Consider the following 72089-nt stretch of genomic DNA (forward strand, 5'->3'; position numbering starts at 1 on the left):
CAAGAGTCAGGCACTGAATCAACTGAGCCACAGCACCCTGTTTCATTTTCCTTTTTATAAAAGTACAAATGTGGAGGTACCTGCTTGGCTTTAGTTAAGCCCTCAGGCTCCCTGCTCAGCACCTGAACCACCCCCACCACAACTCCGCCACGCTGTGCATGCAATATTGGGTGCCTGTGCATGCTCTCTCTCTCTCTCTCAAATAAATAAATAAATCTTTAAAAAAAGAAAAGTACAAATGCATTAATCATGATTGACAATATAGAACAAAGATGGCTGTAAAAAACATAAACTCTTTTAAGTTTCCAAAAGGGCGATTTTGCAATAATTATAAAAAACTTGAACAGAATTCATATTGTTTGACTCAGAGATTTCACTTATAGGAATTATAGGAATTCAGTTTATAGGAATTGTACTTATAGGAATATAGGATTTCATTTATAGGAATTTAATTATTTATCATGGGGAAAATATGTATCAATCTAGTATCAAAATTCAAAGAATGATTAAATAAGTTATGATTCAATGCTCTACTTCCATCTCAACCTATTTCTAATAACCTTTTTGTGCCTTAGGGGTTGGAAGGTAAAAACTACATTTACCAGATGCCTTCGCTGTTAAGGCGGTAGATGGGTTTGTGTCACCCCCACCCCCACCACCATTTAGCGACATGGGGTCATGGAGGAAGAACTCACAGCAGTGGCTGGTTTTGGTGCTGCAAACCCAATGGTGCCTGTATTGTCCTGTTTGGTCACCACCCTGTGGTTTGATGACATCGTAGGGGCAGTGCCTGCCTCCAGAATGCGGAATTAGCAGGCGAGTGGAAGTTATCAGAAGTTCTCTTAGTTCCAGCCATTCCAAAGAATTTAAGCCATCGAATACCCAGTAATAAATTTGTGCTTAAACTAGGTAGGACAGTCTTCAAGTGCAGCCCATAGCTAATAACTCATTTCATAATATGACACATCAGTTCCAAAATCACATTGTGTCAGGACCATTGAACTCACAGTGGTCAAGAAAGAACTCTTGAGACATTTTAGACTACAATTTAGTATATTTAAGTAACACTGGGACCACAGACCAGATCCATGGGTAGAAAGGGCTGTACTTTTGCTTTATGAAGCTGGTATTTATATAATTAGCATTCAAGGGGGAGGGAACATGCAGGGAATATTAGATCATAAGTGTTTGCTTCAAATTTCTACTTGTAAAACTTTCACAAGATTTTTCTGGTGTTTGTCATTCATTCACCTGCATGTGAGCTATCAGTGAGATGTACAGACAGTCATGTGACCCTTTAAGAATGTAGCAACCAGCACGTATTTGATCCTTATCAGAATTATGCAGGCTATCTGTTAGCCTTCTGGGCTAAAGATGAACATTTTTCTGCTTCTGTCCTTCACCAACATTGTCAAAATTAAGACTTGATGATATACAAAGTAAATTTCTAACTTTTTTTTTACTGGGTCAACTTATTTTCCACTGATTTATAATGTATGCATCATTACTTAATGCCAAAAACTATTTTCTTAAAGGGCCTCTATGTCTTTAAGAGCAAACACTTAAATACATGTAATAAGTTTAATCTGGTTGTAGGGGAAATTACAAATGATTTTTTAACTCAGAGCACTAAAAAGATTTCTTTTCTGCTGTTCACCTTAAGCCACAATTGTTCTACCCAGTTTCCTTCAAAAGCATTTGTTTTTAGGAGTAATGCAGTTAATCATTTAGCCTGTCCTTCAATATTCAAACAAATTTGGCTCAAACTCACATAAATGGCATAAGTCTTGCATATCTCCTGTTTCTATTTTTCAGCTAATTCTTGAGAAGAGATGGAAGGTGGGAGGGTGGCTTCGTTTTGTTTTATTTTGTTTTGATTTCTGGATGGTTTATCGAGTGGTCTTCTGCTTGTTGTCTTCATTCTTTATGAGAGCGCAGAAATGTCTCTCCCTCTGTTATGAATTACACTACTTCCCTTACCTGTGTCAAATTAACTAAAGAGGCCATTAGACTGAGGAGGCTTTAAATGCCCTTTCGGCCCACATAAAGCAAACCAAACCTTAAGCTTGTAAATGCCTCAATGTTATTACATCAAAAGCTAAATGCAACCAACCACAAACAGCTAACTAGACTTTAAACTATAGCCAATCAATAATTTCCTTCCTTGCTTCAGTTTTTTCTTTATTAAACATCTCTCCCCAGCTCCTAACTACTTCTGGTTTGGCACTACCCAATTTGCATTGATTTTTGCTCAGATAAACTCAAAATTTTTAATATGCCTCGATTTATCTTTTTAATAACAGATGGAAGAAGCAAAGTCGATTTTAGTTTTAAATATGTTTTCTACTTCCTTTCTATAAGATGACTCTGTCATCATAGTTTCGTTTGAAAAACTTATAACTTAAGACCACACCAGTATGTTCTGCATGTTTGTAGACATGTTTGGTTCAAAGACTATAGACTGTAGATCAAAGCTAAAGTCAATCATTCAGAGGAAAGACTATAAGAGAATTTCTAAAAAATGCCACTTTTTATTTTTTTCTTCAACCTCTAGAACTGACTGGAGTTAAGAGCTGTCGTATGAGTCCCCCTGTTACCCCACCTGGTCTTCCCAGGCTACCATGACTAGGAGGCAGTTTGGTACACAGTCTCCCGTGGGATTCAAGATTGGTTAGTTCTGGGTTCAAGTTTGAATTCTCTTACATACTTTTGTTTGGTGAAATAAGTTAACTTGATATTTCAGTGTTTTCATCCTTAAAGGTGGGGATTATGAGAATGCCTTCCTCATAAGGTTATTATGCAGATTCCATGAGAAAATGCATGCAATTAAATTTTAGCATTTAAAAGTCTAAGGTCCTGGGGTTGGGAAATTGACCCGAACTGGATTTACAGTCCTTACAATTCTGATTCTTCTTTTATAATCCTTATCTCTGCTAATACATCTTTTGGATGCTTGTCAAGAACAGATATTACTTCCTTCTCTGAGCTAAGTATAATTTTGATTCTTTTAAAACAAGCAATGAGAAGAAAATTTCAGAGCAGCCATAATGGTAGAATATGTTACATAGGGATTAAATAAGTAAATGCATGGAAAGTGTAAAATAAACTAATAGTAACAAATATATTTTTGCCTATTTCTAGATAATAGAAGCAGTCAGAACTCTTCTCTCTTTTGAACTAGTTAAGTATCTAGTCATGCCGCAAAAGCTTGACCTGCAAATTGTGGGGAAATCTTCATGTCCTACTTCTCTTCCCTCAAAAACAAAACAAAACAAACAAACAAACAAAACACAAGGCACTGCAAAACTGCCACCAGTAATAACTGCAAGAACAATACTCCCAGTGGTGCATTTAGCCCAGATTATGATCCCAGGGTCCTGGGGTTGAGCCTGGCATTGGCATCGAGCTTCTTGCTCAGTGGAGAGCTGGTTTCTCTGTCTCCCTCTGTTGCTCCCCCTGCTTGTGGGCTCTCTCTCTCTCTCTCTCTCTCTCTGGCACATAAATAAAATATTAAAAAACAAACAAATTTTAAAAACCCACCACCACCAATAATACTAATAATAACGTCCTTCTTTTGAGCACGTACTGCAGTATGCCAGATACTACATGTGCTTTTAATTGCTAAACTTGCCCAGTTACTTTCTGAGCTAGGAATTTTGATCCACACATACCCTCAGACATTAAGACACCCAGTAGGAAGAGGTTAATTTGCCCAATAGCTCCTAAATGGCAGAGTCTAGATTAGAAGAGAAGGTGTTTCCAGGCTGATTTCTCCTAAAGAGAAATAAAAATTTGCAGGGTTGGGCTGCCCACAAATCAAATCACTAGATGCATGGAAAGTGACAGACTTATTTTAAAATGTAAATCCAGTCATGCTATTCTTTTGAATCATTTCAAATGCCAGTTAAAAGGGCAGATTACCAGGCCAATATCAAGCCCCTAAATCTGATCTCTAGGATTAAGACTAGGAATCTGAATTTTCAATAAATTTTTCTTTAGACTTTATGCACAATATAAGATTCGACTTTAAAAATCAAGATCAGATCAAGAGGATGAAGTTAAAACTTTTTATTTTGGCACAAAAACCAGTATCTTGAGCAGTGCCTAGCACAAAATACATGTTCAATAAATACTTGTGGTGGGAAAAAAAAACAAGGATTCAGGAGGGGGAGGAGAAGGGTTAGGTAGGTCTGGCTGCTTAAATATTAGGTAACATTAAGGCTTAAGACATAGACGGAGAATAGACTAGTTACCCTACAGATACTCTGCACATATTAATTCCAGTCCACTTTCTGCTTTGTTATTCTTTCTCCAAAAGGTTGCGTAGCCTTTGAAAAACAAATGAAATGATTAATGGTCAAATTAACTATTTTACTTTTCATTTTTTTAAAGATTTTATTTATTTGAGAGAAAGAGAGAGAAAGTGAGAGAGAGAGAGAGAGAGAGAGAGAGGACAAATGGGTGGAGCCCAAATGGGGCAGATAGAGGGAGAAGCAGACTTCCACGGAGCAGGGAGCCTGATGCCAACCGGATCCCAGGACCCTGGGATCATGACCTGAACCAAAGGCAGACGCTTAACCAACAGAGCCACCCAGGTGCCTGTTAACCATTTCACTTTTTAATGCCTTTCATTCTTTCCCTCTTTTTATTACACCATTCTCTGCTTACACTGGCATGTGAACTGGTTTAACTGGTCACATCAGTTTGGATGGAAGCATTAATTTACAGGAGCACAGCTTGCATTGAGGTCCTTCATATCCATGCACAGCCGTACATGAACAGAAGTAGTGGCTGCACATCTGTATTCCAGTTAGCCCACAGCATCTTTTTAGATGTTCCTGGAAATTTGGCCTGAACGTTGCTTCAGAAAGACTGGTACAATTTAAATCCAAACTTACCCAAGTAAAAAGTCTCCTAATGATGTTTTTTTTTTTTTAAGATTTTGATTATTATTTATTTGACAGACAGAGATCACAAGTAGGCAGAGAGGCGGGCAGGGAGAGAGGGGGAAGCAGGCTCCCCACTGAGCAGAGAGTCCGATGCGGGGCTTGATCCCAGGACCCCGGGATCATGACCTGAGCCAAAAGCAGAGGCTTTAACCCACTGAGCCACCCAGGTGCCCCCTAATGATGGTTTTTGAAGAGCAGTTTTAGACTCACAGTAGAATTGATAAAAAGGTACAGAGATTGGAACTTGTTCTTATTCCTACTTCATTCTCCTTAGCTGTGGCTAGATGATTACTATAACATTATACAAAAACGACTAACAATAGCTGTGGATCTGAGGGGCAGTTAAGGGCAGTAGAATGTTGGAGCAGTCAAAATGACCTACAAGAGCCAATTATTCAATTTTCAGAAATTCTGGAAGCTGGTTGTTAAACACAGCAGTTATTAAAAATTAGATTTATATAAAGTGATAGTTAAGTATATTAAAAACAAAAGTAATAAATTTCAAAACTGATCAATTCCTAATTTTTTTAACTAAAATTTAATATCTATGTTCTTGAGTTTATCTACATTTATATCTATTACATCTGAAGAGTGGAAATAATATATGTTACTGCATAGTTCTCAACTCTGTATTCAGTAATGTGATGTCACATTTGTAGCTTGAAATAAGTCATGGTGTGAATATTTACATCAGAAAAATTGGCAAACACTACAAAGACGTTTCGGGAGGGTTGTTTGTTAAATATATACCAGCTCACCACTGGTTAAATGAGTCAAAATATCCTTTACTATTTATGTCTTCTACTGTCCTAGAAGATAAATTTCCTCCAAACTGGCTATAACACCATTGATTCTAATACAATGGTTTCTTCTATGATTTTTGATATTCTAATCAGGTTATTAAAAAAACTGAGTATGGACCCTGGTTAGCATGATTTGAATTTAATTGTTTATGAATCTTCAAAGACACCCACAATCCAAATGTATTCTTTATGGTAGAATCCATTCTCCAAATGATTGACTTACAACATTTTTCTAATCTTCTCATCAGTGGCAGTAAAGGATAGAGGGTAAGGGCACAGATCCTAGAATCAGAAAAGGTAGATTCAGACTCTAGTTCTGTAATATGCTGGCCATGAGCTTCTATCTAGCAATCAGTAAAATAAAGGTTAAATGAGAGTGCACATAAAGCACTTTTTATAGTGCTTCGCACCTAATCATTACTCAGTAGATTTTGAATTGTCATCTGAGGACATTATTGTTCATGTATCGGTTGCCTTCATCTCTAGTTTCCCTAACTCTCCCAACACACATGTACATGTGTAAAACTTACCCATGTATTACCCATAGCTTCGGTATGATGGGCCTGTACTCAATTTAGATTTTCAAGTTAGAATCTCATTTACTGAAAAAAGAAAGCATTTTTTATTTTGTTTTCATGTTTGCATTCAACAAATAATGGTTGAACAATTCCCAGTGTGGTATTATGGGAGGAGAAAGCTGTAGATAGCATAAGGATCATACATTTTCCAAAAGATTTAAAAAGTTGGTTACCATTTATTTTCATGAACACTTTATAGAGAACTGTACCATTTTGGCACTCAAATTACATGCATCCCAATTTTGATTCAAAAAGTAAGGTGGTGGTTTTAAGGCTAAATTACTGGTGACCGAAAAGTGACTATGCGTTTGGATAGCCACGTTTACAAGTAGCCACAGGAGAGGAGCAAGCTTCACTGGACCACAGAGCAGGCTGTGGTCACTTGAGGCACACTGGGTGATATCTCAAAAAAAAAAAAAAAGTAAAACTACTAAGTTGTTTGCTTTTATATAAGATATACATACTTAAAGAACATTGATTAAAATTAAATAAGAGAAAAGTAGAAAGAACATGTAACAGTTGGGAAGCATGCTGGATTCCTTATACAGAGCACAGAGATACCCAATACACACAGAGTTTTTGTGTGTGCCACACACAAGTGACACACACGCAAAATAAATAAATAAATATCAACAACTAGAACGTAATGTAGGATACAAAAAATAGGTCTGATTGTTTCACAGGTTTTATCGACTTAAACACATCCCTAACATATACCTCTCAGAAGTGGGAATTACTTTTTTCCTTCTCCTAGAACCGGTCCTAGAACCCAGAACTAACTGGGGAGTTAGGGTTGATTTGTTTTTTTTTTTTTTTTTTTTACTTTGACTACTTTTTATGCCTCAAGCAGCATTTTGGTCATCTATCTTGACCCTGTGGATAATTATTTTTTATTCATGGCCTCTGACTTATCTGTTTCTCTCTGTTTCTGCCTACTTTACTGTCTTCTCTTAATTGAGATATAATTGACATATAACATTATATTAGTGGTAGGTATAGAACATGATGATTTGATATATGTATATATTGTGAAATGATTACCATAATAAATTTAGTTAACATCCATTACCACACATAGTTACAAATTTTGTCCTTGTGATGAGAGCTTTTAAGCTTTACTCTCTCAGCAATTTTTTAAAATGCAATACAATATTATTAAATGTAGTCACCATGATGTATATTACATCCCCAGGGCTTATCTTCTTACTGGAAGTTTGTACCTTTTCATCACTTATCCTTATTTTGCCCAACTTTCCACTCTTCGCAGGGCTTGAACTCATGACCCAGAGATCAAGACCTGAACTGAGATCAAGAGTCAGACACTTAACTCACTGAAACACCCAGGTGCCCGTAGTTCCACTTTTTTTTTTAGATCCAACATATAAATGTGACCATAATGTATTTGTCTTTCTCTGTCTGACTTATTTTATTTTAATTAGCATAATATCCCAAAGGTCCACTATGTTGTAAACAGCAGGATTTTCTTCTTTAAGCAGAGTAATAGTCCACTCTGTACACACACACACGCACATGCACACACATACGCACATCGTATTTTTTATTCATTCATTAATCCGTGGACACTTGTTGTTTTTCTACCTTGGCTATTATAAATAATGATGCAGTGAACATGGCAGTGCAGATATTTCTTCAAAATAATGTTTCTATTTTCTTAAGATAAATACCTAGAAGTGGGATTGCTGGATCATATGGTAATATTAATTTAATTTTTATTTTTCATACTGTTTTCCGTGGTGGCTGCACCAGTTTGCATTCCCACCAACAGTGCACGGGGGTTCCCTTTTCTCCACATCTACCCAACACTTACTTCTTTCTTTTTGACACATTGTCATATACCTATTGGCTATTTGTACATCTTCTTTTGGAAAAATGTCTGTTCATAACCTCTGCCTATTTTTAACTGGATTGAGCTTTCTTTATTTTTATTTTAATTTTTTAAAAGATTTTCATTATTTGTCAGAGAGGGAGACAGAGTGAGAGCAAAAGCAGGGAGAGCAGCAGGCAGAGGGAGAAGCAGGCTCCCCGCTAAGCAAGAAGCCGCATGTGGGACTCAATTCCAGGATCCTGAGATCATGACCTGAGCTTAACCAGCTGAGCCACCCAGGCTCCCAAGGGCTGGGCTTTCTTTCCTTCTGTCCCTCCCTCCTTCTCTTCTTTTCTTTTTGTTTCTTCTTTCTTTTCTGCTCTTGAGTTGTATGGGTTTTTAAAAAAATAGATTTTGAGGGCGCCTGGGTGGCTCAGTGGGTTAAGCCGCTGCCTTCGGTTCAGGTCATGATCTCAGGGTCCTGGGATCGAGTCCCGCATCGGGCTCTCTGCTCAACACGGGGGGAGCCTGCTTTCCTCCCTCTCTCTCTGCCTACTTGTGATCCCTCTCTGTCAAATAAATAAATAAAATCTTTAAAATATATATATATATATATATATATATATATATATATAGAATGTTAACTCCTTATCAGATATATGGTTTCTCCATTCCACAGGTCACCTTTTCATTTCACTGAAAGTTTTCTTTACTGTAGAAGTTTTTAGTTTGATGCAGTTCCACTTGTTTTTGCTGTTGCCAAATCCAAAAAGTCATTGCCGAGACGAATGTCAAGGAGCTTACTCCTGTTTTCTTCTGGGAGTTTTTTGGTTTGGGCCTTACATTTGCCTCTTTAATCCATTTTGAGTTGATTTTTGTGTGTGATGTAAGATAGGTGCCCAGTTCCATTCTTTGGCATGTGGCAGTTTCATTCTTTGCCAGTTTTCCTAGCACCATATAATAAAGACAGTATCATTTTCCTGGTTTTTTGTTGTTGTTGTTTTATTTTTGTTTCTTCTTTAAAGGTAACAAATGCTTATTCAGAAATGGATAAGTAATAAAAAGTCTCCTTCCTTATTGCCTCTTCCACTCCTTTTGAAAAAAAGAGACATGTAGGGAGTGTAGGAGAGCGAGAGGTAGAGAGGGACACAAGGGTGACTCTATTCTCTTCTCCACATCCCATGATGACAGCTTGTTGAGCAGAGGAGAAAAACAGGCTTCAGCCCCCAATGTATCATATGGCCATCCAGAGGACAATGTCCAGATGGCCAGGTGGCTGCAACTGGACTTAATGAAACTGTGATAACCAGAGCAGCCTGGCATGGGGATAGGATGGGGAGCGAAGCAAACCATGCAGGCAGTGTATTCACTGTCCCTCCATGAAACAGAACCCAAGCAGTGATCCAATAGCCCGATACCTGAGAGACAAGGTCTGACTGTTTTGTGGGTGCTCTCTTTGGCCAAGACATGAAAAGGGTCAGAAGAATGTCTTCCAGCTGTTAAAGAGAACTGAATTTGTACCTATTTTAAAGAGGGAAGAAGGGAAAGAAAGGAGCTTTTTATTTATTTATTTTAAGATTTTTATTTATTTATTTGACAGAGGGAGAGAGATTACAAGTAGGCACAGAGGCAGGCAGAGAGAGAGGGAAGTGGGTTCCCTGCTGAGCAGAGAGCCCGATTCAGGGCTCGATCCCAGAACCCATCATGACCTGAGCCGAAGGCTTCACCCACTGAGCCACCCAGGTGACCCCAAAAGGAGCTTTAAAAAAAAAAATAGAGTACCATCAGGCACATTCCTTAGCTTTCCCAGAGCTGGGCAACCTCAGAGTGGGAAGACTGAGCTGGGAGCTAACCCTGGGTCTTTACTGCCTCAGAGAATTAATTACGTTTCCAAGTTTTTCTTCTTTGCTGGGCTAGCCCAAGCAGGCCATGAGAGGCTCTTAGTACCTCAAGTCCCTTTTACTTTGAGCCTTGTGCTTTTCGTAGCACTTGCTGCTGGTTTTGTAGAGCTCCCTGAATCCTGCTCCCCAGCTTCCTCCAGCTCTGCCAGCCTGGATTCCCATTAGAGCCCCAACAAAGAAGCAGGAGACTGAGAAGGACACTGGAGTAAGGACACTGGTATTCTGGGGCTGTCCTCGGTTTCTACACACATCTCCAAACACACTCTTTGGAGCATTTGGGCTTCAACATAGGAGTTTGGGGGAACACAGTTCTATCTATAGCACTAAACTAGGCTAGAATGAGCAAATTAAGGGTGGGATTATCAGAATCCAGATAGGATAGCGGTATAGTGTCGACTGCTAGGAACGGAGCCATAGATAGAGGGACAGAGCCAGCCTCTGGTAACACTACAGGGAGGGAATTGTGAAAATCAACAGTTAACCCTCACTTTCCTCCTACTTTCAGATCTGCTTGTGCTTCCCATTGTTTGAACTCAACCAAAGCCATGGAAGGGAACCAACTGGGTCCTGTATATGCATCAGCTTTCTAAGGTTTGGAGCAGGGTGGAGTGTGTGAAAAGTAAATCGGCCAAGGCAACCAGGCATTTATAGCACGTTTGTATACCAAGATGCTATCAAGAGAAGGAACAGAGGAGGGAAAAAAGCAAAAAACCCTAAAAGACTAAGCATTTACGTAAAAGAAATTCACCTACTCAGTAAAATAAAGATAACAGTCATTTCTCATGGGGTTGGTAGATGGATTAAGTGAGGTAAAATATAGCCAGCATTTGGGGATTGTTAGATGGATTAAATTAGATAAAATATAGCCAGAATTCAAAACATTCAGATTGACTAAGTGAGTTAAAATATAGCCGGCATTCAGAGTACTTACACAGAATCAGCACTCAGTAAATGGCAGTTACTGATATTATTGAGAAGCCAGAATTCTTTAATATCCTAGGAGTAGATAATTATTTCTTAAAAGCTGTGCAAAACTCTGTTTTTTTAAAATACTTATATTTTGAAAATCTGTTTCCTACTTTGAGAATTAAACCAATATAATTTTTGTTAAAGGAGGCAAGGCTGCCTTCTGCGGTACACAAAAAAACTAAAGGAAACTTGATATCTTGATGCAGAAGAAAAGGTTAAGTACCTGGTTCAAATCAGAAGATTAATACATTTCTGAATGTAAGAATACTTGGTAATATTTAAACAGAATTCACACTTTTATTGACTTTTTCAATTTAAAAAGTTACTTGTTGTTATATTAAATATTTAACTCCCAAGCTGGGAGTGCAGTTTAAGTGAGATAATATATGTGAAAGAGAAGTTCTAAGTAAATGTGCCAAATGATATTGTTAAGACTACATAATATGCTCAACTGTGCAAGTAGGAACTCAGTTTAACACCAAGTACTCTGCTACATTATACTCAACAGTTCAGCAATATTTACTGCAGTATAGTTAATGTGCTCCTTCCTCATTCTTTGGCAGTTCTGGAAAAGTTTCAAGCAATTTGTTACCAGAAAGGACCTAGTCTTCCTAGGAGCCAGACATGAATTCAGTCCGATTCCAGAAGGCGGTGCAGAATACATATTTAAATATGTTTAATGATTACCATCAAGGCATTTTTTTAAAGATTTTATTTATTTATTTGACAGACAGAGATCACAAGTAGGCAGAGAGGCAGGCAGAGAGAGAGGAGGAAAGCAGGCTCCCCCCACCTTGTTGAGCAGAGAGCCCGATATGGGGCTCGATCCCAGAACCCTGAGATCATGACCTAAGCTGAAGGTAGAGGCTTAACCCACTGAGCCACACAGATGCCCCACCATCAAGGCATTTTTAAATCCTTATAAAACTACATCCTTATAAAAACTTCAGATGGGTTGAGGACATTCCCTCTCTAACCTCTTGTGTTATTTTATAAAAAGATCTCATCCTTAGGAGGCATGAACTGCCTCATTCAGTTACTGCTTAGCTCTGATAGGATAATCATGGGTTGAGATCACCTCATTTTTTTTTTTGGCTGTTTCTCTTGCTTTTTCTTTAAAATTATTAAAGAAAATCTCATATATATTCTTAAGAAAGTGAAGAGGAGAGTATGTCTGTCCATGTAGGCGTCACCCATTTTCAACTCATAAGCAGATGTGTTTCATAGCTAACCCTCACCTATAACTCCTGCCTTACCTATTTTATTTTGAAGAAAATCCTATAGACTGTTTCATTTCATCTGCAAATATTTTAGTATGTGTCGTGAAATTATAAGAATTATTTTTTAAATATAACTTACAACTAAAAATAATCAATAGCAAGTTTTAAAAATCATCAGATATTCAGATTTGAAGTCTGTTGATAGGTATATGTGAGAATGCGTATGTGTTTGTGTCTGTACTCATGTATTCAAATCAGTATCTAAATAAGGTCCAAGGTACTCGTTTTGTAGAGCTGCTATAACAAAGTACAGCAGTTGATTTAAAGCAATAGAAATTTATTCTCATAGTTCTGGAGGCTAGAAGTCTGAAATCAAGGAGTGGACAGGGTCATGCTTCTTCTGAAACCTAGCTTCTGGCTTTTGCCTGTTATCCTTGGAGTTCTTTGGCTATATCACCCAATCCCTGTCTCTGTTGTCACAAGTTTCCTTGTGTGTCTCTATCACTATGTCTCTTTTTCTCTTGTAAGAACAGCAATCATATTGGGTTAAGGGCACACCCTACTTCACTATTACCTCATCTTAATGAATTACATATGAAACAACCCTTTATCCAAATAAGAGTTCATTCTGAGGTACTTCAGATTGGTCTTCAACATATTTTTAAGGGGACACAATTCAACCTGTGACATCCACTGTACTAGAATTGACATATTTTTTACATTTCTCATATGTTTACTTTAAAAATTTTTTTTAAAGATTTTATTTTTCAGAGAGACACAGCAAATAGCGAGAGAGGGAACACTAGCAGGGGAAGTGGGAGAGGGAGAAGCAGGCTTCCTGCTGAGCAAGGAGCCTGATGTGGGGTTTGATCCCAAGACCCTGGGATCATGACCTGAGCTGAAGGCAGTGGCTTAATAGCTGAGCCACCCAGGTGCCCCTCTCATATGTTTACTTTAATGTTTAGATTACTTCTGTAAAGTTTCCTATTGCCTGGATTTTGCTAATGGTATTTGTATGGATTGCTTAAAATATTCACCTGTGCTTTGCCTATTCCCTAAAGCATGATTTTTCAGCATAAGCATTATTGGCATTTGGGTAGGACAGTTTTGTTTTTGTTTTTGTTTTTGTTTTTAGTGGGTAGGGGTGTGTGTGTGGGCAGGGTTTAGTTTTACAGACTTGCGTGCCTTATAGGATGTTTAACAGCATCCCTGGCCTCTACCTACTATGAGCTACTAGTACTTCCTCTGTTGGGCCAACTATAAATTTCTCCAAAAATTGCCTGATGTCCCTTGGGGCAGAATTATCCCTGGTTGAAAACCACTGACAAATGTTTTCCTGGGTTTAGTGTTTTGGCAAGATTATTTCACAGATAATGTTATGTATTTCATTAAGATGCACATAAAATCTGATTGTATTTCTGATATATAAATTAGCAACCTTTAATAATCATTGCCTTGATCTGTACTTCATCAATAGCTGTAAAATGGCAATGTCCTAGTTTTATCACTGCTCCACCCTGACCATATATTAGCTGAAATACTTCCATAAAGAAACTTTCCTTCATTGACTATTTGCTTGGTAACCCTGAGATACAGTTCTAACTGGAAACCCAAGATCTATGATGATTTTTGTTTACCAGTTTTCAAAATGACTTCTTCCCTAGCATCATCTAAAGAAGATTGATTTTTTTTAAACTATTATGGAATTTATGGATTGAAACATAATCCAGTGCAGATTTATCTTTACAGATGCTCAGAATGTCTCATATTTGGTTAGTGGGAGCCACTTTAGTTAGCAACTCTTCTGAGTCATTTTGACAGGATCCTAGCATTCTTTCATCACTGCTTTCTGGTATGACAAGATGTCCTAGGTTCATACTGTATCTTTGCTTTCCCTGTATCAATATTCTTTAAGATTTGGGGCAGAGTCTTCTTTACTCCTCACTCTATATAAACCTTCCAGGGAAAAAGATTCCAACTACCTCCCCCCCCTACACCCTCCAGAATCCATGCACTTGATACATAGACACTTCAATCAGTAATATTGGCCAGGGTTAAGGCAACTGAGAGGGGTAATGGAGGCCATGTCTCATCGAAAAATGTTTGGTTAAAAGCATTACAGTTCAACAAAAGCACACAGGCCCTGTGTTGGTTCAAGATCAGTAGGCACCAATTTGCAACCTGTGTTATATATAACCTAGACCTGACCTGATTTAATGTTGAATAGTGTGAAAAATATGTTTCAGAGACTCCAGATTTTATTGTCTTTCTCTGAGGAGTCCTGATCACTTTGAATTTGTGTATGCTTAGTTTTAAATTTTACAGGCATGAATCTTTAGGGAGCCCTCCATTCCTGTCCTCCAGTGGGTTCAACATCAAAATTCTGCCTCTTTTTAAATCTTGTACTGCTTTTGTTTTAGGCTAGGTCCTGATTAGTCCCTTACTCCTAAGATAGGGCCTGTCCGTCAAATACTACCTCAGTCATTTGCCTTGTCGTTATCTGGGCTCCAGCTCACTGGCATTCACCTTAAGTTCTTTTTTTTTTTTCAGTATTTCGACACTTTTTTTTTTCTAAAGATTTTATTTATTTATTAGAGAGAGAGATAGAGACCACAAGTAGGCAGAGCAGCAGGCTGAGGAAGAATGAGAAGCAGGCTCCTCTCTGAGCAGGGAGCCCGATGTGGGGCTCAATCCCAGGACCCTGAGATCATGACTTGAGCCAAAGGCAGCGGCTTAACCCACTGAGCCACCCAGCTGCCCCTTACATTCTTGACCATACCATGGCCTCTTTCTCCCTCAGAGCCTTTGTACGTTCTGTTCTCTGTCTGCAAGACTCTTATCTCTACCTTTTATTAGGTATCGTCTCAACTTCACCTCCTCAACCAGGCCTTTACTCATTTTTGCACTTAAAAAGCTCCCCTCCCCAGCCCTGCCTCACCATAATAACTTCTTACTTGCTTCTTTCATAGAATTCATCATGATCTTTAATTTCTTTACTTATGCCTTATTTCCCCAACTTAATGTAGAAACTAGATCCTATACTAAATGAATTTTTTAACCCCAGAGCCTGTAATAATATTAGGACTGAATAGGAATTTAATAAATACTAGCTGACTGAATTAATAAATGAGAAGAACATTATATAATGCTTTTCTCGATTCAGCCTTTTCTTACCTAACCATTGACTATCAACCTGAACTGAACCATGAGCAGCTTTGCCACCTAGGACCTTTTGTTTTTTCCTGAAAAAGTCCTTCTAGCCACCATCTTGCCCTTTCTCCCTTTCATCGAGACTGATAATAGTCTTTTAGTTCTCAAGTAGCCTTAATTTTCCCTTCTCCAGAAAGCTTTTCTTGACTCTATTCTGAACCCCCCACCCCATGTCTGAGTGATGTGCCCCTGAAAGTTCCAATTACATTCTAAGTTTACTGGAGGCACTGTTAGCAGTTGAGTGGGGGCTGGAGGTAAACTGCCTGGCGTTGAGCCATGTTACTAGTACTCCTGACCTTGGGCACTTTAATTTCATATTACTTCACTTTCCCTTTATGTAAAATAAAGCTAGTAATGAAATCTAACTGGGTTTTTGGAAGATGAAATCAGACTGTATAGCTCAAATACTCAGAACAGCACCTGGCACACAGTAAAAACACACAATTTTCAGCTATTACTATTACACACGAATTTTCTGTTAACTTGTTTCATATATATATATTAGATTTTATTTATTTATTTGACAGACAGAGATCACAAGGTGGCAGAGAGGCAGGCAGAGAGAGAGGAAGGGAAGCAGTCTCTCCACTACGTGGATGCAGGGCTGTATCCCAGGACCCTGGGATCATGACCTGAGCTGAAGGCAGAGGCTTTAACCCACGGAGCCACCCAGGCGCCCCAACTTGTTTCATATATTATACTGGAAAAGTCCTTAAAGGAAGAAATACTGTTTTGTTTACTCTTCATTCTAAAGCATCTGATACACAGCTAGGTTTTATATTCCCTGTTTTTCTTTCCCCCTTTTCCTGCAGGCCCTCCTTAAACTCTTTCCACTGATTTTAGCTTGGTCTCAACTTGTTAGCCAGCACACTCTAGACTGTCTTCCTTTTATAACAGTGCTACTTTCTTCCCCTTCAAAATATCCTTCCCTTTTAAACTCAGTTAGGAGGGGTGACCTGGGTGGCTTGGTTGGTTAAATCTGCCCTCAATTCCTGGGATGGAGCTTCGCATCAGGCTCTGCTCAGCAGCAAGTCGCTTCTTTTTCCCTCTGTGATCTGTCTCATTCTCTGTCAAATAAATAAAATTAAAAAAATATATATTAAACTCAGTTATGGAACAGTGAAGCAAAATGACCTTTTCATTCCCTTGGATAATGAACTTCCTGAAAGCTTCCTTGCATTTTTTACCATATTATATAGTTAAATAATTTTTGGTCATTTCTGTAGTTTCAATTTCTCAAGAGTCTGTTTAAATCAACTGTGTACCCCAGCCCGTCGATGAATTTTTAAATCAAATTTGCCATTATATGAATTACAAAGCTATACTACAATTGAACATAACTAATTCCCCCAGCTGACAAAACTAGTGGGAGAGCAGGCTGCTTCCCGCGCTGCCTTCGGCTAAGCCTAGGGCAGGAATTAAAGAAAGTGTGTCTGGCGACCGGAGTACAAAGCGGCGGCTGCAAAGGGCCGGACCAAATCTCCGGTTTGCAGAACGGGATTGAGAGCTCCGCGGAACAATCGGAAGCACTTTTGCGCTAAGGTCCGTCACTAGGCTTTTCAGGTGAGAAAACGGAGCCACCCGAGCGTCCGCGCCTCGGCGGGCGGCCCAACAGGCTACAACGGCCGCCACCCAATCCCTGCACACAAGACTCGGGCCCGGGGCCCTCCGGGCTGTGGGAGACAGAGCGACGTGCTGACGTGATCACGTTTCCCTTGACCGCCCGCTTGCCCCGCCCACTTGCCCCGCCCGCTTCCCCGCCCCTCGCCGCACTGTGACGCTCCCACGGAGGAACGAAGCGTAAACAGCGCAGGGCATTTCGGGAGCGGGATTGTTTCGCGCAGGAAGCAGGCTCCATTTTAGCGCCGCCCGCCGTCGCCATCTGTTTCCCTTCCCTCCCCCTTACCCCCTCCCGTCCCCAAACCCCAACGAGAAGGCTGGGCCTAGGGCACCAGAAAGGTTGCAGTGAAAGGAGGAAAGGAGACAAGGGAGAAAGGGAAGAAGCGGGAGGAAAAACGGTGAGTCGAGCAGGGTGAGCGGTGGAGGCCAAGGTGTGAAGCGCGCAGCCCAGCGGCCGGACTGACGGACGTGCCCGTGCTACGGCTGCCGCGGCTGCGGCGCCCGCGCGAGTCGCTTCGAAGCGGCGGCGGCGGCGGCGGCGGCGGCGGCGGCGGCAGCGGCGGAAACAGGAGGGGAGCAATGGCGGCCGACAGCCGGGAGGAGAAAGGTTAGTGCGGAGAAAGGTGACGGGTGGAGGCGACGCTCCGGAGTGGGTCGGTGGAGCCGTAGTCGTTGTGGCGGGGTGGGGGTTGGGGAGGTTAGCTTGTCCCGCGCGGAGCCGATCCTTCCCACCCGAGACACTTGGACTCCCTGGAAGAAGCCAGGCCTGTCCTTGCGTCCCCGATCTCCATTTGACCTAGCTCTTCGTCTCGCCTGGGCTTGGTTTCCGTGTGCCGGTTACTGGTTTTTTTGTTTTTTTTTTTTTTTTTTTTAATCCTATTCCCTCTTCACTTTACGTTTAGCAGTCCTGGGCGCGGCTGAGGGGGCCTGTTCTGAGTGGCCGACCCTTAGGTTCATTTCCTGGTAGGATTCTGCGGATGTAATGCGTATTTTCAGAACGACCCTTTTATTTTAGGCAAAATTTCGACAACCCTTAAAGCCGCCCTCAGAACGATGGCAGTGTAGTCAGTGACCCTATTTAAGAAGTTGTACAAGTGGATTAGTCATCTCGAGAAATATCTACGAGTAATTTATGGCTCTTCCTGTTAAATAGGCAAAATGGCAAGAATTGCCCATTTAAATCCTCGAATACTTATTTTGGAAAACATGATGTTTGAAAAGATACTTAACACGTTTTAGGGTTGGCACAAATCATTCTGGCCGCTGTTGGGATAGAAACACATTGTGCTAGCACCCAGAGGATACCACCGGGAACCCACGGATGGAATTTAGAGAGAGCTGGAGGAATAACATTACAGTGAAATACAGGAAGAACTGATGTTGGCAGAATGGAATGTCATGTCTTTTGAAATACCGACCTCCCAGGCCCTACAGATATTAATGAATATCCTGGATCATTATCGGTCTGGAGAGTAGGCTAGATTTCATGTTGCCTAAGGGTCTTTTCTTTTCTTTTTTTTTTTTTTTTTTAAAGATTTTATTTATTTATTTGACAGAGATCACAAGTAGGCAGAGAGGCAGGCAGAGAGAGAGGTAAGCAAGCTCCCTGCTGAGCAGAGAGCCTGATGCGGGACTCGATCCCAGGACCCTGAGATCATGACCTGAGCCGAAGGCAGCGGCTTAACCCACTGAGCCACCCAGGCACCCCTAAGGGTCTTTTCTGACTGTGAGGATTACCCTGATAGTTTTGGAAAGTTTATAGTTGATAAAAATATGGCACAGCTGCTGCCCTGTATCTCAGAAGTCTACTCTTCTGTGTGGTTAATTAACTTGGGGGTGGGGGCATTTGTTAAATAGATTCTAGGGTCAAGTTGCATGAGGCCTGTCTCTCTTTTTCTCCTTAAGAGAAAGAAGCGTTTTCATGCTTTAGGATAGGGACAAGCTTGGAAAGTGGTGTGTATGGGAATATGTTTAAGCAATTAATTCAATGATTAGATTGTAGTATTTAATTGACCTTCCTTAAATCTTATCCCCCCGCCCAAAATTTTGCAAAGCACAGTAGGGTTGTAAATTTCAGGTTGCATGATGTTAGTGACAAAAATAAACTTTTAAATTAGTAGTAAAATCAGTTATTAAAATAGATGATTTTAATCAATAAAATTAATTCTGTCAACACTTAATTGTATCAGAGTGTAATCTATGAGCTGTGTGTGTGGGTGGTGGTTGTGGTGGGTGAGGTAAACCAAATACAAAACGAGTAAAAATTAAGTACTTCCCAGGAGTTCATTGTTAAAATGGACATAGTTGTTAAGTCAGTCATAGGCACGTTAACATACATTGTGGAAGAAAAATAGGTTATGTTTTAAAAATTGTTTTAGAAATGGGAGTATTGATAAAAATGCATTCCAAATACATAAACTTTGTAACTATTCTTAGGGGCTTACAATGCCCCCTATTATTAATACTTAGGATAAGTCATCAGCTTCTGAAATATCTCACATTTGTGTAATTTTAAAAAATTAATTTCATTTCCGTAGTTGAATTTCTATTTTAAAATCTCTGATATAAGTGCTTATTTTTATAGTTTAGATCAAAGATTGTCTCTGGTTTACTGGGAAGGCTAGCAAATAGAAACCTAAAACCAGGTTTAGAATACCTCATTCCCTCTTCCTTCTCCTTTTTCAACAAGAAAAAGTGGGAAGAGAAGTACTTATTAGTTATCTTATACGAAACATTATGAAATTATAACGTTAAGCCCTGTAACAATATTAGACTTGACACAGGCCTTAAATGATTTCATGAATGATGTAGAATCTTGTTAAGAAATGAATTTAAATTGCAGAAATCTGCTGTTGGTCACAGAACAGTCAAAAGACTAGGTAATAGAGTCCTTGGGTTATTGGGCTTTGCACATTAATTGTATAATAAACATTAACTTCTATAATGCCTCTATAATACCCATACTTAGACGCTGAAGCCTGTGTAAATTGCCAGCTCTGATTCTAGTGGTGATTATATGTCCAAAAAGTGAATTTAAAAGAGTCTGCAATGTTGGTGGTGTTAACTGTTAGTTTTTCTATATGAGGTATACATATCTTTTCTACTTTAAATGCCTTGTATTCATTTTATTTCTTATGCACTTACGAACTTCTTTCTGAAAGAGGGTGAAAATTTAATATATCCAATATGAGGGTAATGAGTTACCACTTGCATAAGTAATATGTTTTCTGCATTATCAGACTGAAAGCTCCATCAGGGCCAGGATTGCTTGTGTCTGTTGTTTACCAGGTTCTTTGTGACAGTTAATCATGACTCAGTGCCTTGAAAAAATGACTTCAACAAAAATGACTTTAAGGTTGGACTTCAGTGGTAACTAAGTGACATTTGCTGTTGCTATCCAAAGCTAAGTTTTCTCAGTTTCAATTGTATATGTACACACACAGTCATATAGGCAAGTACATATAAGTATGTACACGCAGTTACATATACATACACATATTGTATGTACGTAGTATAGCCCTCACTGTAATAGGGCTTTAGAAGAAGATGACTTCCTAGGTCCACTGGTCTTCTGGAAAAGTAGCTCGGTAGTCTACAGATTCAGTTCAGGCTTTAGAAAGCATAGAGTATATATTTGATTTTCCATTATATTTGTTTTACCCATAATAGAAATAGGATAAAAAATTTAAAATGCTGCCCTTAGACTTCAAATTGTATGCTTATTGGAGAACAGCAAATTGTGTGGGACAGGAAATGCAAGTCTCTACACTTCACTTTAGAGGGATGATAGTTAGGAATGACAAAACAGTAGCTGAGACTGGTCTAACCTAAAATATAACAGAAGGGGAGGTTCCAGGAATTCTTGCTTCTTGTCAAAGTCATTAAAAATACATTAAATGAATTAAAATAAAAGATATAATGTACTTTGGTGGTCTGTAAAACAGAATGGTAGTATATTTAACTGCCAGGTTTTCTTTGTTTGGCTATTCTAGGTCTCAGTTTGTTAAGCTGGACCCTCAAATAATACTTGTATCTCCTGACCCAGAAGCTTTCAGGTTCTAAACAATGAACTGTGTCTCAGATAAAGGTTAATTTTCTACACTGCTCTCCTGGAAGTTAAGATTTGTGGCCTCTCTGGGCCAGGAATTTCAAGATTAAAGAGGAATTCTGGTATAGTGCAAAGAGCATTAAATTTGGATTCATAGTTGTAAGATTTTAGTGAAGTCACTTCAATTCTGTGGGCTTCATTCTGTCATTCTTGTTATATACCTAACCTGATGGTTCAAGTACTTTGAAAGCTAGTTAGATTTCCAGTTTCCCAATATTATCTAAAACAAACAAAAATCCCCCAATAGAACAATTAAAAAAAAAATAAGCCTTATTATTCCTAACATCTTGACAGGTTTTGAATAAGTTCTGAAGACAGTGGTTCTTTTTATTTTCTTGTTTGCCTCTTGTACCCCTGGATCTTTACCTTTGTTTCAAAACTCAGTTTGCTATTAATTTGAGATGACAAATAAGATTGTGCTAGCTTGCATTAGTGATGATAGTGAAGGCTTTTTTATAGCACAAAACATTCACAGATTGCACTTACACAGAAGAGTCAAGCTGTAGCAACAACCTGCATTTTTGTTTTGTTTTTGAGGCAGTGTTTATTTAATAAGTCAGTCAATTCCAAATAAAAATCTGAATTTGGGTATCCTTTTGAAACTTTGGACGATGGGACAGTATAGTGCTCGGATTTTGTTAAGGTAGTTAGTTAAACCATTAGAGTTGTGTAGGATTGCCCTCCTTACCATTTCTACTCTTTCACAAAGTATCAGGTATACTAAACTTTGCAGTTATTTAACATTGTTATTCAGGAATTACAGGCTTACATGCATACTAGGGTCAGGCAGATTAAAGTCCTTGTTCAATAATTAATGGTAGGTATTATGTTAAAAAAAAGTATAAGAGATGGCATGGTCTGTGTGTAAGCAGTATTTGTAAATAAATACACATTTACATTTACCAGACATAAACCCAGATTGTCTCTTGCAAAACCATGGCATATATTACCTTCTCTGTATCAGGACTGCTCCTGCTGGTTGCTTTCAGATGAGAATCTGGTTTCTTAATGACCAGATAGTCCTTTTAAAAAATGCAAGGTGTGCATTTTTGTATGGATCCTTGGAGTTTCCACAACTGTGTCCAAGAGCTAGATTCCTATCATCTAGATTGTTAGGGTATAACTTTTGGATGAATTTATATTTTAGCTTTAAAAAGAAATACTGTTTAATGAATAATTTTGTGTTTCATTTGAGCTAATTCACTGTGACAAGATTCATTTTGGTGTGGCATCCTTGGTTTTTTAACTTTTTAAAATAATTTTCAAAAACTGTTTTTTTAAAAAGATTTTATTTACTTAAGAGCATGAGCTGGAGGGAGAGGGAGAAGCTGAGCAGGGAGACTGATGTAGGACTTGATCCCAGGATCCCGGAATCATGACCTGAGCTGAAGGCAGACATTTAAGCAACCAGCTGAGCCACCCAGGAGCCCCAATATTGTATTCTTTATAGAGACTTAATCCCAAAAACTGTGTGAAGTGCTTTATCTCCTAGAAATACTACAGCAGAGTTATTTTTGTAATACGTGAATTTTATGTTCATAGAATTCTTCTTAATCTGGCATTTGCTAACCTTTGTTTTTTTTTTTTTTTTTAATCGTTAATAAAGTGCTGCTGTCAAGCTACTATGAAGGAATTGAATATCTAAAATATACATAGTAATAATAAATTAATAGAATATATGGTGTATATTTTTATGATGAAGAGTGATTTAAATTTCTTTATTAAAAATAAAGTTTATTTGAAAAAATAAAAATTAAATTTATTAAGGTACTTTAAAGAAGGCCACACTAGAGAACTAGTGGGTATTATTTTAAATTACTTTTATTTTACGTAAATTACTTTTTTCCAAAAGGAATATGCCAGTGATGATTAGTCATCAGCAGCAGTAGCTTCTCAGAATATTAAAATAATATTTGCTTTCTTTATAATTCATTCTGGGTTGAAAAATGAATTGAAATATGTATAGAGTGTACTTTTTCTAGCCAATCAAAGAATTGGTCAGAGAAAGCAGCTTAAGTTAGCTTTATAACCCATTACTGTAAACTCTCACATTTTAAAACTGTATTTTGTTTTTAAAATACACCTTACTTTTGTAATTAAAATCCTTAAGTTTAAACAGAACTAAGTAGATGGTGATAGCTTTGAAAACACCTACTAAGTATTTGACACTTCTCCATCCATTAGGTAGAGTTTTTGTCTCCTCTGTTGGAACCTGAGTGGACTTTTGTGATGGCCTCTGAATAAAATACTGAACTGAGCTTTTGCTTGGCTTTTTCTCTTTCGGGGTGTACTTATTTAGAGCCCTAAACCACCATGTAAGAAGTCTGCCTCCCCTGAAGCTGCCATGAGAGAGTGACCACAGAAAGAAATGCTCTAGGAGCCTCAGCTGTATTGAGTCTTCCCCGTGTAGGTGCCAGCCACACGGGTGAATGAACAAGCCTTCAGGTGGTTCTAGCCCTACCCATCATCTGACCGCAGCCACACGAGAGCTTCGCTGAGCACCAGAACTAGAAGCAATAATAATAAATTATTGTATTATTTTAGCCACTGTGTTTTGGGATGACATATTATATAGCAGCAGATAGTAGAACATGTATATATTTATTTTTTTAAAACGGATTTTTGTGTTCCCCAGATTTTATGTATCATCTACCCTAGTTATTAACACAAGGTTCATGGCAGGCAGGATTTATTAGAATTTGATAGTGAGGGCGCCTGGGTGGCTCAGTGGGTTAAGCCGCTGCCTTCGGCTCAGGTCATGATCTCAGAGTCCTGGGATCGAGTCCCGCATCGGGCTCTCTGCTCAGCAGAGAGCCTGCTTCCCTCTCTCTCTCTCTGCCTGCCTCTCCATCTACTTGTGATTTCTCTCTGTCAAATAAATAAATAAAATCTTTAAAAAAAAAAAAAAAAGAATTTGATAGTGATAGGGAAAGACTTATAGGTTAAAAACTCATAAGAGATTCAAATAGCTGTGCTCCTGTTCCTTTCCCTGAACACCGATACTTTTATTCTAAATGCCTCTTATCAGAAGTGAAGAACCTGGAGCTCAGACTGGAACCTTCCTGAAGATAACTTAGGTCTTAAATGAAGTCCTGGATTTTCTTCCAAATCCAGATCTTCTGTATATTATATTACAGTAAGGATATGAGAGGTTTCAGTAATGGAGAAAAGTAATTTAAAATGTCATATATACTAGGAGTTGGCAAACTTTGTAAAGGGTCAGATACTAAATATTTTAGGCTTTGTGGACCACATGAGGGTTTCTCACATGTTCTTTGCACTGTGCCCCCCCTCTCCACCCCCACACCACCTGCTTTGAACACAGTCTTAAAGATACAGAAGCCATTCTCACCTTGCTGGTCAAATTAAGTCATAGGCTGAATTTGTTCTGCAGGTTTTTGTTTGCCAGTATTGTGATAAAAACAGGTAGGTTATTCGGTCTAATGACATATATGGATAAAAATGTATAAAATATCAAGTGAGGATGTAGTGTTCTTAAAGTAAATTTCAAGATGCTATAATGTCAGTGATACAGAGCTTTCTGGTACATTTATTTGAAATACAGGGCATGTGACTTTTTTATAATTTCTGTTTTTGTTGTTTCTCTTACTTGTGTTTAAAGGTTTTTCAAATGTTCCCCATCTAATTTACTTCTAGATTTAGAAAACCTGAACTTGTAGGCTTGTACCCATCTGTTTCTAGACATAAGAATCTGGTCAGCTTGTACTTCTGAGCTCCCTTTTTTTTTTTTTTTTTTTTTAAATCAGTGAATTAATGGATGATAAAACATACTTTAGGTGTTTCATGTAGGTATATAAATGATATATGTGAAAGTGGTAAAATGTTAAAAAAAAAAGTAAGCATTGGTTAATATTTATTGTCTTAAAACGTTATAGCTGCTTTTAAAAAACTGCAACCAGTCTCTACATTTGACTAATACAATTGTTAAGGCACTTTTAAACAATACCCTTTTTTTAAAATAGGGAAACCATAATTTAAACATGTCTGAAATTTAAATTGATTTAAATCAACCTGCAGAAATGATTCATTCTGTATTAGATTTAGCACATATAAAGTATATAATTTCATGTAAATGTTTAGGCTTTTGGGTTGATATTTCTAATATAGAGCTGGTGATTTTATGAAAAGATTTGTGTAGCACTGTGTTTACTTAATTGTCTATTTCATTGTGATAGGGTTTTTTTTGCCTTTTTTTTATTGTGATGGGTTTTTTTGCCTTTTTTTTCTGGCTCAGAAATGTAGTTGATTCTGTGAAGATCTGTTGGATCTACTTTTTTACTGACTAGAGAACTATAAGTAAAAATAAAAACAGTCCATATAGTATATATATTCATTTTAGAAAACCAGTAAAGTATACTGTTAACTACCCAAAGAAATCAATTGATATGCCATTCCAGCATATGGAATGTTCTTTTAAGATTTTATTTATTTGAGACAGATAGCATGCGTGCATTGTTGGGGAGGAGCAGAGGGAGAGAATCTCTAAAGAACATACGCTTAGCTTGGAGTCCAACACAGGGCTCAATTCCATGACCTATGAGATCATGACCTGAGCTGAAACCAGCTCTCAGAGAATTGAGCCACCTAGGTGCCCATGGATGTTCTTAAGCAGCAACGGTCTTTAATTCCAAACACTGAAGAAGATGTGTTCTTAAATAGCAATTGTGTCTGATTCCAAATACTGAGTTGTTATTTTTCCATATCCCATGTAATCTGTTTTTCTTATACCTACATTAGGTATTTTAATTCTCTTCAGTCACTGATTTCTGTCCACCTTTGAAGATATTTTAGTCTCATTTATCCTGTTTATAGACCTCAGGTCAGATTAGTAGCCCTTGTTATAATTTTGAATGGGCTTTGCTTTTTGGCTGGAGCCATAAATAAAATTATCAGTGTTCATGACTTTACATTTCCCTTCATTATACTTTAAATTTGGAGAGATATTTTTGACACCAGAATACTTAATAATGTTCAAAGCATTTATCATTAGCTTTAGTGCACATCTAAAAAAAAATTATTTATTTAATTTTTTAAAAAGATTTTATTTGAGAGAGAGAGCAGGAGAGCATGAGCATGAACAGGCGCAGAGGGAGAGGGAGAAGGAAAGAGCAGACTCCCTGCAGAGCCGGGAGCCTGACATGGGGCTCTGTCCCATGGGATCATGACCTGAGCCACAGGCAGACATTTAATTGACTCAGCCACCCAGGCACCCATATAATAAAAATCAGTTTAAAGTAGTAAATAGGCATGTATTTCTAGGATTTATTTTGTCCTATTGTATATGGCGGGAGTATAAGGATACAGTGAGAAAACTGAGTTGCTGGTTTTTACCATCATTCAGTATGTCGATTATAGTCAGCAGTTCTCTTGTCTGAACAAGTTAACATGTCTCGTAGTTTATGCCAGCATCCTGAAATGATTTCTGTGTAGGACAGAAGTAGTCTTTTTAAAATTATTATTATTTATTTTTTATTTTTTACTTTTAATGTTATTTTGATGTTTTTGGACAGAATAGCTGAAATAGTACAACAAAAGATTTTTTTACCTTTCAACCATATTCCACAAATGTTAACTTTTCACCACATTGTTTTTCTTGGATTCAGTCTTCCCTAATTTTCTCTGTGGACATAAGCCTATGCAGACACACTTTTTTCCCTGAACCATTTGTCAGTTGCAGACATGATACTTCTTTGTCCCTAAAGACTTAAATGTGTATTTCTATAAGAATTAGAACTTTTACTTACTGATGGTACTATCAAAATTCAGGAAATTAACAGTGACATTTACTGTAATCTACAGACCTTACTACTAGCTTCCCAGTTACGTGCCTTATTCAGTTACCATGTCTTTTTATTCTCTTTTAATCTGGAGTAATTTTTACTGTTTGTAGTTCATGACTCTTCATTTCGTTTTATTTGTTGTTTCTCACATAAAGGTTCAGAGTTTGCATTTTTGCATCCGAATATCTCAGAATTATTGTGCATCATGCCAGGTGGTCTTTGATACTGATTTGGCTGTAGTTAAGTTGGAATCTGTCATGTTTCTCCATTTTAAAATATTATTTTTTCTTGATACTAAGTATCTTGAGGTGTACACAGTCCTTGGTAAGTGTGTGTTGATGTTACACACTTGTATTTCTGTCCTAATTTTTTGTGCATATTTTAAAGCAGGTAGAAAAATTATATTAGAAAATGAGATATAGTTAAAGAAATTCTTAACATTTACTTTTTGTACTCCAGTATATGCTTTTATACCCTATGGGGTGGGTATATACTACTCCTGGCTTTGTAGACAAGAGGTCTATATCATGTCCTTTATTTGTATGGTTTTACAGAATTAGTATTGTGTCTTGATCCTGAAATAAAATGTCTTTGAGGGTTATGTTATCATGTATGTAGACCCAGTGTAGTAGTCAAAGATAAATGCTTAATGGTAATGATTTTTCCCTATTTTTAATTTTCTTGCTTTCAGATGGAGAACTTAATGTTCTAGATGATATTTTGACTGAAGTACCGGAACAGGATGATGAACTATATAATCCAGAGAGTGAACAAGATAAAAACGAGAAAAAGGGTATGTAATTTTTTAAAAAACTAAATTTTTTAAAAATGTAATTTTTAAAAAAAAATTACATTTTTTAAAAATGTAATTTTAAAAAAATTAAATAGAGATTTAATTTATTAAGAAAGTGACTTTGTATTTGTTCTTATTTGTTGAGTCTGTTAACACCAAAAGTACAGTCATAACAAACTGTGGTACCCAGTTCTTTATGAATAAAAGTGATCTATTTTTTCAATGCGTGAAATATCTCATGCCTGAATTTATTCCAATATTTACAAGCTTTTTTTTTTATGATTAACATTTCAGAAGACATTTTAAAGAAATGAGCCTTTGATATGTATTATCTGTTAATCTTGGGTGAAACAAGTAGAATGCCTAGAATACATTTATATGCTTTCTTTAAATTGTATTTTTAAGGATCAAAAAGAAAAAGTGACCGAATGGAATCTACTGACATCAAGCGACAAAAGCCTTCTGTTCATTCAAGGCAGTTGATTTCTAAGCCACTGAGCTCATCTGCGAGCAATAACAAAAGAATAGTTAGTACTAAAGGAAAGTCAGTTGCAGAGTATAAAAATGAGGAATATCAAAGATCCGAAAGAAGCAAGCGTCTAGAAGCTGATCGAAAGATTCGTTTGTCAAGCAGTGCTTCTAGAGAACCTTATAAGAATCAACCTGAAAAAACTTGTCTCCGGAAAAGAGATCCTGAAAGGAGGACCAAATCCCCTACGCCAGAGGATTCTGAGGTAGTAAATGTTCTTGCAGATGTAAAACAAAGCAGTTCTTTTTGAGGCTTTAGAACTGTTTATTCACTCTGACCTTTTCTGTTTTATGACTGCTGATTCCCTTTTTCTTTAAACATCAGAGAATTGGGCTTGAAGTGGATAGACGTGCAAGCAGATCCAGCCAGTCTTCTAAGGAAGAAGTGAACTCTGAAGAGTATGGCTCTGACCATGAGACTGGCAGCAGTGGATCTTCTGATGAGCAGGGCAACAACACTGAGAATGAGGACGAGGGGGTGGAAGATGTGGAGGAAGATGAAGAGGTAGAAGAAGATGCAGAGGAAGATGAAGAAGTGGATGAAGATGGAGAAGAGGAGGAGGAGGAGGAAGAGGAGGAGGAGGAGGAGGAGGAAGAAGAAGAGGAGGAGGAAGAAGAAGAATATGAACAGGATGAGAGAGACCAGAAGGAAGAGGGAAATGATTATGATACTCGAAGTGAAGCTAGCGACTCTGATTCTGAATCCGTTTCTTTCACAGATGGATCTGTCAGATCTGGTTCAGGCACAGATGGATCAGGTACTACTTTTTGTATTTATAAGTTTGTCTTTTAAATAAAAAAAAAAAGACAGACTTTTTTTTTTAAAGACAAAGATTTATTTCTGAACATGTTTAAATTGAATTATAAAATATTTTGAGATGTGGGGTGTTAATAAGATTGTCTTGTGTTTTGTACTTTTGAGTAATATAAATACATTTGAGATTTATATGTCTTAGTAAATGTGTTTCCCAGCTTCGAGTTGATTGTATTCTAAATGAATACAAGTCTGATCATTTTTCTGTGTGGAAATGTATTTCAGATTTTAATGTTATAAATTCTTAGATTTCCATACTAGCCAACATCTTATTTAAACACTAATGTCTGGTGTACTTAAAGTATATTGGTGTGGAACCTGTCTACTAGGTACTATAGTTTTGCCATGTTAAATAAATGACTATAGATATCTATCACATATGGTAATAGAAATCTTAACTTTTTCTTTTGGGAGTATACACTGTTGTTCCAATTCTGTACTTGTGGGTTGACTGACTTGGGCAGGATCTCTCAAAGGCTGGGTATAAAAGTACAAGAGGTGAAAATAAGAATTTAAGATTCTTGTAGGGTGGTTGGTTAAGGGCTCTCTTGGGTCGTCATTCCTTCGATACTACGTGTCCTACCATTTTATCCCTATCTGATCTACGAGATGTAAATATAGGAATGCTAGGTAGTTGTAGTCACTAGGCTAAGGGTGGAGACCCTCTTTTGAGGGGAATTTGATAGTGTACAACAAGGAGAGGTCAGGGTACTTAAAAGATCCCTTTCCATTTTATGATGGTTATGCATGCTGTCATGGCTGTCTTCTGTCTGGATGTAGCCAGATCTGCTGTGTATTCTAAATGAAGTAAATGTTGCAATAGTAAGATAAATAATATTCTGTTATATAGGATCATTATAACTTCATTATTACAAAATTTTAATATTTTTCTGGTACATTGTTAGTAAGTCATATTAAAATTGTATAGGTAATAGAACAAATGGCCAGCTATTTTCTGTTTTTTAGAGGTTGGTAACTAAAGTGCTTTCAACCTTTTGCTCACTTCAGTTCTAGTTTGGGAGTTGTTTGAGAGGATTATAAAAGGGGTTAAAGAGCTAAAATGAGTAGACGGATAGTTAAGTTTGATTAAAAAAAAAAAACTTTGTGGAATCTTTCTTTTTTTTTTTTTTTTTTTTTTAAGATTTTATTTATTAGAAATTAAGAGAGCACAAACGGGGTGGGAGCAGAGGGAGAGGGTGAAAGAGAAGCAGACCTCCCTTTGAGCAGGGAGCCTGATGGGGGCTCAATCCCAGGACCCTGGGATCATGACCCAGTCCTAAAGCAGAGGCTTAATCGACTGAGCTACCCAGGCATCCCAAACTTTGTGGAATCTTTAATTGTACTTTCCCATCATACTTTTTGCAAACTGATGGGATCGTATGTCTTCTATAATTATAGTAATGGATAGAGAACAAAAAGTGCATTTATAATTTGAATGAATGTTTACTTACTGTGATGAATGTGTTAAATATCCATGGGGTAGGGGAAATTCTATTTTACGAATCTTTTTGGTATCTGTGTTAGGAACAATCTTTCTTATTTGTCTTATTTAAGTCAAGGGAGATTTATTTAAATGGATAGGACTTAAAATCTACATTTTTAACAAGCTTCTAGGTGGTGCTGATACTGTAGCAAGGTACTTGAAAATACTTCCTGTTTTTATGGAGAAGGCATTTAATATTAAATGGTAGCCCATAGTTTCATGAACCTATACATCAAAACTGTTTATTGGAGAATTTATTATTTTCAAAGAGATACCTGGAATTCTTACTTTGCTTATGAAAAGAAAGTGGATTATCCTTGGAAGATCCCTTATGTGGAACATGATTTAGAGATTTTGTTTATTGTGCAGGAAGTTACTATTTTTAATCATAGAGTAGTTTTTCATAAAAATGTGTGAAAGAAAAATGGGGGTGGATTTGGAACTCCTTAATTAGGAGATATCTGTTTTTTTTAAAGATTTGTCTGACAGAGAACACGGGTGCGTGAAGGTAGGTAAGGGGTAGAGGGAGAGTCTCTAGCAGATGCTCTACTGAGTGTGGAGCTCAGTTCAGGGCTAGATCTCATGACCCTGAGATCATGACCTGAGCTGAAATCAAGAGTTGAACGCTTAACTAACTGTCACCCATTTAGTAACCCCAGGAGATGTCTGTTTTTAAACAGAAGGGATCAAAGTTTACTTTGTGTTAATGAATTTTCTAGTTTCTAGTTTATTTTACCTCTTTTTTTTTTCTAAAGAATTTTCAGTAACTTATTTATAAAAGTGGCACACTTTGGTGGTCATTAAAAGTTTGTTAGATGAGTTTCATTGTTCTTTTGAGCTGAGAATATAGTTAGGAGAGGAGATCATAAACTTAAGAGCAGTAAGAGTTACTTATTAAAAAAAAATGAAAAAAATCCTTGGAGATTTCTAATGGTATTTATTTTAAAAGTTGAAGTTTTCTCTTAAAAAAAAATAAAAAGGTGGACAGGATTTTAACTTTGCTTCTTTTTTTTTCTCTCATGTTAGTGAGAGATCTTTAGACTTTATAAAATATTGTTCGTAATTATCAACAGGTGTATTATTAGTGATCAGCTCCTAATGCTTAGACTCCTACATGTTCCAAGAGAAAAAATGATAGACACACTAGAATTTTTAAATAAAGAATTTAACAAGGTTGTATTTTTAATCTTGTGAATGTCATACTCATTGATTCACTGGTTTGTATTTCTGCAGAGTGCTAGGCACTATATATGTACATGTAGTCAGTGAACAAAATACAAGTATGAGAAAGAGATTTAGCATTTGACAAAACCTGTTTCTCATCTATTTGGGTGAGGTTTTTAGTCATTTTATACCAAAAGGCTTCAGTCTATTCACTTGAAGTCTTATAGTTGACCCTGAGGGAGAGAATTCTTGAAACTTTTCAAAGTCAGGGGTACCTGGGTGGCTCAGTTGGTTAAGTATCTGCCTTCAGCTCAGGTCATGATCTCGGAGTCCTGGGGCTGAGCCCTGTGTCCAGCTCCCTGTTGGGCAGGGAGTCTGCTTCTTCTCTCTGTGATCCCTCTTGCATGCTCTCTGAAATAACTAAACAAAATCTTAAAAAAAAAAAAAAAAAATAAAACCCCCAAAAAAGCTTTTGAAAGTTCAATTATCAGTCAAAGCAAGTAAGCCTGGAAATAAATGCTTTTCTGGAAATATGTTATACTTGGTTATTTGAGATACTATGATGTCCTCATGGCTGCTAGCTTTAAATGGGCTTGGCTTTGTAATTGTGCCCGTACGTGCTTCCCTGCGCTTCTCTTCAGTCCTGTGTTAGGAAAACCGGTGTCACTTACGGGCTGCTTAGGTCTTTTTGGAGAAGCAGCAGTACATAGTAAAGGGCAGGATGTTTAAAAAAAAAAAGAAAAGGAACTTAAGAATGTCCTTGGAATTTTCCATCTTCAAACTAGTTAGACTTGGAATCCCCCTTCAGGAATAGTAGGAAAATGCCTTTTCTATTTGCTCAGTAAGAAAAGAACTCAGGGCTTATACTTTCAAGCTAGAGGACTTGAATTTGAAACTAGGTTCTGCCATCCAGGAAATGTGGGACACTGGCCAAGTTGCCTAACCACTCCTCTTCTGTAAATGAGAATAATGGCCTTAAGTATTTCATGAGCTTGTTATGAGGATTAGGGAGATAATTTAGCTAAATCTTTTTAAATAGGTAACTGTTTATAGTCATAATAGAAAATTGTATGCAGGATTTTTTTTTCAGCTTTCTGCCATTTTTATAAAAATATGTGCATTTTGTTTCCATATTTGTTTCTTCTTGTAGCTGAAAAGTAAAAGAATTTACAGTGGTATGATTAAAATCCCAATAAATAGGAGAGCCTGATCCCATTTTAGGTGTTTGTTTATATGCTTATAAAGTTCCAAGTTAAGGTTGAAATTGTTTGTAAATAAACAGGTAATGCAAATCTCTTCTGTCTACTAAATATTCTCAGCTTCTTAGTAGAAATACATAGGCTATAAATACATAGGCTATCAGTAGCATTTTAAGAATAAATTTTAAATTCAGTTTGCAAAGAACAACAGGAATCCAAGAGGGAAATGATCATGAAGAATGGAATTGAAGACACAAAAGCAAGCAGTGGCAACCAGAAAAGGAATCACTAATGTATTATTATTATTATTATTATTTTTTTTTTTTTACAGTTGAAAATCTTTGGGTTCTGGGGTTTGTCAGACATCTAAGAATCAGAGTTGGAATTGTAATGAAGAATTATAGTCCTGAAGAATGATAGTATACTTTTTAGAGAGAGGACTTAGAACAGTGGTCCCTGGTACATAGAAAGAGACATAGTATATTTGACTGAGATAAAAGTTGTGTTTACTTTGCAGATTTTTTCCCCTTGGAAAACTTTATTCAACACTACCTTTATGTATAGGATAAGTAGTTCTCAGTTATGGCCATGTGTTTTTAATTTGATTGAAGTTGGTGGGAGTAACAACATGTTTCTGTTTTTTGAACAATGTCTTTAAAATGGAACACCTTCTGAGGAAACTGAGGGGTCAGGAGAGAGGTTAGCAGTGACTAGTACTTAGTGATTGTGCAAAACCCAGGCACATGATGTATTCTTATTTGAGTACCTGTACCTATATTGTAATGTTTTAAAAAATCTTGTTTGAATTCCTTTTAGATGAGAAAAAGAAGGAAAGGAAGAGAGCTAGAGGCATCTCCCCGATTGTTTTTGATAGAAGTGGAAGCTCTGCATCAGAGTCATATGCAGGTATCCTCATTTTACTTTTATTTGTGATCATATCTGACTGATTCTAATGTAACTTGCTATAGAAAGTGTGGAGGCTGTAGTTTAGTGTGAACTTGTTGATGTTCATTAGTATTGATTTTTGGCATGTTCAGTGTAATTATTCTAGAGGAAACTAAGCTTTTTCTTATTATTTTAATCCTGTTCTGTTACTGCTTAAGTGGAATTTCACTTTTTTTTTTTCTTGGAAGATGATGATTCAGTGACTAGTTTTCTGAGTGGGAAACTGTTCAAATATACGTATTTTTAAAAAATCCAAACAACCCCAAAAATGAAACACTCGTACACATTGAGAAGTATTTTTTTTGTGTGTGTGGGTGCGCCAGGAAGAATAATTTGTCTTGAATGAGAACTTTATGTGACAAGACTGTAGAAATTTTGTCTTATCTCTATTAAAGCTCAATCTGAACAAATGTACTTTGGCTAAATACAGGTTCAGAAAAGAAGCATGAGAAATTATCATCTTCCGTTCGTGCTGTCCGAAAAGGTATCATTTAAATTTGAAATTGTTTTCATTGCATGCTGCATAAAGTCATTATTTTGCCTTATTAGTTCTCCATTAATGGTTGGTTTTGATGTAGTAATGTTCTGATATATTACATTTAAGAAAATCATTAATAAGGTAGTTTTACAAAGAGACAGCTCCATATTTACTTCCTAACTCCATCTCTTTTAGAACAATAGCAAACGTTTCAGGGTATTTTGTGGTTTTGGACGCAGTGGATGGTATATATATATATTTAATAACATAATGGTCTATTAAAATGAATAATCTGGTAAAAGATATCTATAAAATTTGTAGCTGTTTTCATACTTCAATATGAATCTGATATATCGGAACATCACTAGGTTTAACTTCTTGCAGAGTGCTGGTGTCTTTTCTTAGCTTTGCTCTATTATGTGTTGTGGCTTAGCTTTCCAGATCGAATGGGTGATGATGAATTCTAAAAGTTTAGCTGGGTTGTGGAGGGCTAATTTCAGTACAGCTTACACATCTGTAATAATGGCCTCCAGTTAATCAGTTTGGATTTTATTTTATTTTTTTTTCCAGATCAAACCAGTAAACTCAAATATGTCCTACAGGATGCAAGATTTTTTCTCATAAAGAGTAACAACCATGAGAATGTGTCTCTTGCCAAAGCTAAGGTATTAGCATCAGTTCTGTTGAAACTATCCCAATCTTGAAAATTTTAAATGGGAAGGTAGACTTTGATTATCTTGAGTAGTGTACTCTGATTTTCATTAAAGCTTTAAAGATCCATAGTCTAGTTGCCATTTAGGGTCTGCTTTGTAGCTGGTTAGGCAACCTAATAGTAATTTGAGTGTTCTAAAGATAATTTTAGAAGTCAAAATATGTGATACTGAAGAATATGTTTTTTCATACTTTGTACCATAAAAGGGGTTTCTTTTGATTTTTATGTTTCTGTATTCAGTTGCTAACTTACTGTACTAACACTTCTTTAAATGTCTCTAATTAACCATTTTTTGTTTTATATTGATGCTGGTTTTACACCTTGAGATCTTGAGAAGAAATCATTCTTTTACGGAGAGTTTCTTTTATTTTAAGCAGTAACATCACTTGAATTTAGAAGAAAAAGAGTTAGCTTAAAGGCCCACCCAAGGATTTACAAAAATGATATGTCCCGTTGCTGTAGGATGTTGTAAGATACTAATTTTCTGTTTGTTTTTGCTACAAAAATACATCTGTTACACCATTTAAAATTTTTCTTTTCTTGGTTTAAGATGAGTCATTATAGCTTCTATTGATCTTTAGAAAGTCAATTTTTCTAACCATATTTTTTATCAATGTTCATATCTTAATATTTGTCACATTAATGATTACCCATCAAACTTTATAAATGGAAGCTATATGCCAAGTAGCTAGTAGTGGAAGCTTATTTTGTTCCTCTGCTAGAGTGAGTTTAGGCAGAAGTAATTAAGCACTTAGTATGAGTGAGATCATTTGTATGAGCAGAGTGAACTGAATTAGAGCTTCCGCCTTACTTTACCATGCTGTTTCTTCTAATCATTTCACAAACAGGTAATAGATTAAAATGCTTTACAGATTAATAACTTTTTTCTGCCTCTATATACAACACATTTTCTCTTTAGTCAAACTATTAATGCATAAAAATTTGAACTTAAATAGAAAAAAAATTGCTAGGAACTGGACAGATTCTTCACTGATGGATTTAATAATACAGTATTTTAATTATTTTGGTTAAGCAGGTTTTTAAGGAGAAAAATGTACATATTATAACTCATCTTTAAACAACATGTATTTACCACAGTAAATAGTTGTGATATTACAATAATTGTAGGTGATTGTCTCTATTATGTAGGATTCTAGCCCATAAGATTTGATATCCTCCCCCACCCCAAGGTGTTTCTAGTTGCCTTAATGATTTTGTTAAGGTTGGGATTTTCTCCATATTTTTCCTGAGTTTTCAATAAATTGGTACATTATTTTGACAGTTGTTGAATAAGACCTTTCTTCATTATAGCTTACTTGAATTTAAAGTATAATGGTTATCAGTAGCCTTGGTCTTTTGCAAATACAATTGCAAAGATGAAAATTTGCATTAATTTCTGTCTGATCTTGTATCATTTGTGTAGGGTGTTTGGTCCACGCTGCCTGTAAATGAGAAGAAATTAAATGCTGCATTCAGATCCGCAAGGAGTGTTATATTAATATTTTCTGTCAGAGAGAGTGGAAAATTTCAAGGTAAGAATAAAAATAATTTGGCTATATAAAAATATCATTTAAATTAGCATCTATATTTTAATGTTGTGATTTGATTCCCTTAGGATTTGCAAGACTTTCTTCAGAATCGCATCATGGAGGATCTCCTATACATTGGGTGCTGCCAGCAGGAATGAATGCTAAAATGTTGGGAGGAGTTTTTAAAATTGACTGGATTTGCAGGTAAATTACACTTTAATGGAGATAATAAAATTTGCCCTTGTTTTAAATGGGGTAGTAGTTGGGAGTAATAACAAAACTCCACAGTTGTTTAGTTTTAATCTATTCTTTGTGATTATTATTCTTTTTTGGGCTTTGTTCGTAGGCTGATTTGGATGCAAAAAACTTTAGCAGTGTTAAAGTGAAAATACGTCGATATGTTTTGCTTGTCTTATTCACTGTCTTCATAAATACAGGATGTAAAGGGCAAAGGTTTATTTAGTTAAGAGCTTCATGTATTTCTTTTGTTCTCTATATTAGTAATACAATAAGTAATTAGTTTGTCATGAATCAGTTGCTTGAAATGTTACCTGGATCTGTATGATTTTAGTGATTTAATATGTCATTTAGTAACTGGAATAGGAAATTAGTAGTCACTCTTCAACTTGGCTGGCTAACATTTTGGAGGTGACGAATTAAGTTGTGAACAAGCGTTTCTTAAGGAAGTTAGCAAGTCGTGTTTAGTTGGTATTACGGTGTTTTGAAGTTGATATAATTAAGATTAAATATGCTTATTAGAAAAATAGACTCGCTTTGAGCACTGGGTTATTACCACTATTTTTATGTTCTTACTGAATGATTGTGCGTTGTTAAAAAATGATTAAGGAAGTAAATTTAGATGATAAAAACTTTAACACTTCATGAAATGGTCAGTGTCCTGTGGAGAACTACAGAATGGGGCAGAAGGCAGGAAACTTTTACAGGATAAAGAATAAAGAACAAGAAAGAGCCAAATAGAAAATGGTTGGATAGGGCTATGTTGTCAACCTGTTTGGGATGAGAAAGCCCGAATTGAGGTGGCTTGGTGTTTGGGGGTTGGCAGACTGGATATACTGCATTTCTGGTCAAACTGAGCACTTAGAGGGATACAGAAGTTAAATCTAAGCTTCAGCTTGCTGACATGGCACCTTGGGCACGAACAGTTACATCCTGGAAAGTTATTTTAACATAAAAAGGTAATAATTTGTGTGAGTTTTATATGACATGCATACATCTATTGCCTATAAAATTAATTTTAGTTAAAAAAAATTTACCCAAACAGACCATATGTATTTTTTTTTTTAAGTTAAAGTGAACTTAGGTGTTAGATTTTGATAGAAATGGAGGAATTGAATAAGAAAAAGAATGAAAAGTACCGTTCATGTTCTGGAAGGCCAACTAGCAGAAGGAAGAGCATGGAAACACAAACGGGCTGAGGAGGTGGGAAGGTGGGGGCTGTGTGAGTGGGGGAGAGGGACATACCTTTTTTTATGAAGCAGATAATAAAGAGAACAAAAGACAAAAATGAACAGTAATACTGGCCAGCCTAAGCAGTTAAACTTTTTATTTATGGGACAGTGAAGGACTCTGAAGTTACATGGGCAACAGTATAGTTAAAATTAGTGCATTAGGTTGATTGTTGGTGCTGTAGCAAAATGCTGTCTGCATGAAAATATATCATTATTCCTCATTCCATCAATAATTTCTATAGGGAAAAATTAGAAGCAATCTCTAAATTCTTCCATATAGAAAATCATTAAGTAAATTATGGTTTGTCACTTAAATGTAGTATGCAGAAGTAGTTATCTATGTAACAACATGGAAAAACGTAACAAAGTGTGTATTATGTTGGAAGGCGGTGTTAGGGTAGTGAGACTGTAGGTGATACTCCCTTACTCCCAGGGTTTTTAAATATAAATTTATGCTTGTTTAGAAAGTAAGGTTGTAATTAAGTTACACTTAAATTATAATCAAAATTACAATATTTAAAAATCTGGAGGTACTTCATAGAGAAAACAGGGCGCTTACTATTTCTTAGCAGATAGACTGACTTATTTATTTATTTATTTATTTATTTGGATAGCTATAACTGTAAAGGCCCAAGAAGTTTGTTAGTTTATGGTTTTATGATTAGAAATGTTGGTGTTACTGGAAATTATTTGGAAATGATGATGTCCTAGTATTAGGAGACAAAATAATTAACTTACTTTTAAACTTGTTGCAGCATATTTTGTTTTGACCGTAACTTGTTCTGTTAACCTTCATTTCCATATTTTTAATAAGGAAATTTGTGTATTTCAGAAGATGAGCTTAGTTTGTTCATATATTATTGTCTTCCTATTCTTCTTCATTGACTTATTGGCTATTTTACTAACTTGTTTGAAATGTGTACACCAACAGAAGAGGTACAAACCCAAAAGTGGATCCTACTAATGTTTTGTACAAAATTTTGGATAGTAAAGGTTCCTTATTGTATTTAAGTTTTAGGTTAACCTGGACTTTTTCTTTCTTTCTTTCTTTTTTTTTTTTTTTCTTTTTAAATTAGAGAGTGTATGAGTGAGAGGGGCAGGGAGAGAGGGGAAGAGAGAATCTTAAGTAGACTCTGCCCTAAGCCCAGAGGCCTGCAGGGGGCTTGATCTCACTACTCTAGAGGTCATGTCCTGATCTGAAACCAGGAGTAGTGCTTCACTGTGCCATCCCATGCTCCGAACAAATATTCTTTTATTATTATTATTTTTTAAGATTATTAATTTGAAAGAGGGAGCATGCACATATAAATGGGGAGGGGCAGCGGACAGGGAGAAGCAGACTCCTTGCTGAGCAGGGAGCCCAACGCCAGACTCATTCCTGGCACCCTGAGCCAAAGTCAGATGCTTAACCAACTGTGCCACCAAGGCACTTTCTGAAAAAATATTCTTAAGTAAAGTTACAACTTTAATTTTCTCTATATATAACTTTAATTTTGAGAATACTCAGCACTTAGTTCAAGGCTAGTTTTATAATACTTAAAAGAGTTCTGAGGGGTTTAGAATATTTATTACATTGGTATTTCCTTGGGGTAAGTCTTTTGTACTCTTAAGTTTTCATTATAAAATGACAATTACGTTTGACTCCGTTAAAACATCAAATGTTAAGGCTTTGTTGTCAGTAACAATAACTGCTATCAGTATTTTTCTTTTGAGATAGAATAGTTACGTTAGACTTATTTAAGTCCCCTTTGGATTTAATAATAATTAGACATAAGTTTCTTTGTGTGTGGCCCCAAGATTACTTGAATCAGTATCTGGTTGTTAAAAGGCCAAATCTTGAGACACACGCAAACTGATGAATTTCCTTTTTTGTTGTTGTTTTTAAAGATTTTATTTATTTATTTGACAGAGATATGACATGTAGGCAAAGAGAGAAGGGAAACAGGTTCCCCGCTGGGCAGAGAGCCCAATGAGGAGCTTGATCCCAGGCCCTGAGATTATGACCTGAACTGAAGCAGAGGCTTAACCCACTGAGCCACCCAGGTGCCCCTGAATTTCTTATGGCTTAGGTATTTTGTAGACAAACCATCACAACCAGATGGTGCATGTTAGCCATTAGGAGAGGAACCACAAAAAAAATGACTTATTTAAGTTGTTAGTGGGAGTTAGTTTAAAATAAGGCTTTACAATATGAAATGTCATTCATCCAGAATTAAGTCTCCTGATGATATTTTATGGTCACTCCTTTAATGTCCATTCCAGATAACCCATTTTCTCTTTTAGAATTTTTCCATTACTCCTTTTAATTTTAATAATCTAACACTATCCAGTGTATAAGAATCTTTGTACAGTTGTATAGTCTTTTGTTAAATTGGCTTCCACTTAACCAAGCCTCTTAAATCGGTAAGTTACTTCCATGTTCGCTGGAGTACTCACAGTAAAGCTTAGGATGCTTATTCTATAGTTGTGATGACCATGGTCCTGCAGTTTCTCTTAATGTATTCTGAGTCTTGTTTTGCCTAGGGCCTCACAGTTCTTGGCAGATATCGTGGTAGAGATTAATTTGTCAACACAGAAAAGTGTCTCTAGAACCTGGCTAGTTAGAACCAGTGACCGAAGATTAATCCCAAATGGCTCAACCAGCTCAAACGTAATGGTTTTACTTTGGACCTTCCAGTATTCCATTGCTAATATTTAAATAACAATGATAACTTTGTGCAGTAGTAGTTCGTAATTTTCCTGTATTTTGGTGGCTTGTAGGTTATTTATTCCTTTCCTATAACTGATTTTTCAACTGGCAGTTTAGAGGAAAAATTTAAGAAAGTATTAAAGTTCAAAGAATTGTTAAAGTTTTTCCTCTGGATACTCTAGACTTTGGTATAGACTTGTTAGTGATAGTCTTTTTGTTCTCTTTAACCCCTGATAGCCTGAAAAGGTAAAAGAAAAAAAAAAGCATGTATGTAGGTATTTTGTATATGTGTACGTATACATTCCTGGACAACTCTTGATTTGTGAAGTAAAATGAATATCACACTAAGAATTCAAGAGTTTTATGACCATTTCCACTACTCATAGGCCACTTCCCCAGTATATGTTCACATCACCATCACCACAGAGCATGCCACCTTGTTACTTTGACTTTAGATAAACATTTCTTTTTTTCCCACGTTACAAAATTTGAGCATTCTGTATTCATTTTTAAGAAGATTTGTGTAAGATTAGAATAAATTGTTACGTAGCTTATCCGCTGAATCAGGTTACTTGTGTTTTTTCTTCTCTGTTATACCTTTGCACAAGCTCTCATTGCTTCAACTGGAACTCTTCCTTAGCTCCTAACATTTGGCTTTCTTGAGTCACTTTTCTTCTAGGAAGCATTTTTTTTTTTTTTTTTAAATTTTCTTTCTCTAAAATAGATATGGCCATCCATATTAAAAACAAAACTTGTCTCTTCTTTTTGTGGTACCCATTCTTTTTCCAAAATAATTTTGTGTGCTCATTCTTTTTTGATAATTCTGGAAGAAAATTTAGAAATGCAAGCAGCTCTTTTTTTTTTTTTTTTTTTTTAATAGGCTCCATGCCCAGCATGGACCCCAGTGTGGGACTTAAGCTCACAACCCTGAGATCTCAAGACCTGAGCTTGAGTTGGCTCCTTAACTGACTGAGCCAACCACCCAGGGAAAGCAGCTCTTCGTATTTTGCTTATCTTTGTTTGTCTTTTAAAGTATTTAATTTGGCATTACTTCATGCACATATAAATAAAACTTATCAGATACTGTTAATTTGATTATTTCTTGACAGTTAACAGGTATTATATATAGTGTTTGCATTCAGCATTGTGCTAGGTTGATAAAGAATATAAAAATATAGAATATCTTTTTTATGTTGGTGAGACCATTTTGCCTTGTGATACAGAGTTTAGAGCCAGGATTTAAAGTTAAGTAGATACTGTACCATAATGTAAGTGAAGGGCATAATTAATGTGTGCAGATAGATGAATTCATAAGTAAATACTCATATTATCAAGAGCCATTCCATGGATGGTAGGGAATATGGCCTTATTGAAAGGGGGAGAAATGGGGTGCCTGGGTATTTCAGTCAGTTAAGCATCTGCCTTTGGCTCAGGTCACGATCTCTGGGTCCTAGGATCCAGCATGAATCAGGCTTCCTTCTCAGCAGGGTGTCTGCTTCTCCCTCTCTTTCTCCTCCATCCCCCCCCCCCCCCCCATCCCCGGTCATGCTCGAACTCTCTCTCAAATAAATAAAAGATTTATTTAAGGAAAGGGGGGTGACATTTGAATCTGGGAGAGTAGCGCTGAACCAAGGATGATGGGTACTATTTTTAATTTGGTATTAACTGTCTGATTAAGTTCAGCTCTTTGTTGATTAGATAATAAAAAAAATTTTTTTGAGTACTCAGAAGCTAGAGATAACGAAACATTTTATATATTGCTTTGCAATATATATGAAATGTAGGTAGTGATACTCTTGTTTCTAAGCTGAGGAACCCGGGCTCAGAGAGAAGTTAAGGGAGAGCTGGAATTTAAACCTAAACTGTCTGAGTTTCTGAGCTCATGTTCTTAAATACAGTATTTACTTTTTTTTGAGGACACCGGAATGTGGCAAGAACACATCTCTAAAGAGAAAGAGGCTCTCTGGAGAATAAGTGCTCTTAGTCTAAGTGATTCTTTAAATTTCAGTCACATTTAAATCAAGATTGATTGCTGAAGTATAGTATATGGTCCCTAAAAGTTTCTGCAAAAGAATATAATTGACATTACTTTGTATTTAGGCGTGAATTACCCTTCACTAAGTCAGCTCATCTCACCAATCCTTGGAATGAACATAAACCAGTAAAGATTGGACGTGATGGACAGGTTTGTTGTTTTAATTGATTATTTAAAACATACACTTAATCAGTCCTTTTAGATATTTTTATTGAAGGACATTTCTAAGCCATTTTTGAAATAATTCATGTGATAGATTAAGGGAGAATATTTGGAATTCATGATTACTGTGATTTTGACCTCCATGAATGTTGGAAGACAGGCATCTTTATATGGTATTTTCATTAAATACCAGTTGAAACCCTTTTGAAGAGAAATTCTTGTCCTGATTTTTAATTTTTTTCATTATATTATTATTATATTTTGTATAATTTTTGAAATGCCATTAGAACATCTTCATTGAAGTTTTCTGACTAGAAGGAAGCTGTATGAAAAGTATGTGTACCTAGGTTTTCAAGTCTACAAATGAAATTAAAAGTGGTGGTTTAAAATAAACCAAAATCTTTGACTCCTAGGTTCTACTCATAGTAGAATATGTTTCTATTCATAGTTTCTACACGTAACTTTGACAAGAAGTAGTCTGCTTTCATTGCTCATAAATGAACTGTTGGTAGTTGAAAATAAAAATTCATTTTAAAAAGTCCATTCATTAGTATCTCTTTGTAGTTAATATTTTAGTTTAGGTAGCAGTTCTTAGTTATCAAAGTTGTTGGCACACACTAACATGTTTTTCCTCCACTGTGTTAAGGTAGATAACCCTGTCCTGATATTTTTGTATTTTGCACAAAGAGATATTCCTTTGTTTGTAGAGGACAATTGTCACAGAGTTTTAAGCAACTGCATAGGTATATTAAACTTTGGAGATTCTACAGTTTTAGTTTTTACCCTTATATAAGTACATGGAACACTTTAGAAAGGTGTTTTTTTGTTTGTTTGTTTGCCCCCCCCCCCCCCAAAAAAAAAAACCTTTGAAGGAAGTTTTTGGAATCCTGTATGGTCATCAGCCTTGAGAAGGAAGTCTCCAAGTCAGTCTATTTTTGTTCTTGTCCTTCAGGAAAATACAAGTCTATTGAAAGTTTCTTCTGTTTTCTTTTTGTAAATTACTACTTTCCTATTCTAGGAAATTGAACTTGAATGTGGAACCCAGCTTTGTCTTCTATTTCCCCCCGATGAAAGTATTGACTTGTATCAGGTCATTCATAAAATGCGTCACAAGAGAAGAATGCATTCTCAGCCCCGATCAAGAGGACGTCCATCCCGTCGAGAACCAGTCCGGGATGTGGGAAGGTTAGAAACGTTCTTTGGACTGATAATAGGCACATGTATCAGAATAACATGATGGAGGAATGTGATTCGTCAAAAGTTTGTCCTGCGGTAAAGAAGAAAGAGAAAATCCTCAAATCAAGCTGCATGGACTAGTTTGTGGCTTCATTGAGGATTTCACATGGTCACCTTGGTCTCAGTCATTTTTCAAGAGGAAAATGGGGATCTTTCCTTATGCAGAAAAAATTATTTGCTAAAGAGTGATAACCAGTTTAAATTAGATAATATTCTGATTATACAATGTATACAATTGAAATGAGGTAGGCCTTTGTTGCTCAGAACAGGCTAGAAAGGAGGAAGAGGAGGAAGTCTTTATTTGCAAAAATTGTTAATATTTTGTAAAAAGCCTTTTCTTTCAGGTGTGTCTCTGGATAAGCCTTATCAGATATGGGACTTTTATAAAGGATCACTAATGTTTTTTCAGAAGATGACGCCTCATTTAGAGGATAAAATGTTTTAAGTTATTTTGATATTCAAGAGGAGCATTATTGGGACTGTTTCAGATTTTACCATCGTGATGTGTTAACCCCATTGCCAAATATTCTCTAACATGTACCCAGTGAATTCACACATCTTGCTGAGCTTCTGAAAACAATAGGTTCTTTCCAAAGGGGATCAAGTGGCCCTGGGAGACCCGGCAACAAACCGAAAAGAAGGGCTGTTGCTGTGTCTGTTTACAACTTTCCAGATGCTGGCAGTACCTGTGGACTTAAAGTGTTTTTTAGAGGATCGCCATGGTTATTGATCACTACTTTATGAACTAAGCAGCATTTTCCAGGAAAAGGGGGTTTAACTTGTTACAGAATTGGAGAAGTCTTTGCAAAGGACTGGTTTAAGCCCTTCCACCCAGCACCTTTCCCTGTGTAGATTTGCATACAGCTAAACCTAAAATATTCTGCTAAAGACTGTTGGATGTATGGTTGATGGGATGAAACGTTTGGTTAAGTTTCCTTTTGGTGGAAACATCCTGTGGTAGGTACAGATAATCCAACAAGAGTCCCCATTTCTTTGAGCTTAAAAAGGACACTGTCGAGTAGGTAGGAGGAAACCTGGCAGAGCCCCCTTATTTTTGGCCTTAAAGGACTGAACACCAAGATGTCTTTTGAAGTTTTAAGCTAAGAGGTTTCCAGTGCAATACAATATATACAAGTGAAGTTTTTACCTCAGTTTTGCAATGGACTGCAAACTATACTTATTACACCACTACACCTTCTCTCAAGCCTGCCAGGGCCTCCATATATGTATGTGGCTTACAGCTTACAGTCAGTAGTTGGACTACTGTATGAACTGTTACTATCATGTTTTATACCGGTCGTAAATGCACTCCCCAAACTACAGGAAAGCGGTATGTTTATTTTTTAAACCAGCTTTTAATTTTCTTAGTATTATTTATTGTAGATGCAACTGTTTTTATTTTGTTGGGGGGTTTGGGGTTACTGCACTTTGCAGTTTGAGTGAACTTGTGTTGGAAAAGTTAATGAAAGCAGTTGATAAAGAAGTAGCTGGAAAACTAGCGATGCCAGGTTATTATAGAAATTTTATTTGGCATTAAAGGGTAAAATATTTATTACCAGAAAACTTGGAATTTTCATTTTTATTTTGTGTAGTTCTTTATCAAATGCTAAATAAAATGAAGTGTATTTATGATGTATTACATTAACCCTTGAGATTTATGGGAGACCATAAAGAGCAGCCCTCTGTAGACAGTAAAATTTCATCTTCTAAAGAATATATTTTGAAATTGTTTTATGAACTCTGTTAAAACTGCCCCAGCTTTATTTTAAGGCATTGTCTCTAGAAAAAATTCCCTTAATTCTAAATGTTATTAACTAGAAATTAGTTTTTCAAAGTATTAAGATTTTTAAAACTTTCCTGTAAAGTCACTATAAGTATCAGATTTTCTGTATGATCATGTGAAAAGCATAATTTTGTGCAAAGCAAAAAGAAATAAGAATTCTTTATTTTGTTTAGACTTCTAAAATGATACTAATAATTTTGAATATATAGATTTTAGAGTTACCTGTTGTGTGTAATGATGATAGTTTTTTTTTTTTTATTTCCTTGCTTTTTCACCTGAATGGAGACTTTATTTGGGAAAGTATTTTGTTAAACTGGATATTTACATTAGTTTGAGGGCCGCTCATTTACTTTTGTTTAAAATACTAAAATTTGATTTCATGTTTTGAACAGTCTATTTCCAAGTTTCTCATCATAGTAGGAGGATTATAGAGAATATTTGTTTCCAACAATACATTCAAGAATTGATTTATAATAATTAGAGGAATTAAAATTTAGAAATTTTAAAATTTGTTAGCTAGAAATTAGGATGCTATTTTAAAGGAAATAATGGGCTTTTCTTTGTACTTCTGTCAGAAACTCTTGCATTGCTGTTTGTTGTCCCAGCAGTTTTTGGTTTAATTTCTAATGTGTCTAATTTGTGTAGGCGTCGACCAGAAGATTATGATATTCATAACAGCAGAAAGAAACCAAGGATTGACTATGCCCCTGAGTTTCACCAGAGACCAGGTTAATATTTTATAATCCTGCAGATATTTGACTTAAAATTATGAAACAACAACAACAACAACAAAAAAAACATTTATTACAATTCTGTAGTTCTAAAAGTGAGAAAACTTTAGGACATGACTACTTAAGCCATAGGAGATTATCAATAGCTGTCACTTAAATTCTATTTTGTGAAGGCTACCTAATCTATTTTAGTATGACTCGTTATCATAATCTGTTAATTACCCAATGTTGCTAATTTATAATTATTTCACGAGTGGAAACTGCACAAATGTTTTAACATTAAAAGTGGTTAGGGAAAGCAGTGATTTTACACTTTATTCTTTTTATTTCCTGTTATACTTAGTATCTTATGTGGTAAATAGCTTTAATTAGACACTGAAGTTATATTTTTCTAAATAAAAATCTTTTAACATCATGTTTTTAGAGAGGAATGAGAAGTACTTGTTTTGTAATCTACACAGCAGCTTTTCAGCTAGTCGTTCCCTTACCAGAGTTAAAAAAGGTGAACCGTATTTAAGAGAAGATACTTATTTAATAACAGTAATACACATAAAAATTAGGCAATTTGAAAATTGGTATTAGCATTATAGCATTTTTACATAACCAGTGGCTTGATAAACCTCATTCTTACCCAAAATGGGATATTCTGGAGAGTGAAATTAGTTTTTCCACAGTAACATGGCCACGCAAATGTTTTCACATTTTAATTTGCTGAGTCTTTACTAAAGGAGGGGAGAAAGAATATTTCTTTTTTTCACTAAGGTTCTTCACTTAAAATGTATAATTTCATTTTTGTGACTTTTGCAGTTCTGTTTTTCTCCCCCTTAAGTTTGCATTTTTTTAAAACTATCTGGTTGACTTAGCAAAACTTGTGTATACCTAAGATGGAAGGTAAACATTTGTTTTAAGGAAGTCCTGTTACAGTGTCCTCAAAGATAATTCCTCTGCCCTTACTTTCCTTATGGTGCAGAATGAAGAAATTTTCTATCTAGCGAGAATTGGGGTGTGGATTTAGAAGATTCATATGAAAACCTCTCTAGCAGTTTATAATTCTGTGATATCAGTAAGTTATTTAGTTACTTCCTAGATTATCATGTAATCTGAGAAGAAAATCTGAAAATGGAATAATACAATAATAGCATCACTTAATAGCATCACTGTATTTCATGGGAAGAGTTGAAATGAGTGGTAAGGAAGGTTTAATTATAATGCCATAATAAAAAATATAAATTTGATTTACTAAAATGCTTGATGTTTGAACAGGGTATTTAAAGGATCCACGATACCAGGAAGTAGACAGGTAAGTTGGGTTCACTCTTGCTTAGTTCTAAATTACATTCTTGGAACTAGTTTATGAATTACCTGAATTTAGTTTCACAAATCTTATTCCCAACAGACGATTTTCAGGAGTTCGCCGAGATGTGTTTTTAAATGGAGTAAGTATTTTATTTTATGTATTTAATGTTCGTAAAACCAGGATCTGATTTACTTTTTAGCTCTGGATGTAATTTTTATTATTGACTTTAATATTTTTCATTTTAGTCCTACAATGATTATGTGAGGGAATTTCATAACATGGGACCACCACCGCCTTGGCAAGGAATGGTTTGTATTCTTTTTCTGCAAATTATTTAATTTCATTCACAGTTCCATATATTTTGAACGCTTATTTGAAATGTGGTTGTTACAGTTACCCATTAAGAGACTTAAAATATATATCTTCAGTGATAAAGAGTTGGGGGACTATTTTTAAAACTAAAGATTAATAATGATTTGTGTTGTTTCAAGTTTATTAAGTGTTAGGGTTTTTTATTGTAGTGGTTGGTATTGCAAACTGCCTGGGTTCAAATGTTTTCCCTTCTCATCTCAGTGACCTTGGACAAGTATCATAATATGTTTCTTAGTTGTTCTTATCTGTAAAACTCAGTGAGCATTTGTTCATTCTTTGGCTCATCGAATATTTAGTGTTCATTCTGTGCAAGGCACTCTGCTTTAGGCTGCGTTAGTGAATGAAACGGATAATGTGTCTGTATGGTTTGAAATTTAATGAATATCAGTGTTGACCTCATGGGAGTGTAGAGAAGATAATTTACAAAATACATGTAAAGTTTAGCATAGTGTTTTTGATCTCAATACTCAGTAAATTCTTCCTATAAAAATAAGAAAGAACCCCTGAGGTCTTTACACTTTCATACCCCTAGGTGGCGCAGTCGATTAGGCGTCTGATTGTTGGCTTCTGCTCAGATGGTGGTCTCTATCTAGGTCATGGATCTAGCCCCGTGTCAGGCTACATGCTCAGCATGGAGTCTGCTTGGGATTCTCTCCCCCTCTGCCCCTCCTACTTTTGCTCTGTTTCTAAAATAAATAAATCTTTAAAAAAAAAAAATAAGGTTAATTAAATCCTGTGCATAATTTTTTTTCCTGTGCACAATTTTTAGTTTTTTTTTCTTCTTTCTGTAAGAAAACTGAATCTTCTTAGAGTATCTTTGAAGGTATTGAGAAATAAAAAATTGGGGAATGTAAGTAGTTCTTATTGTTTATGTTTTTTTTTCCTTTTTTTTTTTTTCTTTAAATGCTGCCTGTAATATGGCCTCTTCATCTGACTTACTTCACTTAAGGTACTGTATGCAGATAGATGAATTGCTTTCCTTTAGATTCTGGGAAATTTAAAAAATTTTTAAAAAGAATATTATCTTGATGCTAACTAGGAAAGTAATCTTTGATTTGCCCTTAACTCATTTTATAATGGCATTTAAAAATTTAGTAGGTCCTGGAGGTTTTTTTTTTTTTTTTTAAGGGTAGATGTTTGATTAGTGGTTAAGATGATTGATTCTAGAGCTGGATGCCAGATGTCCCAACTCCACCTTTTTACTAGCAGTGATTTTAAGCAAGTTACTTAACCAGTTGCTTAGTTTCCTTTTTTTGTAACTAGAATAACCAACACCTATCTCATTGGGTTGATGCAAGAATTAAATAAGATGTTTAAAGTGCTTAGGACAGTGCCTAGCTTAGTGTAAGCACTGTATACTGATTTGTTTTGTTCTGTTCGTATTTAAATGATACGTTATGAAAGTGTAAGCATGTTAAATCTTAATAGATGTATAATTAGTTTGTTACATGTTTTCAGCAAGCACATAAAGAGGGTATTTTGAAGAACCTTAATGTCAAAGTAAATGGATCATACAGATTATTAAATTGTTTGGGATTGGTAGTTTGTATAGGGAAATTCTAAGAATGGTTTATTTGCAAGGATATTTGGTAGATGTTTATGGAAGTGGTTTTCTTTTTTTAGGCTCCTTATCCTGGAATGGAACAGCCTCCACATCATCCTTACTATCAGCACCATGCTCCGCCTCCTCAGGCTCATCCCCCTTACTCAGGCCATCACCCAGTACCACATGAAGCAAGATACAGAGATAAGCGAGTAGTAAGTGCATGAGAAAGCTCAAGTTGAGGGAACAACTTTGAATTCTGCTGATAATTTAAATGGTTGCTAGATTATGTTGAGTGGTAGACTGTTTCATATTCTTACTGACTGCTGTTTTAAAGTAATTCACAACTTTTTTTTTTAAATTCTTTTTTTACAACTTTTAATTAAAAATGGGTAATCCCTTTGGATTATTTGAATAGACTATTTCTTTTCACTGATCAAGGAGACGGCTCAAGTTGTGGCTACTTTTCTTTGTAACTCTTGGTTAATATCAGAGATAACATATAGTAGGATGTTTTCTTTCGTACAGGAGTCTTCAATTATAACTAATTATTACTGCCAATAAGTATTTCTAAGCTTTCTGTATATGTGGACTCCATTTTCACAGGATAGATGTTTGTATATTAAGTTAGTTAATAGGTTATCTCTAGTCTCATTTAGTTACTTGTTTCTCTGCCAAATTTTGTTGGTTCACCTCGTCTGATTCTTAAGATGATGCTAACAAATGACAGATGTTAAGAGAGGCAGATGAGTAATTGTCCTTTACTAATTATTGGTTCTAATAATTTAGTATGGTTGATTTGGAAAGTTTTTTTGATCAAAACGGTGAATTAAAGCAATCTCTAGTTAGAGATGTCTGGGTTTTCATTAGACTAGTTAGATAGAGGTTGTTAATTAAGTGATTAATACCCATTTTTTTCCCCCTAATAGTACTTGTGTCTTTTAAAACTGAAATTATCTCCTTGTACTTTTTATTGCAGTTCCTTTGTGTATAAATTTGATAGTCTTAGAAAGGTAGTTTGGTTGTTAAGGTGTGATCTACAGTCTGGAAATCCCCAGCCTCCTCCCTGCCACCATACGTGACGTGATGAATTTTTTGGCAGGGCCAAATAAACATTCTTTATCTTCCCACTTTGTTGAAGAGCATGCATATTTGAGAGTAGGCCAGAGTAGCCCAGCCTACCTTTGAGATACTTTTATTTATTTTCTTATTCTCATAAAGATACTGATTCTTCAAAATTAAATCATTATGATCTTTAAGATTCAGTGAAGCAATTTGAGAATCCTAATTGACTAACAGACTTACTTTTCAGTCACACAGGAAGAGATACATAGTCTCTATATGATAAAATCTTAGTTGTCTAGATGGGTCGTGGTGTTTTTAAAAATGCCTTTTATAAATGATTACATAATTTTCAAAATAGGGATTTTTCCTATGATTCTTTTGTGAAAGGATACTTGCCCTTTTTATTTAATTTTTTGGTTAGTGTATATATTTTATACTAATATTCATGTATTCATTGTAAGAGGTAAGGTGGAATTGTGTTTTTGAACCTTATATTCTGAATATTTGAGATGACTTGAAAAAAGACCGAGTTTAGTAAGTAATAGTGAGTTGAGAATAAGAGTAGAAAGCCAGAGCAGGGATCAAGCTTACAGGTAGCCATAGTGACAACTTGGACCTCACTTAGACAGTTGCTCATCTTACCCTCTCTCGTCGTCCTCAGCCTTTTATGTATTATTAGATCTGCGTGGAGTAGTCTTTGCAATCTTACTAAAGTACTTATTTTCTTAAAATTATGTCCTATTTCAAAAGTTGTCATTAGCATTGCTTCAGTTTGAAAGAATATCTGGAATATAAGAATTCCTGATTTTACCATAAGAGGGCAGAGTTGGTTCAGGTTAGTTTGTAGAATTAAAGAAGGGGAAAAAGAGTTCACCTATTGCAGAAAAACATTGATGATAATCAGCATAGTTGGCTTCAGGCTTGTATCCATGTTGGCTGATAGTCATCTCTAGATAATTACTTTGGCCTAAATCTTATTAAAAAGATTGGATGGAAAAGTCATTGAAGTTATAGAGCAGACTGCACGAATTGAGTTCCAATAGATTTGAATAATTTCTGTTGTAGGTTTCTAGTAAGACATCAAAATCCTTTTCTAAGCAGTGTCAAAATTGCATTTTGTGAGTTAAGGCATTAGTACAGTTTTCTAGATATTTTCTCTATCGTACAGTAATTATAATATAGGGACTCATAAGTGCCTTTTTTTTTTTTAAACATACCTAACCAATTTTTTAACCTTTTCTAGCATGATTATGACATGAGGGTGGATGATTTCCTTCGGCGCACACAAGCGGTTGTCAGTGGTCGGAGAAGTAGACCCCGTGAAAGAGATCGCGAGCGTGAGCGAGACCGCCCTAGAGATAATAGAAGAGACAGAGAACGAGATAGAGGACGTGATAGAGAAAGAGAAAGAGAGCGATTATGTGACCGGGACAGAGACCGAGGGGAGAGAGGTCGATATAGAAGATAATGCGCTTTTGGAAGCACTGATTGTTTAAAGATAAAGAAAAATCTTGTATTTTTTTTTTTTTTTTTAATTTTGTGTGTGTTTACAAGTAGTAAATTTATTTTCAGCGGTCTACTTAAAGTTCATTGTGTAGAAGGGATTATTATATCCCTCTTTGTTCCAAGCATGCAGTATAATAAGAACTGGAAAAACTCAAATCCTCCAAAAATGCACAGTTGACAGTTTGAGTTGACACTTTTATTGGAGCAGAATGGAACAGTCCAAGAATGTAGATATTGATTCATTCTCCGTAAATGTTCATCTGCTTATAGTATGTTCATCCTAGAGTTATTATTTTGTTTATTTGTTTTCTTTTTTTCGGATCTTGATTGATGACTGCCATGATATTTTGCTTTGATGTGTTTCTAAATGTAGTTGCACACGGTTCAGTAAAAATGCTGCTATCAAGTATGCAAATATTGAAGTATGATGGGTTGACAGTATGGCAGTGTTGTAGCAGCCTCTTTGTTTCTCCCTTTCCCTCTTTTTTTTATCTTAAAAAGTCACTTTTTATTTTTCTTCAGTCTTCAATGATGAGAGCAATATTAAGAAGACATTGCTATCTAATTTTTAATCTTTTTAAATAAAAAATTCCTATGTTCAGTAGCATGGTTGATGCTGTCGTTTAGCCTTCCCCTCCAAACTGTATCCATTGGCTTGGAATGTTCACAACTTGCGTGTGTGGCAGCAGAAGATAATTCCCATATTCTACATTGCTACTGTTTTGTATAAAATAAATTGGTAAAGATTGACACTTATCTGTTGTACTTCTTTCTTGTCTGGATGCAAGTTTGTTTTCTTACGCATTCGTGGACACAAAATAACGCTTTGTTTTAGGAACTGTAGGAACCCTGGTTGCTCTTCACCTTTTTTTGCCTAGTTTAGCAGAAGTGATTGACTTAGGCCAGTTATGTTAAAAGCTTAGTTCTCTTTCTAATGTAAGAACTAATGGTACTTGCTGGGATTATGTTGATATTTGGTGAAGTATTTATTCTTCTAACATTCTTGGATCTACTCTGGTGACAGGATTATTTCCTTATTTCAGGCTTTCTGTTTTCATCTTTGATAAGTGAACAACTTTAAAGATGTTTTTCTATCTTTTAAAATCTACTTCTAAATTAACCTCTTACAGATAACATCGTTTAAGTTAACCATCAATCCTTCCCAGTAGTAACAAGCTATATAAAATAAATGACCACAGAAGAATATAGTTTATGAATACAGTTTACAGAAGACTTTGTTGCATTTCAGTTTCTTGAGTTATACCTGAAATTTTGGCTTTTAATAAGTTGAATATTTAAACATTTGGGATATTTAAATATATGACCCCCTTGGAGTTGTACCAAATCACGATTGCAATTTTGTATTTAATCTGTGTTGGTCTGAAAAGGGGAATGCATGAACTTCACTCCTGAAAGACACTTAAAACTATCAGTTTACTGCTTTTATATTCTCCCTGGCATTTAGAATATTTTTTCTGTGTACTCATAATTAATAGTTTTATTTACCTATTGCAAAAATTAAGCCTGAGGATATATGTTATGTGTGCAGTATGGTAGAGAAGAGAGAACATTTAGCTGGTTGTTACGAAACCTGGGTTCTAGTGTATCATTGCCTTCAGTTAGACTGAAAACAGTTGGCGATACAGGGGAAGTCACTTAAGTGACATTTGTATTCATCAGTAAGTTACAGTTAATATAATAGCTAAGGGTTTTTGTTCTTGCCCTTTAAACTGAAAGCTTCTAAGATGCAGAGGAATCAACAAAAATGTTATTTTAAGAAATAACCAGTTACACAAAATTAGGTAATATTAAAGTAATTTTTCTGAAATAATCGTAGTAAGAAATTGTAAGTCGTATTTAACAGTCTGCAAAGGTACTTTGTGCTTCATCCTCCTGTAACATCCCACTTCCTATTTTTATAGATGAGGAGACAGACCCAGAGAGATTAAACTTGCCCAAAAGGACAAAAGTAGCAATTGATGGAACAAGTTTACATCCGTATTTTTATCTAATTTGGTATTTCAAGGGAAGCCATTTACATCTGTTTTGGAAAGAAATAGAACATAAATTAATGTATATTTAAAACAATGGTGCCAGGTTCTACTAAGGATATTAAACATATTGTCTTCAAGCTTTCTTACTAAGAGAGGTATTTCCTGAAGTGTCTGGTCACTAGCTTGTGCTTTGTATTTGGGTCTTAAGAAGGTTATTAACTATCCACTTAGTTTATTCTAAATATTTAGCTAACATGTATTGAATTCTTACTAATATACTTATTTGATAATTTAATAATTATTAATTATAAATAATTTAATTTAATCCTTCCAATAACTTTTCTTCTGGTTTTTTTTTTTTTTTTTTTTTTGAGGAGGAAACTAACAGGAATGTGGTATGAAAGGTTGCTTTATAATTTTATCCCCTATGCAGAGGAGTCAAAGTAATAGATCTGTAAAATTGAAATGTTTGATTAGCTAATTGAAGACGCGATAGTTTTTTTTTTTATACTGTGAGAGGTGTGGTTTCTTCCATGGACTATGTGATGTTAATCTAAAACTCTCTACATCAGTAACAAGCACTGTACCATATGTTGAAGTCAAAAACAAAATTCAGTTATTCAAAGTTTAGAAATCAGTCCAGGATTTTATTATCTGGAGTAAAAGTTCAAGAGAGTGAAACTGAATTCAGGTATGTTACTTCTCTTTTGGCTTTGCTTTCCCTCTATAATGGCTTTATTCTTAGTTGTACTCTAAGTGTTCTAAAAATGTCCCGTCACCACCTCCAGTCTCCTGTACCCATATAACTTAGCAGTGTCAGAAGGAGAGAGAGCAGTTTTCCACTGAGTTGATCATTTCCTCAAAAGGACTGAATAGCTATGCTAGTTTTCATGGAGCCAGCTCTGATCTAATATGTGTTCTAATGTGTGTTCAGGGAAGTGGGGTTCTTAGACCAGCCAGTGTGGAAGACAAAAGAGGCAGGTGATATAATACAGTCCGCTCCAGGGGAATTACATTAGGAAGGACAGTTTCCAAATGACAACAGATGTCTGATCAAATTTTAATGTAGAATCTCATTTAGAACTAATATCTGAATGTCTGACTTTTCACTCACAGAATATTTTGTCGTAGGCATAGCTTCCTTCTGGATATCTCTTTTCATTCTGCTGTAGAAAGCAATGAACACACTTCTGAAGGACATAGATTCTGCCCTGTCATACTATTAAAATTCTCTCAAGGGATGTTGGATGTATGGAATAAGAAGAAGGAAATGAGAATTATTGCCAGCATTTCACTGACTATTCTAGAGTTTCCTGACCTCAAGGTAAGGGTGATTGACACATTAGTCATTTTATCCTGATTTTTAATATTACTTGATTTGGGTAGAAAAAATGCCTAATGCAATTTGATACACTTACTAAGAATGAGGCATGTGACGTTATTGAACCAAACCCTTTTTTTGTGGGGTGGGAAGGCAAACCTTTAGACCTCAAGTTCATTTTAGTAGGTATAGGAATCGTATAGCTTAATTCACAGTCATCCAAGTCATCTAATTTTTTGGCCTCTTCCTTGTTTCTAAATCTCACACATCTGTGTTTCCCTTTCAGTTTCTTATTTCTGTGTGTGTCTGTGGCATCTGAAGGAATGTTCAATCCTACTAATGATATTCAGGGTATAACAGGTCAGTAAACTCATAGTAGATTTGGCTTCCACTGATGTCACTGTCATTTTTAACTTATATGGCAAGAAGGCAGGAGGCTACAGTTAGCCTCTCAAAGTTTCTAAGGGACTCAGTACTTCTAAAATGTAAGCTCAGTTTCTGGCTAAAAATATTAAATCTGTTGGCAAATATCTGGCTTATAGAATGCAAAAATGCATACTTTCTGGTTCATTTGTAGTATATTTGAGAAGTGGATGAGAATTTTGGTACAAATGAATACATTTTTTAAGATTTTATTTATTAGCACAAGCAAGGAGAGTGGGAGAGGGAGAAGCAGGCTTCCTGGATGCAGGGATTGATCCTCACCTAGGGTCATGACTTGAGCCAAAGGCAGATGCTTGACCGACTGAGCCATCAAGGTGCTTGATACAAATTAAGACTTAAGTGGTTTTAATGGGGACATTTCCTTTAAATGAAAGAAGAATTTTCTGTTTAACTTCATAAAGTTTTTAACTGAAAATTAATGTAGAATGTTATTGGGATTAAGTTTAAGCTCAAAACATTAATTTGTTATTTTTGTGTTTTCAAACTTTAAATGCTCGTGAAAAAATTTCAAAAATTGGGGCTATTATCGTACATATTGTCATTCTTTGTAAGCAGACATCTTCAGAAACATGCATTGTAGTATAGCAGGTGTCATCAGTGTCCTGAGGACACACAGTTTGAGAATTTGAGAACAGACCCCACGGACTTTCTATTAATAAATCTTAAATAATGGTTATGATGAATCTTACTGATTTCCTATATGGCCTCCATTCTTTTATTCACCCTGACAGTTCTTTATCATTTAACTATCCTGTCCTACCATAACCTGTGTGATTGAGGAATAGCTGGCCCCATCCTCAGAGTAGACTTGATTGGCCTTATATTAGGTTATTACCCTAGGAACTTAGTCCGGGCATGGCATTCCTTTTGCCAGGGCTTGGCTTAGAACTGAGCAGTTTACCATACGTAGGCCAATGAAATGCCATGGGAGTTTTTCTGAGGACTTCTGGGAAAGAGATTTACTTGCTCTCATGGGACAGATACTAGACAAGATACATTTTCACTTCAGGGAACTAAATTACGTGATTCTGAGCCTGGAATTGTTAAAACTACTTTGCAGTTTTGGGAAACTGGTTTAAGATAAATCTAACAAACAAGACAAAGACAGAATTATCTTGCATAATAGAGAAGAATAAAGCTTTTTTAATGTTTGAGGAACTTTCGTTTTTCACTGGACCTTGAAACAACGATCCTTCAGGTACAGTTAGGGATTTGGGAAGAGGTCATAATCTAGTAAAATACAGAGGATGAGGGCATAGTATTATTAGGGACAAACATTATGTTAAAGTACATTTTGGCTTATTCAGAAGCCATACAGGGATATGTTTTGTAACTGGACTCATCAGATCCAAGTGTGGATGTGGAGGAAAGGTGCTCAGAGCACACTGGAGTTGCATAGTAAGAAGTTATGTTAAAGGAGGACAATTGTAAGCGAACTTTTATGATGTCACATTTAATCATCACATCATCTCTGGTGGGTGCTTCAGACTTCATTGCATGCAGTAAAGTCAGGCTTTGAGCCTCATTGTTTTTTTTTGTTTTTTTTGTTTATTTTGAGCCTCATTTAACTCAATAGCCCACAATCATTTTTTTTTTAATTTATTGACGTATAATTGACATACAACATTATATTAGTTTGCAAAATGGATCAGCACCAAAGTTTAGTTACTATTATGCAGCGAAGTTAATGCAGTGTTATTAACAATATTACCTGTGCTGTACATTATATCCCTGTGACTACTTTTATAACTGTACCTTTGTACTTCATCCCCTTTACCTATGTTGTCTCCCACCACCAGCCCCTTCTCCTCTGGCAACCACCAGTCTGTTCTCTGTGAGTCTAGGTTTTGTTTTAGTTTTGTTTTAGATCCCACTTATAAATGAAATCATACAGCCTTTGTCTTTCTCTGTTAGACCTATTTCACACAGCATGATACCCTCAGGGTTTTTCCATGTTGTTCATATGACAAGATTGCATTCTTTTTTGTGGCTGAGTAACATTCTAGCCTGTGTATGTGTGCATGCACATGTGAAACACGCACACATGCCTCTGCGTATGCTGTCTTTACCCAGTTTGTCCACTGGTGGACCCTTAGGTTGTTTCATTGTCTTGGCTATTGTTAAGTAATGAAATGAAAATCAGGAGATATATAATCTTCAACCTGGTGTTTTCATTTTCTTTGGGTACATATCCAGTAGTGGCATTGCTGGGTCACATGGTAGCTATATAATTTTTTGAGGAAACTTAACACTGTTTTCTGCAGTGGTTGAATCAATTTACATTCTCCCCAACAGTGCACAAGTGTTCCTTTTTCTCGACATCCTCACCACCACTTATTATTTTTTGTCTTTTTGATAATAGCCATTCTAACAGGCGTGTGGTAATACCTTGTGGTTTCAATGTGCATTTCTCGATTATTAGTGATGTTAGCATTTTTTCATGTACCTTTTGGCCATCTGTATGCCTTTAGAGAAATGTCCCTTCAGATCTTTTGCCCATTTTTTTTTTTTTTTTAAAGATTTTATTTCTTGGGAGAGAGCACACAGGAGCAGGAGTGGAGAAGGATAGAGGGAAGGGGAGAAGCAGACTCCCCACTGAACAGGGAGCCCAAATCAGTGCTTGATTCCAGGACTATGATCTGAGCCAAAGGCAGACACTTAACTGAGCCACCTAAGTGCCACCTTTGCCCATTTTTAAATTGGGTCCTTTTTCTGCTGTTGAGTTCTTATGAACTCATTATATATTGGATATTCACCCTGTATGAGATACGTGATTTGCAAATGTTTTCTGCTATTCTGTAGGTTGCCTTTCATTTTTACTTTGGTACAGTCCCACTTATTTTTGCTTTTGTTGCTTTTGCTTTTAGAGTCCTATCTAAAAAATGGCCAAGACCGATGTCAAGCAGCTCACCAGCCATGTTTTCTTCTAGGAGTTCTGTGATTTCAGGTCTTAAGTTCTGGTCTTCAATAAATTTTGTGTTAACTTGTGTGTGACATAAAATAGTGATCTATTTTCATGCTTTTGTATGTGGCTGTCCAGTTTTCCCAACACCATTTATTGAAGAGACTGTTCTTTCCTCATTGTATATCCTTGGCTGCTTTGTTGTAAATTAATTGACCATATATGCATGGGTTTAAATTTGGATTCCAGATTCTTGTTTTCCATTTTGTTTTTGAAGTAGGTTCCATGCCCAGCATGGAGCCCAGCGTGGGACTTCAACTCATGATCCTGAGACCGAGATCTAAACTGAAATCAAGAGTCTGACGCTTATCTGACTGAGCCACCTAGGCGCCCCACCAGTACCTTACAGTTTTAATTGCTTTGTAATTAAAAAGCTACAAAGCTACTTTATAGCTTTGTAATACAGTTTGAAATCAGGGAGTTTGATACCTCCAGTTTTGTTCCTTTTTCTCAAGGTTGCTTTTACTATTCAGAGTATTGTTCCCATACACATTTTATGATTGTTCTTCTATTTCTGTGGTAAATGCCATTGTAGTTTTGATAAGAATTGCATTGAGTCTATATATTATTTTGGGTAGTATGGACATTTTAACAATACTAATTATTCCCCCCTGGCGAGTACAAAATATCTTTCCATTTATTTGTGTCTTCAGTTTCTTTCAGCAGTGTCATATAGTGTTCAGTATACAGGTCTTTCATTTCCTTGGTTAATTTTTTTGCTAGGTGTTTTATTTTTTTTGATGCAGTTGTAAATGTGTTTTCTTAATTTCTCTGATAGTTCATTATTAGTGTATAGAAATGCAACGAATTTTTTATATTTGATTTTGTAACCTAGTAACTTCACTGAATTTATTAGTTTTAACAGTGTCCTGAGAGTATCTCTGTTGGCCTCTGGAAGTGTGCCAGACTAGAAGGCTGGCATTTAGGCCATAGCTCTTGAAAATAGGCCTCTTTCTCAGAAAGACTGAGCATATGCTTCTGTCTTCTATCTGTGCAGTGCCCTAGGGATGGTAATCTGCCAAGAGATGCCTTCCCAGTTGTTATAGTCCTACAGGCCTCACAGGGCCAAGTGATCAAGGTCTTCCTCTGAGTTGCAGCTGTAGGATCAGGGACACCAGATGTAAAAACTGGTGATCAGGGGATCATAAAAGCTGCTCTCGGGGGGATTCTGGCACTCTGGAGACTGGTAGATGGAGAGGATGAAGATGTGAGAGGAGAGGGATGAAAAAGTGTCCAGAGTGGCTCCCAGCAGCCTCTATCCCTGGAGAGTATCCCAGAGAGCTCCTGCCCTTCTGTCCGGTGCTTTTAAGGTTAGCAAATGAGTTTTTTTCACATGGGTTTGGAAGCTGCTCAGATGGCTGCTTCTGCACTGAGCCCTGTGGTGAGTGAGTCTGCATGCGAACGCTTTAAGACCTGTTTCTCAGTTCATCACAGTCCTTTGGGTCTTGGACATGAGACCCATTAGATTTCAAACCACACATTTTGGGGCTCTTAAAAGTTGGGGTGTCCAATTTGCGGGTCTAAGCCTTTGCTTTTCAGGAAGATGTTTCAGGGTTTTGAGTTCCCTCCTAAATTGTGGGTCCCTACACTGGGGATGGGGTTTATGGTGGGATTGGGTCTCAAGCTCTCCTGAGTGGCCTCTGTTTCATTTGCCCAGTGTAAAGGAGTTGCTCAGCTAGTTTTTCAGGTCTTTCTCAGAGGAAATTATTACATATGTAACTGTAAATTTCATGTTTATGGGAAGGGGCAAGTTCAGGATCTTTTCTACATTACTGTCTTGAACTGCCTCCTCCAAAACCCCTAGTGTCTAAGAGCTTCATTAAAAAGGGTAAACAAATCTGAACTAGTACAAATTTTGAAAGTACATTCAATACAGCAGGTCAGTAAATGTATATTAAATTCAACAAAAATGTATGAAACATTTTCAGTGGGATACTCTGAGAGATATAAAAGACAATCTCTACCTTCAAGGAGGTTAAATCTTACATAGAGATAAAATACATATTCAGAGAGAATGTGAGTTTAAACTCATGATGAAGAGGATTGATTGGGGGAAGTAGATTTAGAAATAGTATAGATGTATGGGTGGTTGTTGGAAATAGGAGAAGACTATAGTTGAAAATATATTCAAAGCTATGTTGGAGCTAGATTGCTAGGAATTATTGACTAGTTTTTTTCTTTTGTTTTAATGTAAAGTAATACTTTAGAAAAGTCTGAAAGTACTGTAATGATCTATTGAAATTACAACAATAGTGGATGCCCCTTAAACAAATATTAAATCAGAAAGTACAAAAATGTAATAGCCTGGCTTTCCAATCTAATCTAATTTCCATGGATAGTATTATCAGTTTGATACTATTATTCCAGGTTTTTAAAAAATATTTATATAATCATCTATATGCTTTGTTTTAAGATTATTTTAGGAAATATCATATACTTCTGCAAATAGATTTTTTGCACTGCACACTGTACCGTAAACATATTTCTGACTTACTACATATTGAATGCTTTTCTTTCTTTTAATGGTTTTCATATTTTCTATTAATGAGTATACCAAAATCTCTTTATCCATTTACTTTTCCTTGGACAGTTAAATGTTGCCCTTAACTGCTATGCTGTAATGAATATTCTTGAACCTCTTTTTTAACATTTAAACTATTTTTTGTAAGATAGGGGTCTTGAATGATATGGTTTGGTCATTTTACATTTGGATAGGTATTGTCAAGTGATTAAAGTTGTACAATTTAACAGTCTCTGAGACTTGCCCATTTACCACAGTCTCTTATTAGTACTGGAATATTTAGAACCCTTAAATTGCTGTCAGTCTAACAGAAAAAACTACTTCATTTTTATATTAATTTGTGTTACCATACTTATTTATAAATTTGAGCATCTTTTCATAAATCCTTTTAATCATTTACATTTCTTTTCATGTCAATTGCCTTTTTCTAATCTCTGCTCATAAACATTTGTGAGTGCTTTTTTTTTTTTTAAGATTTTATTTATGTATTTGATAACAGAGAGAGAGAGACCCTGAGAGAGGGAATACAAGCAGCGGGAGTGGGAGAGGGAGAAGCAGGCTTCCTGCTGAGCAGGGAGCCAGATGCTGGGCTTGAGCATATGAATAATACACATATGAATATTAGTGGTTTGTCTCTACTAATGATAGGTTATCAGTTTGTGGTATCTTCATATAAAAGCTTAAATCTTCAATATAGTTAAATATGTAAGTAGTTTATGGGCTCTTGATTTTCTTCCATTTTCACTGCCACTTTCTTATATATTTTTAAATATTAAAGTTTTCTTTTGTTTTGTTTTTAAATCTGTAATATTCGAGCTGAAATTTTTTTGTAAGAATTAAGTATTAGAAGTTAGACTGATCAGCCAGGGGAACAAGACTGAGACAAGGTGAAAGTTATACAAAGCTCTATTTTATGCTAAGCATTAGAAGTCAGACTGACCAGCCAGAGCCATCTCTGAAGAGGGTGACCCCTCCCCATCTTACAGACTACCTTTTATAGAGCAAAAGTCTGGCCACACATAGGTGGCCAGTGACATTGTAGTCATGTTAGGTCACACACAGGTGGCCAATTGAATTACAGTTTACCCTATAGTAGCTATTTGACCTAACCTATTACTCTGGTCAGAATTGGCGCTCAAGTTTGGTGCCCGAAAGGCGGAGTTTACATTCTTCGGTGGTTAGGGAGGCAGTATGTGTACTTTTACTGATTGGATGTCTCTACCTGGCCTGACTCGTCCTTGTATTCTGGGCTCTGTTATTAGGAACTAGTCGACCATATTTTACTGGTTTCCCAGACTTGCTTCTAAATAAGTTTCTCAGGGGGGCGAGGCAGGGTCAGTTTTACTGGACAAACAACAGAATGGCTTTAACCAAGATGGAGTCGCTCTGGCTAAAGAGGTCCTTACAGTTACCATCCAGGTACCTGGTAGTTCTTGTCATTTTTTCATGTCTTTATGTTTTTAAGTAAACCTTTATATTTTTCCTCCAGTATGTATTACAACTTTCTCATTAGGATTATTTTTACTTATTTTATGTTTCTGTTGCTATTATGACAAATTCTGTAATACCTTATGATTAACTTTTTTTTCCCTCTTAAGACATACACTGATTTTTATTTATTTAAATATGTATTTATTTATTGTTAGGGGTGCCAGGGTCAGAGGGACAGAATCCTTTTTTAACTAGTTTATTTTTATTAACATATATACTATTTGCTTCAAGGGTATGGATCTGTGAATCATCGGCCTTAAACAACTTAAGTCTTAAACAACTTAAACATAGCACATACCCTCCCCATGTCCATACCCAGCCACCTTATCCCCCCCCCCCCCCCCCCCCCCCCCCCCCCAGCAATCTTCAGTTTGTTTCCTGAGATTAAGAGTCTTTCATGGTTTATCTCCCTCTCTGGTCACATCTTGTTTCATTTTTTCCCTCCCTTCCCCCATGACCCCCTGCCCTGCCTTTCATATTCCTCATATCAGAGAGAGAGATCATATGATAATTGTCTTTCTCTGACTGACTTATTTTGCTTATCACAATATCCTCTAGTTCCGTCCATGTTGTTGCAAATAGCAAGGTTTTGGTTTTTTGATGGCTGCATAGTATTCCATTGTATATATCTACCACATCTCCTTTATCCATTCATCTGTTGATGGACATCTAGGTTCTTTAAGCAGACTCCCTGCTGAGTGTGGAGGCAAAGGGGAAGTTGGGCTAAAATCTCACAACCATGAGATCCTGACGGGAGCCGAAATTATGAGTCAGGTTGCTTAATCAACCGAGCCACTCAGACACCCTAGAAATAAATTCATTTTTGATACTGCTCTTACATTTGGTTATCTTACAGAATTTAAGTATTCTGTGACAATTTTTCATTTGTTGTGTTTGATTTTTCTCAATAGCGTATTACCCACAAATGATGACCGATTTTCTTCCTTTGTTCCAAATTTTAGTATTTTTACATATTTTACTTTTGAATTGGCCAGGCTATCCAGTACAGTACTGAATAGTAAAGATTAACAACTAAACATTCTTGTCTAGTTCTTGACTTTAATGATAATACTTCATTGAGGAAGGGAAAAAAAAAAAAAAAACTTACCAAGAACTTAAGAATTCATACATGTGGTTAAATAGATCAAATGGTGTCTATGGGCTTACATGAAAAAGAAGTATCTTCTGATGATCAGCCGTATTTAACCATTTCAGTTTTTGTTTTTGCTGATAGTTGTCAAATCTCTAAATAATAGGATACAGCTATTTCAAAATTTATACAGTGCACATAATGTATATGTATTTAAATTTACCCAACCTTCATAATACTTTGCTTCCTTCCAAATCCGCTTCATTTTTAGTCTCAATTCCTCCCCTCAGACACTGACCACTACCTCTCTTTTTAGAGAAAGCTTCACTTGTCTCTTCATTTTGTAAGATGAAGAAATTGGTTCCTCTGTCCTTTCGCTTCCCTTTCTACCTCCATTAACCTCCTGCCTTCAGTTTACTACTCTACAATATGCTGCAGCTTTGCATTATCAAGGATGATAGCATTTATGTTGTTTTGTAACTGTAGTTACAACTGTAGATGGATTCTTAGCATGGTCCATAAATATTTTCTCTGCTTTGTATATTGCAACTATTACTCACTCCAAAGCCAAATAATACTGTTTACTTGTTTATGTTACATGTCATGACACCCGTGCTCCTTAATGGATAATATTCCTAGGATAAATTTTAATTGGATTTCTTTTCTCCTTTCTCCACCTCTTCACCTCCTCCTCCTCAGTCCCCCTTCAACAACACTCCCGTTGCCCCCAGTTATTTTCTTCATCATGTCCTCACTCTTTTTAGTTTTTCTGTCCTCTTTTTCACTCATTTTTAACTAAGACGTCTTCTGCTGGAGCCATGTGTCTTCCTTTTCCAACCTGACTATACGACTTGGCACAGCAAATCCACAGTGAGTCCCCTGTTTAGTGATTCCAGTTTCTTTTTGTTTCTTGGTTTAGTTTTGTTTTATTGGAGGAAATTCTTCACATAACTGCCTGAGAAAGTTTAATAGTCATTAGTGCTGTTTACCATATATTTTTCCCCCTGAACACACCATCTACCTTCCAGGCACACTATAGGTTTGTATATTTTTGTTGTGTAAAGTTACTTGCTCTCTTCAGTGAAAAGCCTCTTTTCTTACGTGAAAGTCACCAAAAATGTTCCAGATATAGTGGCAGCTTTGTCAACTTCGTTTCTGGGGTAAGGATAATTTGACCCAGAACTTTCAATGTAACTGCAGTGGACATGGAACATGAGAGAGAAATATACCTTTATTGTTTTAAGACTGGAAAATTTGGGGGTTACCATTGCAGCATAACCTAGTATATTCTAACTGGTGAAGGAAATGTGAGTTTGTTTTAATTCCTAAAATACTTGAAATTCTGTTTTCTGAATACTTGATTCCTAATTTGGAGAAATATAAAACTCTAGATTAAAATACTTTTCTCTCAGAAAAATAAAGACGTTGATTTGTCCCTGCATTTCTTGTTGCTTATGAGATGCTGGGGGAAGTACAATTCCTGTTCCTTTGCAGGTAATCCAAAATTTTCCCTTCTCAGATCTTTTAGGCTCTTCTACTTACCCTTGTTTAAAATTTCATTGTAATGAATGTATTATGCATCCAGCTTGGCTCTCCCATTGGCTGTTTTTGAAGATCACATACGTGTCTACTCTAGAAAACTTTATTATATTGTTTTGCTGATAATAGCTGCTTTTTACCTTTTCAGTTCTTTTTTTCTTCAGTTTATCTTACTACCTAGAGTAATACTTTGATTTGTCACATTTTCTGTCATCTTTGTCTTTTGTTTATACATTCTAAGAGATTTCCTTGTTTTTGTTATGTTTTTTGTTTTCCATGTATTTCAGGTTCAGCCACTACATTTTTATCTTTCAAGAATGTCTCTCTTAGCTTAGTTTCCTCTAGAAAGCTACAGTTAAGAAAAGGGCTTGCATGTTAGTATTTTGTTTCTAGAACTAATCCTATGAAACAGGAGTATGGGGAAAAAGAAAGTGACATAAGAAAGGAGGGAAAACCAGTACCAAGGTTCATTATTAATCTGGTCACTGCTGTGGAGAACTAATTGGTTTCTATCCTGCTGGGATCATTTAAAGTGGTATGTAGAATGCTTCTTAGATTAAGCCACCTAAAAAATGGTAGAGGAGCAAATGTATTATGCCTCTTGTCTCCCATTTGTCAGGGGTTTTGTATGGTGTATCTCTGCTGTATCTGGATGTTCATGTGGACAACATCAGTAACATCAGAGAGACTCAGGGGCAGAAAGCTGATCGATACTGCAGTGGCTGCAGGAAAACAAGGGAGGTGGCAGGTTAGAAAGCCGGGAAGAACTGGTCAGGTAGGGCAAAACTAGCAATAAATACAGTCCACATTTTGCAATGCTCTTATCCCTTGGTGCCCTCTGTTAAGTCTGATCAGTGATAGACTTTTCAGTATGGTGGCCAAGTTCACCCTTTTTAAAGGGGTGCTGTGTTAGTAAGAACAAGGTTTTCTCCTCACTGTGCAACTGGTTCTGAGGGAATAGTAAATATTTATCATCATCCTCCTCTGTTACAAATTGCGTATTTCCCTGTCTCTGGGCCAGCAGTTTGGCTGGCTGTCCTAAATTATTAGTCTGATGGGATGATATGAGCCCTTATCCCCATGTTACCCTAACCTTCTTGGACCGTAGTTGCTGCAAGTACACACTTGAGACTTATCGTTAGGCACTGAGTTCCTCCTTGACTGAATGTTAGTCATTCTTCTACATCTCCGGGGTCTTGGGAAAAATCCTTGTTTCCTGTCATGTAACTGTGATCCTAGTAAGAGTAATGTCAGAGTCAGTTGTCCCCACTCGTAATAACTATTTTTCTGTCTCAGTGATAGGGGGGGGTCCAGAATGATCAAGTCATAGCTTCAGTTGGGTGGAAACCTTACTGTGTCTCCAGTAGATTTTTCTTTACCAACCTACCTCCAGAAGCAGAATCCAGAAGAAACTGGGGAGTCAAGATTTTCAGTCTTGGTCCCCCCACCCCAGGTCTCAGGGTTCCATTCTTTTTCTATTCAGGCACTGACTTTGGCATAGGAGGCCTGTTGAAGTTGTGAGTTGGGTCTCTTTTGTAGCTCTGCTATCTTTGCAATTACATTCTAAACCTGGTTTTCTGCTGCTTCAGAAGAGAAGAGTCTAAACACTGCCAAGGAGAAGTTCTGACTTTCACAGCATGTTTCAATTTGATATTTGTTTAAACTGAGCTGTCATTGCCTTATTTTAAGCCTTCTAAAACTGTTAACAAAAGCCACTTTCACTCTGTATACTGTAGGAGTACTGTTGTGCCCATAAGTCAGTACTTTACCTTCCTCATTCTTTACTCCCTGTATGAATCAAAAATTGTGATTTTACTGAATTTTAGGAGTTGTCACCCTTGCCCATGTCATAACAATGAGATGATTCTTGCCAATTACGAGTAAATTGTCCAGTTCCCAAGTTTCCTCTTGGGGGTCTACTTTTAAAGCCAGTTCTGGTACAGATGATCTCTGTCTGTGTTCTCTTCAGAGCCTGAGATAAGGATCAGAAGGCAGTAGTATTTTTGAGAAATCCAAGGGTTCCAGGAGTAGAGGATAGGGAAAGGTGAAACAGGAAAGTCCAGGGAAGGGAGAAAAGTCAGTACCCCGTGTACTACTGTGGACAACTGGGACTTAATCCCACTGAGACCTCAGTAAGCAGCTGTGGAATATCCCCTCAAATGACTCTATTTATTGCTAATTTTGTCCTACCCTACCTGAAGGATAGGAGAGAGCTCCTGTTGAACATACTGCTAGATTATACACATGTAAGTGCTGGGTGAGTTCATTTAGCAGTGTGTGCAGTGGTGTCAAGTCATAGCGCAGAAAGTGAGAGAGCTTTGCTATTAGGCTATAACTCTAAAAGCTCCTTGACACAGTAAAAACGGGAGAAAAAAATGGGCTGAAAAGGTAGGAGGTGGGGCATAAGATGTATGAAATATACAAAAGCTCTCCCTTTTTTCTGTTTTATAGTATATTATATGGATGAAGTATTTTTGATATCTGACGTTACTAATACAGCTAATCTTTCATTTTTAAAAATTCTTCATTATGTCTGTTGAGAGTGTGTGTGTATTAGCTTTATTCTGCCATTTTATTAGCTCTCCCCAAATGTTTGTTAATCTTTAGTTGTCTGTTTATATTTAAGAATGAGGCAATGGAATGACTCACTGGATCTCTTTGTACCAGTGAAGGACTTGTTAACTGGATTTTTTGTTTGTTTGTTTGTTTTAAGATTGTCTAAGACTTTTTATTTTTGGCTGACTTTGGCTTTCATGCTAAGTGTATGTATGTATGTATGTATGTACACACATACACACTAGGCATTCCGTAAAGGGACCTGTAAATGTCAGAATGAGAAAGGCTTTACTTAGATGTATAATATTGACTTCAGTTACTATATTTTACCCTGGACAATTTATTTCATTTCTTTTAGAAGAGGATCCAGATTTTTTTGGTGTAGGGAGAATAAGAAGGGTGTTAGGGTAGATAGGTAGATACAGTAGGTAGGGTATAGGGACCACAGTTTAAGTATCTAGCTTCTAGACTTTTTTTTTCCCCCGTACCGGGATCCAATCCAGGATCATATGTTGTATTTTGTTGTCAACCGCCTTAGTCTCTTTTAATCTGAGATAATATTTCGTCCTTATATTTTTTCTTAATTTTAATGCTTTTGATTAATTCTTGGCCAGTTATTTGATAGAATGACCTTTAGTTTTGTTTGCTCATGTTTATGATTAAATTCAGATTGTGCATTTTTGCACAAGAATGCTGAATAAGTGATGTGTACTCTTTTCACTATCATTTTCATGAGTCATATGAAGTTACTGTGTCTCATTCACAGTGTTACTAACTCAGATCACTTGAGATGATGTCTTTAGGTTTCTACACTATAAAGTTATGATCTTCCTTTTGAAATTAAGTATTTTGTGAAGGGATAGTTGGAGACTGTAAATGTCCTATTTGTCATCATGCCTTTGCCTTGTAATTTTAGTATCCATTGATGGATAATTCTTGCGTTAAACCAATACTACTGTGGTGTCTGCCTGATGGTGATTTATGTATCCATAATTTCTTCTATAATTATTAATTGGAATTCTGCCATAAGGAGGAACTTTCCCTTCCTCTACTTACTTATCTTTGTTTCTTTCAGTATAGATTTATGAATATTCCAAGGTGCTGGCCGGTAACACCTATATTTTAATCAGTTCACTGGAATTCCTGGAGCCTTTAGTTCTAGGGGTCTCTATCAATCAAGATTCAGTCAGGAAAACAGAAAATTCACTAATTCTCTCTATACTGATCTTGTTCATTCTTCTATTCATTCGGTTCTATTTTATTTCATATACTCCATTATATTTCATTTAATAAATGAATTTCTGATTTTTAGAATTTCAGAGTGGTTCTTTTATACATCCTTCTCAGCACTTCCGTTCTTATATGAACCACTCATGTCTAAACACTTTTTTTCTCTGTCTGTATCTTTAGGTGCAGATCATCCTGTTTTTTATAGTTGGTTATCTCCTTATGTGGTTTTCATGAGTTAATCTTCTACAGGTATTGGTTTCTGCAAACATTCTACATGTATTATGAAAACATCCCTTCAAAATGTTTTTTGCTTGCTTCTGCTGCAGCCTAGCAGAATCACCAGTTTAGAGCCAGTGTAGAGCCTTTAGACTCTCCTGATTACCTGTTGTATGTACTTCTAAAGCTCTCTTGTTTCTAATTGTTTTCCTGGCCTTTCCTAGGCCTCCCATTCTATTCTTCATCACAGCATTTTTGATTGAGTCAGTGTATTTGCTTCAATTTTTGTTTCATTCCATTCCAGCTCTTGCATCCCGCTTGTCCTCATTGAGATTGATCAATCAGACCTCCAAAGGTCATCTTATCTGACTTAGGACTTCTCATTAATTTTTACCAGTTTGTATCATTTTCATTGACCTTATCTTTGCCACTCTGAGCCACTGTCACCCATGACCCCAGAATTTTAGACGTTTTACAAATAACAAATGTAGGGGCGCCTGGGTGGCTCAGTGGGTTAAGCCGCTGCCTTCGGCTCAGGTCATGATCCCAGGGTCCTGGGATCGAGTCCCGCATCGGGCTCTTTGCTGAGCAGAGAGCCTGCTTTCTCTCTCTCTCTCTCTCTCTGCCTACTTGTGATCTCTCTCTGTCAAATAAAAAAATAAAATAAAATAAAAAAAACAACAAATTTACCCTTTGTAGTTTTTCTTTTTTTTTTTTTAAAGATTTTATTTATTTATTTGACAGAGAGAAATCACAAGTAGATGGAGAGGCAGGCAGAGAGAGAGAGAGGGAAGCAGGCTCCCTGCTGAGCAGAGAGCCTGATGCGGGACTCGATCCCAGGACCCTGAGATCATGACCTGAGCCGAAGGCAGCGGCTTAACCCACTGAGCCACCCAGGCGCCCAACCCTTTGTAGTTTTTCATCACCAAAGAAGAGTCAGTAGAAAAACACCACAGTAGAAAATGAGTGCAGTATATGCAAACAACAAACCTGAATAGACAAAAAACATAACAAAAAGATGGCCAGTGAGATAAAGAATTAGTGATTTGCTTATTGAATCCATGAAATGCATTTGCATATACTTTGAGTTGGTAAAACACATACCTCCTATAGAAAAGGCACCAAATAACTGATCACTCTAGTACGTTTTCATGGCTGTTTGAACAGACTGGTGATGGGTGCAGAGAGTGTTCCATGTGGGTCCAACAGAATGACTCCCTTTAACTACTAATGTGCTAGCTACTACTGATAAAAAGAGTCTAGTGTATTGGTGTGTATATTCGTATTATACATTTGGAGATCAGTGAGACTACAGACTCAGTGGGCCTCTTTCAGCCTTGTCTTTGAGGCTGGACCTCCTCCACTCCCCATTTCACAAACTTCATTTTAAAATTATTCATCTGAGTTTTACCATGATGCAGTGCTCAAAGGTACAAGATCTTTGGGTTGCTAGCAAATGAGAAATTTGTAATATCGTCTGCTGTGCCAGTTTTCAGTTTATTGTATCTTGGTTTCAGATTCAGCTTTGTCATACTGAATCTGAACGCTGCCAACATTTCTTTGCTAACTGGCTAAATGTCATGCATTATCAGTAGAGGGCATTGGGGTGACTGCAGAGTGTCAGCAGGACCCATCCCTTTAAAGGCCTCACCTTTATTTTTGTTCAGTAATTTTTGTGACTTGTTGGATTTTAAGAACATATATTTAAAGAAGGTACTTAAAAATTAGGCCTAAAGATATACTAAAAAATATGAGCAGAAAACTAGTAGTATATTTGTATTATTTATCCTTTCATAAACATTGCATTCTATATGAAATATGGAATTAGAATGCTTGGTTACACCATTCCTGACATAGATGGACCCAACCTTGTGCATTATTTTTTTTTTTTTTTTTTTTCAGTATTATTTATTTATTTATTTATTTTCAGCATAACAGTCTTCATTATTTTTGCACCACACCCAGTGCTCCATGCAATCCGTGCCCTCTCTAATACCCACCACCTGGTACCCCGACCTCCCACCTCCCCCCCCCCCCCCGCCACTTCAAACCCCTCAGATTGTTTTTCAGAGTCCATAGTCTCTCATGGTTCACCTCCCCTTCTAATTTCCCCCAACTCCCTTCTCTCCAACTCCCCATGTCCTCCATGCTATTTGTTATGCTCCACAAATAAGTGAAACCATATGATAATTGACTCTCTCTGCTTGA

General features: G+C 36.3%; 1 protein-coding gene across 4 annotated transcripts; it reads left to right on the forward strand.

Moving 5' to 3' along the window:
* The first annotated feature begins 17268 nt into the window (after positions 1–17268).
* YTHDC1 (YTH domain containing 1) lies at positions 17269–53273 on the forward strand. Of its 4 annotated transcripts, none has more exons than XM_045079828.1 (17): positions 17269–17682; positions 27676–27777; positions 28183–28511; positions 28631–29063; positions 33782–33871; positions 34341–34394; positions 34959–35053; positions 36524–36632; positions 36716–36833; positions 42888–42972; positions 44003–44169; positions 46649–46731; positions 47998–48034; positions 48107–48170; positions 48277–48339; positions 50027–50161; positions 52255–53273. In XM_045079828.1, the coding sequence occupies exons 1-17, from the start codon at positions 17655–17657 to the stop codon at positions 52477–52479; spliced, it is 2217 nt and encodes a 738-aa protein (XP_044935763.1). In that variant the 5' UTR covers positions 17269–17654; the 3' UTR covers positions 52480–53273. The 4 variants fall into 4 exon arrangements, with proteins under 4 accessions (XP_044935763.1, XP_044935764.1, XP_044935765.1 ...); XM_045079829.1 differs by having other exon boundaries at positions 48131–48170; XM_045079830.1 differs by lacking the exon at positions 34341–34394.
* The last annotated feature ends 18816 nt before the right edge of the window (positions 53274–72089 follow it).

This window comes from Mustela putorius, unplaced genomic scaffold (genome assembly GCF_011764305.1).
Source record: "Mustela putorius furo isolate JIRA1106 unplaced genomic scaffold, ASM1176430v1.1 tig00000430_pilon_pilon_pilon, whole genome shotgun sequence".
Lineage (NCBI taxonomy): Eukaryota > Metazoa > Chordata > Mammalia > Carnivora > Mustelidae > Mustela > Mustela putorius.

Bases quoted from the DNA above. Each gene is read 5' to 3' on its own strand.
- YTHDC1 (XM_045079828.1), top strand. From the start codon at position 17,655: ATGGCGGCCGACAGCCGGGAGGAGAAAG. The intron at 46,732-47,997 runs GTTAATATTTTA...ATGTTTGAACAG, and splicing joins TGAGTTTCACCAGAGACCAG to GGTATTTAAAGGATCCACGA. The intron at 48,171-48,276 runs GTAAGTATTTTA...TTTTCATTTTAG, and splicing joins GAGATGTGTTTTTAAATGGA to TCCTACAATGATTATGTGAG.